At 34.5% G+C, this 72089-nt stretch overlaps 2 protein-coding genes across 2 annotated transcripts; one reads left to right on the forward strand and one right to left on the reverse strand.

The window, feature by feature from the left end:
* Window positions 1–30381: 30381 nt before the first annotated feature.
* Window positions 30382–32454, reverse strand: LOC131049369 (pectinesterase-like). Its single transcript, XM_059207491.1, has 2 exons — window positions 31327–32454; window positions 30382–31231 (listed from the first exon to the last, which is right to left on the reverse strand). The coding sequence occupies exons 1-2, from the start codon at window positions 32360–32362 to the stop codon at window positions 30540–30542; spliced, it is 1728 nt and encodes a 575-aa protein (XP_059063474.1). The 5' UTR covers window positions 32363–32454; the 3' UTR covers window positions 30382–30539.
* Window positions 32455–55747: 23293 nt separating this feature from the next.
* Window positions 55748–57672, forward strand: LOC131049360 (pectinesterase-like). Its single transcript, XM_057983408.2, has 2 exons — window positions 55748–56847; window positions 56943–57672. The coding sequence occupies exons 1-2, from the start codon at window positions 55812–55814 to the stop codon at window positions 57632–57634; spliced, it is 1728 nt and encodes a 575-aa protein (XP_057839391.2). The 5' UTR covers window positions 55748–55811; the 3' UTR covers window positions 57635–57672.
* The last annotated feature ends 14417 nt before the right edge of the window (window positions 57673–72089 follow it).

Raw genomic sequence — 72089 nt, forward strand, 5'->3', positions numbered from 1 at the left:
TATCAGAGCTATGGACTCCAGAAGAAAAGTTTAAAGGTACTTGAGGCAAAGATCCAAAGATGTATAAAAGGGATGCACTAAAGCTGAACAAGTCAAGTTTCTCCACATGGCAGAAAATGATGAAGCTACACTTATCAGGAATTGGAGAATATGCAACATATTATTTGGAGAATGATTACATACCACCTAGCACCAACCCGATGACCATGGAAGAGATAGAGGCAAAGCAAGAACATATTCAAGCTATGATTGAAATAACATCAGCATTAACCGACTCAGAGTTTAATGATCTAGAAGGTTGTAATGATGCAAAAGCGATGTGGACCAAGCTCATATTTGTGTATGGTGGTGATAAATATGTTCAAAGAGAAAAAGTAGATAGTCTAAGAGGACAACTTTAATCTATGAGAATGAATGAAGGTGAGAACATAACCCAATACAGTACAAGGTTAAAGGAAATTGTTAATCAAATTAAAGGAGCAGGAGGAACTATTGAAGAAAAAGATGTAACAAGTAAGTTGTTGAGAACCCTTCTACCTGCTTATGCCATTCGAGTCTCTGCAATCAATGAATTAAGGTTTGTACTAAACATGCTAGTCTCTTTGGATGCCACTATCAGTAAGCTACACGCATTTGAGTTAAGTAATTTTGATAACAATGGGTCTTCGGTAAATAAAGTAGAATCTGCATTCAGTTATTTTCATATTGGTGAATCTGATGACTATAATGATAGAATGAATAAGTATTCTAAAGGAAATAATAGTGGAGCAAGTGAGAGATTTCGTAAAAACATGGAAGAAGTACACAAATTGTATGAAGAAATAAAAAAGCAAGAAGAGTTTGAAGCACTATTGGTCAGAAGGTTACTGAGAGGCAAAGGTAAGTATAAAGGAAAGCTACCTTTAAAATGTTTCAATTGTGATAAAATAGGACATATGGCTTCTAACTGCCCTGACAAAGAATCTAATGAAAAGAGAGAATATCGAGATAACAGGAAGAAACACAACCAATACAGAGGACACCGAGACTTCAGAAGGAGAGACATAAAGACATGCCTAGTAGCTGATGAGGAATCCAACGATGATAAATCTGATGTAACTAATACAGAGGAAGTCGTTTATGTGGCTATTAAAGATGGATCAGATGAAAAAAGGTATGAAGAAAAAGCCCTAATATCTCACATAAATAATAATGATTCTTGGATCATAGACAGTGGATGCTCACATCACATGATAGGTGATAAACACAAGTTTGTTAAATTAGAAGACTATGATGGAGGATATGTAAGATTTGGTAATGATGCATCATGTCTGGTGAAAGGTAAAGGATCTATACCACTTCTTGACAATGCTAAATGTGATGATGTATACTGGGTTGAAGGTTTGAAATATAATTTGTTGAGTGTAGCACAGCTAAACAATACAGGATACCTAATAGAATTCTAGAAGGGATGTGTCAAAGCTCATGACAAACATGGAAAGTTGGCTGCTACCAGGACACAAACAAAAGGTAATACATTTCATCTTGACTCAACTCAGAACAAATATCTATATGCAAAAATAGAAGATACCTGGTTATGGCATAAAAGGTTTTGTCAAGTAAATTTTGATAATATGATCAAAATAAGTAAGAAGCACCAAGTAAGAGGTCTACCGAGCTTGAAAAAAACTTGAGAATGCTATGTGCCGAGGATGCTAGATGGGTAAGATGACAAGATCAAGCTTTACAAGTAAGTCCTACACTTCTAAAGGAATTTTAGATCTAGTACACACTAATCTTTGTGGTCCCATGAAAGTTCAAAGTTATTATGGTGATAAATATTTCATATTATTTGTGGATGATTACTCAAGGATGATGTCAGTTATGTTTTTAAAAGAAAAATCAGAAGCTTTTCAAATGTTTAAATGGTACAAGGCAAGAGTTGAAAATGAAATAGGAAGACAACTGAAATGTCTTAGATCTGATAGAGGAGGAGAGTTCACTTTTGATGAATTTAACCTATTCTGCAATGATCATGGTATAAAAAGGCAAGTGTCTGCACCGAGAACACCTCAGCAAAATGGGATAGCTGAGAGAAGAAACAGATCAATTGAAGATTGTACTAGAACCCTGATGATAGAAAAGAGGGTACCTCAAACATTTTGGAGAGAAGCAATCGGTACTGCAGTTTACACCCTGAATCAAGTACAACTGAAGAAAGGAACTATGAAGACACCATATGAAATCTGGTATGACAAGAAACCTAATGTAAGTTATTTTAAAGTCTTTGGAAGTAGATGTTATGTTCACAAAGATGACAGAAATGGAAAGTTTGATCAGAAAAGCAAGGAAGGAACATTTCTTGGTTATTCTTCTATAAGTAAAGCAGTTAAATGTCTGATCAAATCATCTAACAAAATAGTAGAAAGTGCAAATGTGAAAATTTATGAATTTGCAGAAAGAAATGATGAAGGAAATTCTAAAGAACCAGAAAATTATGAAGAATTTGTTTATGTTCAACCAAGAAGTCCTATCGAGAAAGTTACTGAGGAAAATAAGATAATATCCAGTTACCGAGTGATGAAGAAGATCATACAGAGCCTACTGAGCCTATATTAGCCAAATATGTCAGAAGAAATCATGCATCAAGTCAGATTATAGGAGATAAGGATGATCCAGTGATGACAAGGAACAAACTGAGACAAAACACATGTCTATTATCTAAATTTGAACCGAGAATAGTAAAAGAGGCATTTAACAATGGAGATTGGGTAAATGCTATGACAGAAGAGCTTGATCAAATCAAGAAGAATGAAACATGGACATTGGTCCCAAGACCGAAGGACAAAAATGTAATCAGTACAAAGTGGATTTTCAAAAACAAGCTAAATGAAAAAGGTGAGGTCATTCGGAACAAAGCAAGACTAGTTTGCAAAGGTTATGCTCAAGAAGAAGGAATAGATTATGGTGAGACTTTTGCACCTATGGCTAGACTTGAGGGAGTAAGAACATTGTTGGCATACGCTGCTTTCAAAAAATTCAAGGTATATCAAATGGATGTTAAATCTGCATTTTTGAATGGTATACTAGAAGAAGAAGTTTATATTGAACATCCTGAAGGATTTGTTGAAGACAAGAGTAAAGATCAGGTATGTAAATTAAACAAAGATTTACATGGTCTGAAACAAGCACCTAGAGCATGGTATGAGCGAATGCACTCTTACTTAATCAAGATTGGTTTTATAAGAACAAGTGAAAACAACAATATGTACATGAAGAATGATGAGTAAAATGGAATACCGATCTCAACCATATTTGTTGATGATATTATTTTGTGTGGAAATGATTCTCTATGCAAGAACTTTGGAAATGAAATGTGCAAGGAATTTGAGATGTCATTAATCGATGAGATAATGTATTTTATAGGTTTACAAATACTGCAAATGAAAGATGAGATTTTCATTACTCAATCCAAGTACATAAATGAAATCTTGAAGAAATTTGGAATGGAGGATTCTAAACCTGTAAGTACTCCTATGACTACTAACTGTAACTATCAAAGAATGATGAATCTGCATCTGTTGATAAGATACTTTACCGATCTATGATTGGAAAGTTGCAATATGTTGTTCATAGTAGGCCAGATATAGCACATGCAGTAGGAATAGTTGCAAGATTTTCTGCAGAGCCCAAAGAAACCCATATGACAGCAATCAAGAATTTTCAGATACCTGAGAGGCACTAAAGATTATGGCCTAGTATATGAAAAGAGGAATGATTTTGATTTAAAAGTTTATATTGATGTTGATTGGGCAAGAAACGTTGATGACAGGAAAAATACAAGTGGTGGAGCTTTCTTCTTGGGAGATAGACTAGTAAGTTGGCTTAGCAAGAAACAAGGATGGATTTCACAATCAACTGTCGAAGCTGAATATGTCACTGCAACATTGAATTGTACAAATATAGCATGGATCAAGCAACTGTTGGAAGGTATATATAAGAAAGTTACCGAGCCATTAACAATATTCTATGATAATACTAGTGCAATTAACATTTCAAATAATCCGGTAATGCACTCTAAGACAAAACATATCTCTATAAAGTATCATTACCTCAGAGAAGAAGTTCAAGAGAAGAAAGTTGTGTTGGAATATATCAGTTCAAAGGAGCAAATAGTAGACATCTTCACAAAGCCACTACCAAGGGACACTTTTGAGTATCTCAGAAGCAAGTTAGGGGTCCTACCCCTATCTTCTACTCACTGACAGAGTTTAGTGAAAGCATCAATTCGATGACTCTATAGAATATTATTTGTGTATTGATGCTGATTTACACACTTTAGGAGGTTTTCTAAAGGTGTGCAAGAATTAGTGAATAGAGACAAGTTGCTCTAACCGAGACTGAGTTGATACATGTGTAACACAGCAAGGCAAATCACTTCACAGGGGAAGAAACCATGAACCTTTTTTGGCATTGTTGTCAAAAGGGGAGAAGACTAAATGGAGAAAATATCAGAAGACTAATGACAGGGGGAGAAGACTTTAGGAGACAACGCAAGGATAACAAGAAAAGTCTAACAACAATCTAAATCCGAATCATTTGGAACAAATCAAGTTGGTTTTGCCATCAATGCCAAAGGGGGAGATTGTTGGTATTAAAATAACTGAGAAGGTTGTTGGAGATTATTTATATAACCGAAGAAGGATGATTACTGTCTTAATAATATTGTTTTGTCATTGATGTCAAGAAATTGATTTTCTGATTCAATATGATGTTGCCATATCTTGAGAAGTATGTGTTGATGAGTATTAGGAGGTCGGTAAGTGACACAGAAAGAATGTGATAATAAAGGTGATAAATAAGTTATTCAATGGGTAACTATTACCGAGTTAGACAATGATGATATCATGTTGTTTTGATTGTTTTGATATCCTACACATGTTATTGATTATAAGTTTAATACTGTATTATGTCACCGAGCAAGGAACCTAGTCGGTAAACCCTAAGATTATCGATATCGGTTAAAGAAGGCAGAATGTCTACTGAGCGAAGTTCAGTATTAACTGAGTAACAACTGAGTTATAATAGATCACATTGGATGGATATAAGCATTATTTAATGAAGGATGCTGATGAACTAGAGATGAATAAATGATTGGTATGTCACGCAAGAAGTTTTTGTTAAGGATCTACGGCAATGAAAAATCAAGAGGAAAATCTACAACACAGATTGAACCGCATTAACGTAGCACAAGTTCCTAGGAAGGAATGCAAGTTCCAAGGTGAGGTAAAACGTTTTCAGATCAAAGGATTCATTGAACCTAGTCCAGTTTAATGATATGATGGCTAATATTAATCATGGGAAATGTGATCAAGGAGATTAAGCGGTTAGAAATTATTTATAAATAAGGAAGTGTTGATAAATAATGTATACGGGCAAATGTATGCACAGTGAAGCTACAGGATTGTTTACTGAGCTCAGAAGCTTGAAGATTTGATTGAAGAACAGATTGAGAAGCCCAACAAGGGACTAGATAAGTCTTATGACAAGATTGTTTTGAGCAAATAGAATCTACTTTAGCATTTCAGATGTGAAGTTGCAGATATAATTTATTACTGTTATTTGTTTTGTAAGTGATAGGAAATATCTTAACCAAGTGGACCTAATAGTCTTATTTGTAAACCCTCTAGCAAGGTAACATTCTAAATGAGTGTTTGAAATCCTTTGATAAGGTCACTTCTAACAAAGTGCAGGACTCTAACAAGTCTGAGGGAAATCCCTTAATTGGGTCACATCTAGCGATGTGTTTGTAATCTTTAACAGGATTTTCTTATAACCGAGCATTCTCTAGAAGGGTATATTTCTTAGTGGGTCTGAAATCCCACAGTGGTTTTTCCCTATTTGGGTTTCCACATTAAATCTGGTGTTATATATGTTGTGATATTATCTGTTCATAAGTTTGAATGTGTTACAGTTTTGGTTACATATTCTGAAGTATGAGCTATCGAGGTTGAATCAGTTGAATATATTGAACAAGTTAAGTTTTTATGATTCAGCCCCCCCCCCCCCTCTCATCTTACTAACTATTGGCATCAGAACTTTACAGTCATGGGATACAATATGACCCCTAAGGACAACATATGACCCCTTATGACACCATATTGGGTCGTTATGGATCCTATGGTGTCCTAAGGGGTCATATGTGTCCTATGACTTTTCCCTAAGGAATATTGAAAAACACATTTTTTCAGTTGACTTTCCAGGCTTGTCACTTCTAAGCCAAATCCCAAAGCAAACCCGAGCCAAAATTTCAAATATGAAATTTGTACAACAAAAATCAGATATTATAAACTAGCAAAACAAAAGAAATTCAAAATATGCATTGAAGTTCTTGTAATATAAAATTTAAGGTTATCTTTCTAGTGTTGTTATTCCCAATGAATCGTGTTATTGAATATCACATAAATCTTGTTTTCTCTTTTGTAGTTCTATAACTTTTGTGCAGTGTAAATAATGTGTGGTTGTCACACAAATATCTTGGATGCTATAATTTGCATGCATTAACAGTCTATATATGGAGTAATTTTCATTTAGATTTATTAGAGAGTTGTTCTAAATGGTAAAATGAGCACTATTCCTTTAGCTTTAAAGCTGCATCTAGTTTAGGTTAATTTTGTTTCTCTTAAGTTATCTTAATTTCAATTAAGTTCTTTTAAGGAAATGATTGGGACATGCCCTTGAATGGGGTAAGGTGGTTTTTATATGCTAATTTAATGTTTCAAGGTTGGGCAATTATATATAATAGATTACTTTACCATGTTTCGATAGCTATGATTATGTGTTAATTTAATCTTTTATAGACATGACTCCAAAGTTGTTAATATTGATTATTAATATTCACAACTAATAAAATGTATTGTATAGATTTAAAAAATAATAAATCATGAGATTTGTATTGGCCTACCAATAAAATATGATCTCATCATAACTATTTATTTATGAAAATTGCAAAGAGAAGTGATGCCTCCTCCAGCATGTCCTCCAAATTTGAAGGAGAAGAATGAGTAGACAATCTAAAAAGTCCTAAAATGAAACCATCCTAGAACCACAAATTTGAAAAAACAAATATTTTCAATTGTTTCGAAGTTTTGGAATCTATGTGAACTATCAACTTTGATGTAGCGGGAGATAGGAGAATCATGAGTAGATCCACAAACCCATTAAGAGGAACTAAATTACTCCTCACACCAGATGAAGGAGTCAAGGGAACATATGGATTGTTGTCATCATCAATGGAGTGATCAAAGGTAAACACCTTGGACTGATGATTAGCCCTACCAACTACAAAATCCTTTAATGTGGGATGACCAATGAACACTAAATGTTGAGTGAACTAAATTGTGTAGCTTTATTGTGTAATCTGATATACTGATAGAACATTATGAACGATGTTAGGAATTCAATGAACATTAACTATTGAACCTGTACCTAAGCCATTATTACCAACAATAGCAACATGAACAAGCTAATTGTTTGCAATCACGAGTCTATCTTGAAGTGGTTCTCCAAGAAAACATGGAATCATAGAATCAACTTGATAGGTGAAGCGAATTAAAGCTCCGAATCAATAATCCATCCAACATACCTAGGTGCATGAGTGGTGATTCACCAAGGCATCATCCTTTCCATTATAATGAGGGGAAGTATCCTCATTTTTGGCAAATTAAGAATAAAATGAACTAGAAGAAGGAATAGAAACATGATTCTCCTTGATTAATTTATTTGACTCATGAATTTACACCTTCATGTAACAATTGTATTCAGCATGCCCCTCTTTCTTACAAAAGCCACATGTGGGTCTTTCCTTCTTATAGCAATTTTGTTCACTTTGCACGAGTTTCTTACAAAAGGTACATGTGGATAACAATAGCTTTAGGAGAGCCATGGGCTAGATGAAGTGGTTCAAGATTTGCCCCTTTTTGTTATTTGAGCTTCTCAGTTCCATGCACTCTTTCGTACACACAAAAACTTACTCCACATGACCAATATAAATGTCTTCTATTTGCACAATCCACTAACGAAAAATTGGTAGGTTAACGAAAATGAAAAGCAATTCTAAATTGTGTATAATGCACTCCAAGTTCCCTGGAATGAATCTACACAAAAATAGAACGCAAACTACTTTGAAATGGATGTTTGAATGTATAGTAGCAACTCTTTTTGGAAAAACTTTGGTTGAATTAGTTGCATTACAATTGAAGGAGACGTGAGTTCCAGATAAATGCCGCTTACGTTATCTATATTCGTCAACGACTAATGATAATTAATGTTTAGACAAAACTATACAAAATGACTATAAATGTTTGACTCGAGTAACTATCCGATCTTGAAAAGTAGTGTGGACAAAGCTCGTAGTATGAACAGTCTTATACAAAATGTTTTAAATGATATTAATAAGAAGAAGAATCTCCAGCAAATGTCTCATGCAAAATTACAATCGCTGTGAAAATTCAACGTTGAATGCTATTGTCTTCCTCTTTGAAATTTTAAGCGGCATAGGAATGTGACATCCTCCTAGATATTGAGTTTGACAACAGGAGAGTTGAGGTTGAAGATAAAACAGAAAAGAAAATCTAGATGAAGTGACAGTAACCAATCAAGAGTTTTAAGGGAATAAGAAAGCGCGTGAGTTATCTTGTCGAAAGGTTTAACAAAGATCGATTAACTAATTCTCGACAGATCGGTAATTTCCCTTGGAACTCTTGTATTACTTATTACTCAACTTTCGATGGGTTACCCTATTATCTCTTTGGGTGCGACCCCAACTCGAAAACCATTCTTCCTTATGACACTACACAACATCCAAAGAACCCCAAGACAAAACACAAAATCCAACTAACATAAGGAGTTCAAAAAACAAAACTAAAGGACAATATGATTGAACAAACCTTCTACCATGGTTAAACCAATTGGAGGTGTGAAATGAAAAACTAGTCTATCCAGAAAACAAGACCAAAACCACAATAAAGCATGTACGACCACAACCAAAACTTAACCAAATCAACTTGCATAATAAATTGATATTCAACAACATGCCATCATGACACAAGAATGACTTTACCAAATCAACACCAAAGATTCACCAATCAAAGTAAACACTCAAACGAATCTACTTGCACTCTAAATCATCCATGTTAAGGAATCATAACAATCACTCAAAATATACTTAAAATCTAATGTCAACTAATTGCATCTATTTCAATAACTGACTCTTTCATGATGATAAAATCCACATTAAGGAGTAACACATCAAAAGGGTCCAAGTAAACATACACCCCAAATAACTTTCCTCAATACTTGATTTTAAACCACACACCTTAAAGGAATAACAACAACTCATAGCCTAATTAAACAATCATTTATAAACAAATATATAATCATTTCAATTTAAGCCAATTTGTCTATAATAAATACCATTTGAATTCGAATTTCAAATTACTGACAATAACATTTAAAATACTTTTGAAAACTAAGTTCAATATTTAAATCAAAATAATCTTTTCCAAATTAAAATCATTTCGACTAAAAAAAATTGATGGTTATTCCTATAGCCATTGTTTTCACAAAATCAATTACTATTATGTCCAATCAAATTTAATATTCTCTTCATATAGCTAATTTAAAATACATAGTATAAATATATATTTATATATTTAATACTACACTGATATTTCTTTTAAAAACCGAATTTCCTCTATCACCATTTTCCAAATAAAAATTAGAAATTAGAAATATATATTTAAATTGAATTAAAAACAATATAAAATATTATGCATTGCACAGGAAATAACATTTACTGTGATTTTGTTTTCACTGAGTTTTTTTTTCTTTACACAAAAAAACTCATGGCAACAATGCATTTCGAGCACATGTATTTAACTACTCAATTGGCCCTAATGCTAGGAGAACGGATCCGATTCAATCCACAAATGAAAATTTCATATATAATATCATTAATCCACATAATAATTTCACATTTAAAACATCAGATTCACATTTTTCAAAAAGTCTAAGGAGACCAATAACCAAGTTTTGGAGGCTATCCACCATTGATGGACCTCCAAAAACTCAAAAAATTAAAACTTGCCAAATAAAAAATTCCTTAAACCCCATTGGTTGATGGGTGAACAACATCACACTTTTAAAATAAAATTCACTTTCTGGGCATACATAAAAATTTGGGCAACAATTCCCAAAAGCAATTCTCATTTTAAAAATTGAAACATACAAATTCATATCTAAACTAAAATCCAATTTTCAAGTTGGAGAAAGGTTCTAAATCCATTTGCTATCCATTTGCAACAATAATTACACAATTTCATAAAGAATCAATGGATAAAATCAAATAAAATTCACCTTCAAGTTGAAGAATTTCAAAATGAAACATAGAGACAAAGACTCTGAAAGAACTCACAAAAATTGGGTAGCAACAAGAGTTTTGTTGCTTAAATCCAACAAGCTCCTATCCACAAAATCTCTCCAAGCAAATCCTTCCCAATAAAAAATTCAAAAATCCATTGTAGGGTTGGAAATCTCCAAAATTTGGAAAATAATATTAATTGTTCAAAAATGCATAAAACATTTTTTATTCCACCATGTGGTAATAAACCAATACTCTAATTTTCTAGCTTAATAGAATTTGATTTATCAAATTATAAAAACAATGTTCTATTTTTTTTAAACAATTACTCAACCCAAATATAATAAAACTTTCACTAATAATTCAACATTCACTCTAACTTAGACAATTAAAAAATATTTGATTAATTAATTAACCACAAAAATGATTCTAATATAATTTATTCTTAATTTCCTTTAATCGACACAACACATATTAAATTTTCATTAACTACTCAAGAAGAGAATAATTAAACACACAAAACACATAACACTCAACACTCAACTGAATCCAAAATAAAACATGACACACATACCAACATTGGATAAGTGGCCTACTTGGCAAACCGACAAGGCAAACAAAATATTGATGACGCTCACAATTGAGCATGGCTAGGGTTAACATTAGGACCTTAGAACTACCTCCTCTGCTTCCATTAAGTTAATTAAGTACGCTCAGACCTATGGAACCAGGTGGAGACAATTCCTCATACCTACACGGTACTTGTACCTATAATTTCTCGCATCACCAAACCACGCATACATATATTCACAAACACAATAAACACACTGGTGAAGGAGAATCGCGACGTTCCCTGTCTCACTGAAGTGAGTCAAGGAAAATCATCTCCTCGCGCCCCATACACTTTCACACAACATGACAACTGTATATGGTGAAAATGGATAACAACAATATTGAAAAACTCAATAGATTCAACCACCAAACCCTAGCCTAACAACAACAAAGATCCACCATAACATATGAAGATTACCTAAGACAATGCAAATCAAATGAAATCACAAAGATTATACCATCACATGTCCAATAGGGTTTGAATCTTCATTCTTCCTATCTCCATTGATCTTGCTTGATATATTTGCTCTCGGATTTTATATGTGCACAAGAGCTCAACAAAGAACAGAAAATGTGGTTGCAAGTAGGATCGCATGTAAAAGTGCAAAGGTGTAGTGTAGTCGAGTAATCAAGTAGTTAGTCAGTTAAGGTTGATAATGAAGGAAGCATCTCCTTATATAGAAGACATTATATGCAATGGAGGGATAAGATTGAGAGGTGTACAAGATAAATGGTCGGTTATGATTAGAGGGTAGGTAAAGAAAATAAGAAAATAATGAGAGGGGTAGGTAGTGTAGACAATAATGAATGACATGTGTCATGGGTAGAAAAGGCTAATGAATTAATTAAATAAATAAAGATTTAATTAATTAATAGAGGAAGTGGGATCAATTAAATAAATAAGATATTTATTTAATTTAGGAAAAGGGTAATTTAAATAAATAAATGTATTTATTTAAATGAGAAATAAGGCTAGAAGAGGATAAATGAATTAATTAAATAAATAAAGATTTATTTAATTAGTAGAAGAATTAGGCTAAAGTAATTAAATAAATAAAAATATTTATTTAATTAGACATGACAATTTTAGGTGTCTACATTTTGCCCCTCTTTGAGACAATGCAGCTTGTTGCGTTGTTTCAAAGAAGGTAATATGAACTGATACAAAGTTGCCCCAAGATGGGAATGATATGCCCCCTTGAGAGATTGGATGAAAATGTCTAGAAAGATCGCATACAATCTCTCAATAAGAAAGAAAGGCTAGAATGGACTAACCAGATAGGATAGAGTGACAGAGTCACGGGATAAAGAAGACTGACTCGAGAAATGAGGGCTAGGGCTAGGGCTAGGGCAGTCTATAAAATAGACCACGAGGGGAATACATCCTCATTGTCATCCACACATCCAAGAGATCAGAGAGCAGAGAGAGAATAGAGCAGTAGCAATCAGCAGTGATGGCATTGGTTCACAAATTTTATCGCATTCGTTGATTTCAGAGGCCAGCCGATGTAGGAGAGCGGGTAAGTACCGCAAAACCTCTTTGTAATTTATTGCATTAATTGTTGTCATAAATGCATGCTAGGTAGTGCAATAAATGTGCTTTAGAATAATGTCAAAAACATTTAGGCACGTCTGCATTTGTGCCAGGCACGTCTATGCTGGGAAAAGTGTTTGTGCTAGATGTGAGCGCGTTTGTATTGTGCAAGCGCATTTGTATTGTGCAAGCGCATTTGTGAAATGTGGGTACATTTATGTAGGGTAGGCACATCTATGCAGTGCAGCATGTTTGTGCAGTCTGTAAGCGCGTTTATGTCTTCAAGGTCAAATCGACAGTTCTGCGATGAACATACGCTATCGATTGGATAAGCTACTGAGAGGATACACTCAAGTAGGTCCTCTAGGGAAAACTAGAATAGTAGATAGGGCTAGGATTGACAATTCTATGATAGAACATATGTTGCCAATTAGGAAACTACTCAAGAGGATACACTCAAGCAGAGGCCCTAAGATAGGATAGATTGAGGGACTTTGTGATGAACAGGGAGTACTAAAAGAAGAACAGCACTTTGTGATGAACACTGAGTGCAAATGTGAGCAGCACTTTGTGATGAACAGGGAGTGCTAAAACGTAGTACTTTGTGATGAATAGCGAGTACCACTAGGATAAATAGCAACACTTTGTGATGAATAGTGAGTGTCACTAGGATAGATAGCAACACTTTGTGATGAACAGTGAGTGTCACTTTTGACTGACATGATTGCTTTGCTTGATTGTAGGAGTACTTACCTATGCTGGAGTCACGAGAGAGATTCTCGTCGACACAGAGATTACGACTAGAGCTGACATTTGAGGACCAAGCTGCTATTGAGGTTGTGGGTCTATGATACATTTTGTATGTGCTTGAGTTTCGAGCAAACATGGGTTTGCTGACTGCACTTTTCATTTTCCGATGGGTGAGATGACAGTCACCTTGGAGGATGTTTACAGGATTTTGAGGATACCGATTGATGGGGAGTTGATACCCTATGATCGAGATGGAGATAGGGAGGCCCCGAGACGAGTGTTCCAGGATCCAGGACTGGAGATGAGGGCTAGACATGTGGCATGGGACACGATGACCATGATAGGATTGGCACTACCAGCAGTGCTAGGAGGAGTGATTAGTGGGTTCCTGTGTCCAGATAGGGTGACACGATGGTTGGTTGTAGGCTGGGGGAGCACCTTGGAGACACTAGTTACACAGCATACCAGATATGCTTGGGGACCGTGCGTGTTGGCACACTTATACTATGAGCTACATTAGTTTGTTTATCATGGATTTGTAGGATTGGGCTGTGGAGTTACATTGCTACAGGTGTGGGCATATGAGCATCTGCCGGTTATCTGACCAATATATTTCAGGGGTAGGGGTCATGGATGCAACTTTGTTCATTTGTACGATATGATTACATCACAACCACGGATTGGCAGGTTCGAGCATTGGTGTTGAGTCCTGGATGAGATCGACACTATGATATGGAGGCCGTACCATGAGTGCGAGCAGTGGGAGGATGACGTAGTGGATCTACCCTATACTTTTCAGAGCAGATATCTAATTGGGCACACGCCCTATGTATTGGAGAGACAGTTGGTTGATAGGGTATGCAGGCAATTTGGCAGGATCCAGCGGATGCCACGAAGTTCCGGTATGTATGCACGGATAGTGCGAGACTAGGCACACTTAGGGGGAATGTTGTCGTATGATTAGGCCGTGATGCAGCTGGTGGAGGTGGTGCCCATGCCATAGGATATGTGGCCAGAGATTGAGGATGTAGGTATGGATGTAGAGTACACTGCATATTGGGTTGAGTATCCCTTTCCACGACTGACAAACCCAAGGGAGTCGATAGATGGAGATGGTGGTGGGGATGGGGATGATGATGGAGATGGTGGGGGGAGAGGCTAATGGAGGAGGCAGGGTGCTATTGGAGAGAGGAGAGTGGTTCCACGGAGAGAGGGTGGAGAGGAGAGACAGGCTCGGGTGGTGAGGGGTCGCAGTGGATTGCCACTACAGGTGCCAGCAGCATAGGGTCCTAGACAGGTGCAGGGACAGGGACAGAGACAGGTACAGGCAGAGGTACAGGTACCAGTACAGGGGGAGCCATAGGCAGAGGCATAGGGGACTGAGGAGAAGGATGAGCTGTTTGAATTGAGGGAGATCTGCTAGGGACGGGAAGATGAGATCCAGGAGCTGGAGAGGGAGACATCTAGGCTCAGGAGATAGCTGAGGGATACAGAGCAAGAGTGGGATCAGGCTATCCAGCACTATACTGAGGCTGAGACAGCACTGAGGGTTGGGAGAGAGGCGACAGAGGACACAGGGGCTGGATACGCCTATGTTCTATGGGAAAGGGAGGAGATAGGTTATTGGTGAGACCTATACTAGAGGGTAGTGCCACTAGAGCAGCGGGCAAGGAGCTTCCGTAGACCATCACGGACAACGACGGCCATAGTAGGGAGTCAGAGGAGACAGGCGTCCAGTGGTGGGACTATGGGTCCACCACCACCACCAGATAGAGGAGGCAGGAGAGATGATCCTAGGGTGGGTCCTTCTAGGGCTCAGACTCTGTCGAGGCTAGGCGGCTCCGAGGGAGGGAGTTCATCATAGCCTTAGAGAGCTCCCTATGTATCAGTTTTGTACCATTTTTGTATGATGATGTAGACACCTTCGGGTGATTGTAGCCATATGTATTTTGACATCATTGTATCATGACACTTTTGATTATATATATGAGATGATTCATCTTTGTGGTGGCTATATGTATGTGTACCTATGTGATGCTTATGTTTCTATGATGCTTATGATATGGATGAAAATATGTACATAATGAAATGCAATATTTTTGTTCTTTTATGTTTTTATATGTTATGTAAATGCAAATGTGAATGTATGAAATGCAAATGAATATGATAATGCAAATAATTATTTACATGATGAAAATATAAAATGTGCTAACATGAGTTGTGTGCAGGATGTGATGCAATTGTGATATCTACATGTATGTATGAAATGCTTAATATGTGATAATGCAGGTGCAACTACATGAAATGCAAATATTTTTGGCATGTCATTATACTCAGTCGTGTGATAGTAGGCTACACAGACTCAAGAAGGATGATGGAGGTCAATCAAGAAATGGGGATGGAAGATAGAAGATATGAAAGTGACAGTGCTTCTTGTGTGTTATCATCATTGAGCTTTATTATGGCAAGTAGGTTATGAAAATCGAGGCAAATGTTTGACCCAGAAAGTTATTGTACCTGTTTGCATGGAGATAAGAGAGTCTCAATCAAGGAATGCCCTAGTTCATACTAGACTCATAGTGTCCTCATATCCTTGGACAAGCCAAAGCATTACTAAGAGACAATCTGCAGATAGCAGAATAAAAATAGGTGACGATACCCCATCCTCGCCTTTCTAGTCAAAGACATCCTAGAGATAGAATCTCTAGTCAGAGACATCCTGGAAAAGCTAAAAGACATGTCACCAAAAAGATAAAATCAAAAGAAAACCAAGACTCAACACCAACATCCACTGTAGTCCTCAAGTTTTAGTGTCTCTTGTCACTTGTATAAGTCTTATTTGATTGTGGTCACAATGTTTACTTTCACAAAAAAGATAGATAGCACTGAACCATAATGTTATCTGAGTCTATTGAAAGATTTGATTTGTTGAAGCCCATTGTTGTTATTGTGTCTCATCTGAAACTGACTGAATCCATCAAACTGATACTTTATTATAGAGAAAGTGAAACTTTATTGTAGATTGGCGATGCAAGTGTTGCTTTTTTGTGGATTGTGCGCGGATAGACTAAAGAAAAATGGAAGAAACTGTACTCCTCAGAACATGTGATGCTCTTAGTTCCACACCCATCACTAGACATAGGATTTTTCTTAGCCACAGATAGGAGCTGATTTATTATGGACGGAAAGAGGTGAAAAGGAATGTATATTATGAATGGCGAACCAATCTTGGGTAGATCAATAACAAGCCATGATGGGAATGGGTAAGTTTATTATGGATGGAGAAGTTGTGAGTGTGTGCAAAGTGAACGGATGAAATGGAATCCTGAAGGAGGGAGGAGCAATGTCTCTACACATGGCACCAGTGACCCAGTTTTCACCATGGTACTTGCCCAGGGTGCCACCAAAGTGGTTTTCATCATTGGACGAAATGTTTTTCTTTACTTTTTTGATTTTTTTGATTTTTTTTTGTCTTTTTGAATTAGGATACTCTGAAGAGCTATGTGTAAAACCTGCGAAGGTGCATGCTGTTGATAGGACCTCCAAAGGTTCACCCTCTGTGGTTGAGAGCTGATATGCACCAGATCCATATGCTGCTGTGATGATGTAGGGACCAAGCCAGTTTGGTTCAAACTTGCCCTTCTTCTCTCTATCGTGCTGATTTTTAGGATTTTCTCTGAGAACCAAGTCACCTACCTCAAATGTGCGAGGCTTCACTTTATGATTGTAGCTGCGAATCATTCATTGTTGATAAGCCTTGAGATGATTAAAAACAGCTTGTCTTCATTCATCCAATAGTTCAAGTTCTTGTAAGCGAGAGAACTTGTAGTCTTCATCACTGATAATGTTTTGCAAAGAGACTCGTAAAGAGGGTAACTCGACCTCAATAGGAAAGATAGCTTCAATGCCTTAGACAAGTGAATAGGGTGTAGCTCCTGTAGGTGTGCAGATGCTTGTGCGGTAAGCCCAAAGTGCGGGATTAAGTTGGATATGCCAATTACGACCAGCGTCGTCGACTGTCTTTTTCAAGATTTTAAGGATTTTTTTATTAGATGCCTTAGCTTGACCATTACCTTGGGGGTAATAAGGTGTGCAGAAACGATGGGTAATATGAAAGCGGTCACAGAGTTCACGAACATCCTAATTTTTGAAGGGACACCCGTTATTAGTGATGATGGAAATAGGAATACTGTATGGACAAATGATATAGTTGAGAATGAAGGTAGCAATTTGTTTTCCAATGACTTGTGTGAGAGGCATGTCTTCGATCCATTTTGTGAAATACTCTATGGCAGTGATGATGAATTTATGACCATTAGAAGATGGAGGGTGAATCTTGCCTATGAGATCGAGTCCCCACTGACAGAAGGGCCAAGGAGTCGCAATTGGTTGAAGTTCTTGTGCTGGCGCATGGATGAGGTCTCCATGAAGTTGACACTACTTACATTTATTGACAAACTAATATGAAGCTTTTTCCATATTGGGCCAGTAATATCCAGTCCTGATGAGTTTCTTGGCTTAGGTAGGACCACTAGAATGTGGACCACATATCCCTTCATGTACTTCACGTAACGCAATCTGAGCTTCGTCGCTTTCTAAACATCTAAGAAGAGTGCCATCTAGACCTCGACGATATAGGACATCAGCTAAAATGACATATCGAGAAGATTGGCGAATGAAAGTGCGATGTTGGTTATTGGATAGATCGGGAGGTAGGGTATTGTCATGAAGGTATGCAAAAATGGAACCGTATAACTAGGACTCAGGACCAACAACACATATCATCTTAGTAGGAGTGATTTCATATGAGGGAACCAAAAGGTTATCCACCAAGAACTCATAGCGAGCCTCATTCGGTGGTAGATCAATTAGTGAAGCAATTGTAGCCATGGCATCTGTGGCTCTATCCTACTCTCTGGGTATCTGCTCAAAGTCTATCTTTGTGAAATGTTGTTTCAGGTCGTCCACCATTCTTTTGTAAGGCATTAATTTATCATCCTTTTTTTGGTAGTCGTTAGTTGCCTGACGAATTACAAGTTGAGAATCCCCAAAAACATGAAGTTCCTGGATCTTCCATTGAACTGCAATCTGTAATCCAGTTGTTAATGCCTCATATTCCGCTATGTTATTAGTGCAGGAAAATGATAATCGATATGATTTTGGTATAGAATCCCCTTGAGGAGTTATGAAGAGGATGCCAACTCCTGCCCCATGCTTTGTGTATGAGCCGTCAAAGTATAGTTGCTAAGGCTTTGCATGTGACACTATTAAAATGGATTCATCTGGAAATTCTGAAATTAGAGGAACATCATCTATCATGGGAGCATCTACCAACTGATCTGCGATAGCTTGTCCTTTTATTACTTTTCTATCCACATACTCGATGTCGAATTCACTCATGATGGGTACTATGGATGGATGTTGATATACATAAATACCCTTGCACATAATGTAAATGTGTTAGTCCATCATTAGTAACACATAAATAAACTTAACATTTTATAATTTATAAAGTATAATGCAGAAGCAGAGTTTACAACTACTCAACAATAAGCAATATTGTATATTCAATATATATTCCTCAATGTAAAATAACACATTATCATATGCACCTAGTCACATTCAAAAGCATAACACCAGAATAACACACCACAATCACAATAAATCAACCATCCATGTAAGCTACAAAAAGGTCTTAACAGGGTAGGGATACTACATTCTCCCGCACTAGGGTTTGACTTACTCCTGGAAGTCATAAGGCTAGGATGAAAAAACAAGGACATCTAAGTCATCACACTCACATATCATAACCCAAAATCATAACTCAACTTAAGGAGAATTGCAATCCATAAAATTAATATAATAATGTATAGAAATCAACATCCACGTCATCTAACTTAACAAAAAGATTTCCCTCCTTTACTAAATCAATTAGTTAACATTGAACAATCTTCCTTTTACATTCCTTAATTACAAAAATGCAATGCATTAAAAGAGTTACAAAAAGATTCATTATCTCTAATTACCTAGATTATACATACTAACACCTTATTCAGCTTCTAGGAACTACTATCCTAACATACATTCATACAAGAAATGATCTTTTATATAAATCCTTATCCAAAAATATTAATATCATATTGTATAAAGCATAATAACTTAGTCTATCCAATCATGGAAACATTTATTTTACATCAATAAGCGTCATAAAATGATATTTACATGTGTACTGCAACATCCTAATTATAAACACTTCTCTGCATTCCCAGGTTAAGCACAACATACTCTCAAATTGAACTTTAAAATTCAGTCATAACTAATATTGCACACTACCTCTAAGGTACATAATGCATACAAATTAAGGGAATAAAGGTTTAGGGTGCAAACTCACGTCAATAACAACATTAAAACATCATTCTGGATACAAGATACAACCTCATACAAAATAAGAAATGAATATATAATTAACTACATTCAACCATCTAAGGTCTACTTATTTCAATTATAACTCTTGTAGGCTTTTCAAACACTCAATGAGCCATAAGTCTATAGATGTTTAATAATTATCTAAAGCCACCACATTGTTAACTAGGTCCAATTCACACATCTTTCTACTACATCTTATAATTAAAACGATTTCAAACCAATTTCATCAAGGAAAAAACACTAATTTCCTTAACTAATCTCGTTATTTAATTAGTTACCTCATTATGCCTAGAATCACTCTCTATGGTGTTCTCCCTTAACCCACTATACGAGGTTCAAGTGAATGTGATAGATATAACACTTAACACATAGCTAGGACTAGCTATTACAAACATTCAAAATGACCACCAGAGATCTCAAAAGAACGTCATCCAAATTAATTCACCAATAATATATCATAATTATTAGTTACTTTAGGGTTATATCAACATTGTATTAACAATTTTTTGTTTTGACCATTGATTTAAAATATAATCCAATAACTTTCATTGTATTCCATGAGGTAAAATGTACCTATAAGTTGTAATGCTCGTGGGGTTTGAAATTGCTTTTGAATTGTTGACTTGAATGAAAACCAATGGTCTAAAAGCAATTTTTAGCCCCATGAGTATTACATATTATTTGTAAATTTTATCTCACAATATAGAAAGAGGGCTATTAGATTGTTTTAAGTTAATGGTAGAAACCAAATAAAGTATAGTCTAACTCTTAAACTCATTAATGATTTCAACCTTCATGCCTTTACTTTTTTTATAAAAGATTATTTTTAAATAAAAGGAAATGAAATATTAATTAATTCATCCAATGATTATTTTCCAAGATTCGCCAATATTTTCTACCAAAAAAAATTGATATAAACAAATTCGCCAATAAAATTTATTTATTTTAATAAAAAGGAAAGATTTACCAATAAACATTATTATTATTATTAGAAAAAAATTAATATTCACCAAGATTTTATATAATTTTTGGAGGGAGGGTTTATTAAAGTTATCACTGCAATCAATTATTTATATTTAAGTTTTAATTACATCATTTAATAGCATTTATTTTAATCTTCATAACTAGATAAAGAGAGAAGAGAGATAATTTTCGATAGTCAATCACTGCACACATATGCACGTAATCTACAAGTTCACACAAGTAAGACTAAATTTCTCCCTATATGCCTATCATCCTTAATGTACTATTTTTCATTTCACTTTTGATATAAAATAATATAATTTGGCTTATCATGATATATCCTTACATTAAAGATGCCACTAATGTCTTAGTCTCCAAATGAGAATAATAAAATTCCAATCTTTCCTTACCTGTTAACTTCAAGCAAAACATTCATTACTCTTAATTGATAAAAACACATCATTAAATATGACTATTCATTGAATGTCAAAACATGAGGAGAAGAAGGAAAATTGAAATTACCATTTATCTAATATGTGGTTATGTAGGCACATCAAACACGTTCTACATTTACACATTCTATTTATACATATTTAATTTAATATGCCCACTGCAATTGCATTATTGTTATATTCTTACAGGTCATTATCCAAGTTGATCGTATAAAGCACACAATGAGATCCTTAATAAAAACACATCCAATTTCCTCCTATACCACTTCACATAATCCTTTACCCATCCAAGATATCTTCTAACATTCAAGTACACACCAACCTCTCCAAGATTCACATAAGTGTTTCAGGAAAACACAACATACAAATATTTTAATTTCTAGAGAGAAGGAGGAAGAAATACATCTAATTCACAATGAATATGCAGTCAACATTTTCTATAAAATCTCTCATATTTACGACACTAAATACAATTATAAGTATAACCCAAGCCCAAACTCATACTTTTAGACTTAAGACAAAGCATTATTCAACCTATTAAGCTAGTCTAAATAGTATAATAGCAATTAAGAAGGTACATCAAATTAACTCTTAAAATAAAAGTAATTGTAGACCTAACATCTTACAAGAAAACAATGCACATATAATCACACATTAGGCACTAATCATCAATCAGGAAGAGAAAGAACTGAATACACATGTTACACTCATTTAGGGTTTTCAGAAAAGAGTGAGTTAATGAAATAGAGCATGAAACATCTAAGATCTTCAAGATCCCAAGCATTAATCACAAACATACATCAGAGAGAGAAGCATACAATGAAAGGACTATATATTGCACACCACACTAAGGGCAATAGTTACACCAGCGATCCGAGTGTTTTAAACCTTGACTCTGATACCAAGTGTACTGCCCCGTCAAGAAACCCTAAAGGAAACTACTACAAACACTCGAAAAGAGTGCAAATCATTTTTTTAATAAGAACAAACTAATGTAGAAGACATACATTGCAATAGAAGTTGCACTAGCAAAAAACTTAAAACAAAATCCTAAATGGTTTCCAATGAAGATTACTCGATTACTTGAATGAACATTAAGGTGCATTAATCCAATTAACATTGAGATTGATTAAACCTACTCATGATAGAATAATTAAATTCCACAAGAGATTAAACTAAGCATGAATGAATATATTCATCAATCATTTGTTACATTACATCACTAAATCTACATTCATCATAATCTATATTACTGCATTTAAATTAATAACTTCATACATACAATTAAGATTATTATCACCTAAATTATATTATACAATTTGACCATAATACCGTTCATACATCCAAAATTAAAAGGAACCAGATGAACACATACACCATACAACACCAATTGATATCAAAGTTCACCCCTAATGGGCTACATCTTCGGGTTCGCTTCAACTGCAAGACCCTTCTAATAAATAAAAGATGAAAAATACATAAAGTTTACATCAATTACAACCTTCCATCAAGGTGTACATAAATAAAAAATACAACCAACCACATAAGGGTCCAAGATATACATGAATGATTCGAGAAGAAAAAAACGATCCATTTGAAACATGGAATGGAGTAAATACAAAAATAACAACTGGAGCACATGCAAAGCTAATCCATCGCAAGAAGGCACGAACAAAATACCTAATGGAAAGTGGCACTACCACCAGACCATGTGGCCCAAAAAGGAACCACCCCTCCGTGCTAGGAGATAGAACTAAGGCCCTCAAGTAAGCCATAACAAAGAATCACATGGTCTCACATGTACATAAAGCACTCACCCAAGACATAAGAATACAAGCATGACTCTCACAAGAGTGCTCCAAGTAAAGCCAACACATGACTATACACTAGTGAACATAAGGTAGGAGTGTCATCGCATAGCTGGTATGGGTTACCCTGGTAGGCCTCCATAGGTCCCGACCCCCATCTTGGGTTACCCTGGTAGACTCTCCTAAACCTCTGGCCCCCATCCATGTCTCTTGTGAACCCAACAAACCTTTCATTAGGAAAAGGTAGTTGGTTTGCCATTCTAGGCCTTCCCATTGCATCCTTAGTCTGTACTAGCACTCAACCAAGAGAGGGGGACAATTTATTTTGATTAATGTTTGTAAAACCCAACCCCCCATTTTTTAATTAAGTTATCACTTAGTATTCAACTTTCGATGCGTTACCCTGCTACCTCTTTGGGCACGACCCCCACTCGATAGCCACTCTTCCTTATGACACTACACAACCTCCAATGAACCCCAAGGCAAAACACAAAAGCCAACTAACATTAGGAGTTTAAAATAACAAAACTGAGGGATAATATGATTAAACAAACCTTCTACCATGGTTAAACCAATTGGAGGTGTGAAACAAACAACTGGTCTATCCAAAAAACAAGACCAAAACCCAAATAAAGCACATGTATAACCATAACAAAAACTTAACCAAATCAACTTGCACAATAAACTGATATTCAACAACATGCAATCATTGCATGAGAATGACTTTACCAAATCAACAACAAAAATTCACCAATCAGAGTAAACACTCAAACAAATCTACTTGCACTCTAAATAATCCATGTTAAGGAATCATAACAATCACTCAAAATATACTTAAAATCTAATGTCAACTAATTGCAGCTATTTCAATAACTGACTCTTTCATGATAATAAAATCCACATTAAAGAATAACACATCAAAAGGGTTCAAGTAAACATACACCCCAAATAACTTTTCTCAATACTTGATTTTAAACCACACACACCTTAAAGGAATAAAAACAACTCATAGCCTAATTAAACCATCATTTATAAACAAATATATAATCATTTCAATTTAAGACAATTTGGCTATAACAAATGCAATTTGAATTCGAATTTCAAATTAATGACAATAACATTTAAAATACGTTTGAAAACTAAATTCAATATTTATATCAAAATAATATTTTCCAAATTAAAATCATTTTGACTAACAAAAATTGATGGTTATTCCTATACCCTTTGTTTCCAACCTCCTTGTACAATGAGATACCTTTCCTCTGAAAGTCCACATTTCCTCTGACTATGCCTACTACCTTATCTAGTGTTGCACATAAGACCATCTTTCTTATTAAAGTCCACATTTGAACTTCAACTATGTCTAATGCCTCGTCTAGTGCTATGGAAAGAATCCCTCCTTTACTAGGTACAAATCACCATCAAACATGAATACACCAAGTGCATTGACAAGAAAACCTATCCCCCATTTCTCCTTGAAGGGACACATAATGTCAAGCCCCCTCTTTTCTTCAAGAGCACAAATGGAAAAGAATGTGCTTCTCCTGTTTTTTGTAGGGTCAAAAATAGAAAAGAATATGCTTCTCATGCATGAATCACCCCTAAGAAAGAAGGTAACTCTAGATGATATATCCTCTGCCTCCATTTCATCTAACCTCTAATATGACTTGTTTAAAAAAGGTATTCCTCATCTTTTTTTGTTCACCACCTTCAATGTAGTGGTTACATCTTCAATCCTTCAAGTGAAGTTCTCAAGTTGAATAACCATAAAAAAATGTTTTGTTTTACAAAAGAAACATTTAGGGTCTACCTCAAATAATGAAGTTGCAAAATATTTATTGTCTTCAGATGGACAGGTAAATGAACACATGCATCATAAAAGATGAAAGTCAGCCCATAAAAAATGAGGTCATGCTGAAAATAGAAAACCCCACACAAAGGGTCTCCCTTGCCAAACAAATTATTGTGTTAGTAGATTAAAATAACTTTCAATACAATCTATATCAACAGAATTTATCCTGCTAAGGAAATATGACAATCCCTCCAAATTTGTAGATGAAAAGACAAGACAAAGCAATATCATTATGGTAGAAAAGACAAAATGAGGCCTCTAAATGGTGCATCTTGCACAAATGAAATATTATGCTCTATAGATCACAATACATAGATCTACATGTTGTGTCCAACCAAGGTCGATTTTCCACATCACAATGAGAAGGATTTGTACAACGGAACAAGCAAATTTTTCACCAAGGTTTCTGCATAGGAAAATCTCTGGTTTTTGTATGATTGTGCTGCTACATTATATGCGACATGAAAAGGAGAAAAATGATACCATACAACCTGTACAACACCTTTCTTAGAGGAATTTGATAATAATGGATAGAACAAATGCCTTTCTGAGGCTCATTGCAACTAAGAAATACTACTCCATTTGTTAGATTAAAGAAACTACTGCTGATTTCTTTTCTTCATAAGTTTTGAGCTTTCTAAAAGATGCAAAAAACCCTTATTATTAATGAACCTGAATTTTTCATGTGGTCGGTAGGAAAAATAAATGGCACCAACTGGTTATCAACCATGCACTTACTTCTCTGATGATAAATGATTGCATGCAAGATCTACAATTGTAACTGGAAAAGAATAGACAACAAAACTTCAATAGAGACAACACAACTTCGTGTAGAGATACTACATGATAAATGATAAATGATAAATGATAAATGATGTCATACACACATCTTTAATAGAGACAACACAACTTCATGTAGAGATACTACATGCCTTTAGATTTTAATTTGTAGCCATTGATTAAGAAAATAGACAGACTTTCTGCACATAGGTTGGACTCAATGAAAATAATTCTTTCATGCAGATTTATATGTGAGATGGTTCAAAGAACACACACAATATAGAGTAAAATCAAGTTGCATACATAAAATTAACCAGACTTCCAATCTAACTAAATTTAATTCTGACACTATGCTAGAATTATTAGGATCTACTAGATAGAATATTGATACTAGTTGGTGCATATTAGACTATCATGTATGTCTTATAAGTTAACCAAATAAAAATTGATACAGAAATGGAATATGTGGATAAAGGAAAATATACCACTGATATGTAAAATTACAATAGATTAACATATATATAATTTTAATGAGATCAACTACCTCCTAGAATTGTGGTAATGTAGTCTAAGAATAGACATGTAATTCATCTAAGACTAGTGACACACAAAATTATAGTTGTAAGAAAGAAATGAAACGTGCATAAGCAATCTTATCCCCTTAAAAGATTATCTAGAAGATGGAGTAATCTACACTAACAAACTAGACTCGGAACCTTTACAAAAAGTATTTACCAAAAATAAAAATATTATAATGTTATGATTATCTTACTAACGAAAAAGGAAAAATAAAAGAACATCCACTCACAAGAGCTCCTTATAAGTATGCTCAATATAAATAACCTTTATGTAGCAATCAACTCTAGACAAACCATATAACGAGTACACAGGTATTTCATGGTAATAGGTACCCAATTTATGTTACTTATCAACTATATTACATTTGTATTCATGGGCTCATTCCTAGTTGTGATCACATTATTATCTTTTAGATCTTCCTTTTAAAGATTCAGATATTTCCTTGAAGTACAATTGCAAAAGTATTCCTAAAGAAATACAAGAAATTTTTAAAGATGTTGGTCAGAAAAAACAATGAATCTAAATATTCTTCTATCTCCATGTATTCATCCATCTTTATTACATTCAATAATTTGTTAATTATTTTAGCTTCAACAAATGATTTAGGGCTTGAATCTTATGTAGAGTGGATGGTTTTGATTCATTTTCCTACAACATGGAAATTTCTATACAAAGTCCATTCCTTTTCTTCTTTTCTACTTCATATAACAAATGAGAGAAACTCTCAAATGAAATCAAATCTAAGTGCATTGAGATGCACATTTGATCTCACACATTCATCATTCGGAACCAACACTTGATCTTGTACCATTGAAAAATATTCAATTTCAAAGAACCTGGGAGCCTAAGGGAACTAGAGTAGCAAGTTATCTATTAAAATATATTAATTCATTGAGATATGTTAAAATAAATATTTTAATTTCAAAATCTTTTAGATTATAACAATTAATAGGAGGAAAGGTTGTTGGAATCCAAATTTGAGTTGGATCACTCAAGATAACTTCGAGGGGATAGAATGAGGTGTAAATTAAAAAGAAACAAGGGTAAAAAAAAATTAGCTATTCTTTTGTGAATAATATATCTTCCTTTGTAATGGCATGTACAAGTTCCTCTTAAGAGATATCAAGCTAGAAAAACTCCCCAATGCTACTCATCAAACCTAAAATAGGGAAAGGATCTCCAACATCAATAGGTAATGTAGTCACTAGTGTGCTAGAGATCTCCCTTCCACGTTTAGGATTCTTTACAAACATATTCACTAAAAAAAACACTAGTCCATATAGTGTGGCTTCTTATTAGGTATAAGTCACTCAAACTGGATCTCTTAAATGCATAGCAATATTCCTTTGATTTCTTCTTCATGTCTCTATTTCCAAAGATAACTCCATACTATATCTTCCTCTCATTTTCTTCCAAGGAATGCTTTAGCTTATGTAATTTAGTAATAAACAAATTGATTTGTCCAAACCATCTCTCTTACAAAGACAATCTATTTATTCCACTCCAAAATATCCATTAGCCCCTTATTCTCAGAAAAAATGACCAGATATATTTGATATTTCTTTATTTCATCTATGACTTGATTTAAATTTTATACTTCAACAAGTATCTTAAATTTAGTGTTGCTAATGTTTATGTCCCCTTTGTCGGCATATTGCATCAGAATAAGTTGCATATAATAGTTTGTTGGTTGCATACCATAGTTATAGAGCTAGTTGATCAGTTTTAAAACTATTTGTATTGCCATGAGTTTTTGCAATCCGATTGTATAGTCATTTGAGGCCAAGAACTGTTCCAGGGAGGTGAGATTGCCTCATTGTATGCTATTGGTTAAAGTATTAAATGGATACATAAGGAGTTGGTGAGTTCGCCTCATTGTGAGATTGCCTCTTCTATCTTACAGACTATTCATTGCATGAGAAGCACCCTTTTTGTCACCCTGAACAAAAGTGGGAACTTGGCATTATTTGTCCCTTCAAGGAGCAAGCAGGCGATATTTCTTGTGAGTGCACTTGGTGTATTCACATTTGGTTGGAGATCATACAATACTTGAGGAGGCATCAAACACACTTTGAGGTGATGTGGATGTTCAAAGGAAAAGTGTCTCGAGTGCACACATTTTGTTGGTGATTTGTACAATAGAGGAGGGATTGTTTGCATAGCACTATAGGAAGCATTATATACACTCAGAGGTGTGGAATTTCAAAGGATGGTTTCTCATTTGCAACACTATTGGAGGTATTACACACACTCAAACGAGATATGGAATTTCAGAGGAAATGTGTCTCATTATGCATGGAGGGTGGGAACGTTTTATGTTATCTCATGTTGTGTGAATGGTTGGAAGTTTTATAGTCAAGAGATCGACCAATGCAATCAGTTTGATGTTTCCTAGGTGAGCAAGGAAGATTGGTTAAGGTGCTTCATCAAAGTCTCCAGAAGGATTGTGTTAAACCTCGCAATCTTCCACTTTTGTTCAAACTAATTTAATAAGGGGAGAATAGTGGTGTATTGCATTTGAATAACTTGCATACAACAGTTTGTTTGTTACGTATGACAATTCAGGAGTTAGTTGACCAATTTTAATAGTATTTGTATTGCCTATAAAAAACCTTACATTGCAAATTTGATTTTATTTGAATTCTTGATCAATAGTATTAATTTCTAATTTTGGATTTTCTCCTTTTGTGCTCTCACTCGTAACATTTATTTATTGTAAATTTATCCTTAGAATTCTATTAAGAACTCTTGATACAAAAATATTACACATGACAAATAGATAGGATTTTTTGTTTGTGAAAAATGGTAGGGACATTGATAATAGGTATATAGTTGATGTATGTGACAATAGAGTAAAGGAAATTACATATAGAATCCAATGATTACTATGATGCACAAACCTCTTAAATCTTACAAATCAAGGGTGAGAAAACCCCATAAACTTTGTAGGATCATAACTTCAAGTTGATAGGCTATAATAAAATACTTAAACAGAGTAAATAACCATGAATCCTCACCAAAAATTATTTAATAGATTCTAGATTCATGATCAAGTATAATTTCTTGGTAAGATTGAAAGGATTAAAAATGAAAATGGTTGATATTACACCAACCTTAACTAGAATCTAGGATGAGTCTTGCCAAACATATTCAAAATTAAAAATTGAGAGGTCTAAAGGTCTTGACAATAGCCAATGCACTACACATGACCAAAAACATTGGAAAGACGTGTAGGTGTGTGACATTGTCTATAAGTCAACTCACAAGATTATAAAATGGCTTCTTTAAAACAAAATGATGAGCTCTCACTCGTCCCTTGATAGAGGTAAATGGAAAGATGAATAGAAGATAGAAATAAAACATTACCTATGAGGATCATAATCCAAGAGAATAAAATTATTTTATGGAGCTAGGTTTTATACAAATGATCTATTTAGATGGATCCTAACTAGTGGAATGTAGATGAAAAGAAGGAATAAAGGAAAGTAGACCAAAAGAAAGTAGATGATAAAAAAAAAAGAGAAAGTGTTTCAATCACTAGAGTGAATAGACTCAACAATAACACAATAGGTTAAAAAGAAATCACACATTTTTATTAACTATAAAGAGATTCACGAGAAAAAGAGATACAATTTTCCTAAGGGTTGAAACTAAAAGGAATGGTAAGGTTTCCACCAAAAATATCCAATAATCCTCGTTAGCTCATTGTACATTATCAAATAGCTAACCCTCATAATAATTGGCCCTTCTCCACTAAAATAAATGCATATATAACATTTGCATCAACCCTTTAATGGTAAAATGGTAGGTCAATAATATTTTTATAATATGAAAGGGTTTTTTTATTTTTATTTTCCATCATTATAATTCAGAAATAAATAAGACTCCTCGATATCTTTAATTTGATATTGTATTGACAAAGCTTGTTCTATTGTTGTAGAGAAAACAAACAAAGATATATGACGAGTTTAACATCGTTTCTTTAAATTAATTATTTACTAAATTTAAAAAATAAATATAACAATAACAAAAATTTGATCATTATTTAACATTTAATAATCTATTTGTCCAAACTTTTAAAAATATCTTTTAAAAGCACCTTGCACTCAACACATTTTCTCATACATTTATTTACATTTTAATTAGAAACGAATAAGACTCCCCATCATCTTTAATTAAATATTTGCGCTTCCATATTATTCCATAGATTACTGCAAGGACAGCAAGCAAAGGTACATGGGAATTCGTGTTTATTTACACTGTTTGACTGAGAATAAATGAGTGGCAGATGGCTGCGATGGCGTAAGCAAATTATTCGCGATGTTTACACAACAAATTGAATAGCAATAAAAAATACTGTAAACAGATATATCTTAAATATCAGTTACAAGCCTGAAGTATAAGCGACTCCTGTAGCTAGAATCCATGAGGTCCCAGAGATTAATTGAGCAACTGTGAACTTGGCGGCTTCAGTGGCACTGCTGATCACATGAAACCCAGGCCAATTCACACGTTTTGACGTTCCTGCGCCACCTCCGGTGTTGCTGTATTCCCCGTAGTATAACGTGCTGAGAGCGAAATTGCCGTCCCATTCCAACCAACCAGCAGGGTCTATGTGATCGCCCAGAGTGGATTGCATAAACACAGTGCGAGAGTATTCCCTCCACGGCCTCCCCAGGTATGTCTTGATGGATCCTTTCACAGCTTCGAGATCAGAAGACGCTGACACTACGCAATTCTGGACGGAAATTCCGGTGTTTTCATTAGGATCTGTTCTTGCCTGGGCAGTGATTGTGTTGATCTGGTTGCTCATGGGACGTCGGGCGATGATATTGCTGTTCTGGATGACGACCGCAGCGTTGCCGAAGATGAAATCCACGGTGCCGTAGATATCCACTTCGCGGTAGAATTGGCGGAGGGAGTAGACATACAAAGTGTCTTGGTAGCCTTTGATGCTGCACCGGTACACGGCCGACTGGTCAGACCCCACTCGAAGTGCCACGGCCTGGTGCTTCTCCGCCCCTGCCGTGTTCTCGAACGTCATATCTCTTGCCACGAATCCATTGCCAGAAACAGCTGCAAGTGCACACAAAAACACACAAATACAAAATCAATCACAAAATTCATTTGGGCGAATTCTAAACTACTATCTCCTGGTTTTGAAGTCTTACCCACAGTTGCAGTTTTGAAGGTAGTGACGCCGTCTTGGACGCTCTTGCTTCCAGTCACAACAGTTTTATCCTTGCCGTCTCCCACCAACATCAAATTGGTTATCTTGTTGGATATGTCGATGTTCTCCTTGTAAGTTCCCGCCTTAATGTAGATGATATATCTCTTGCTGCTCTGCTCAGGCACAGCGTTGATTGCTTCGGCGATTGTTCGGTAATTGCCGGAACCGTCTTGGGCTACCACAGCATTCGCTTGGCTGGCCGGGCTTGAGGCCTGCAATAGCTTGCGATCTCCCGCTGACAGCCATTCGGGAAATCCATCTTTACTTTCACGGCCACGGTGGGAATGGAAATCTCCGTTGCTTAAAGATAGCAGGCGGCGGTTGTTAATGGTCGTGGGAGCCAAAGTGGAGAGCATGAACATGGAGAGCGAGTTGCTCACTAATTCTGACAAATTAACGGCTCTGGACGACAGGAGAGCCCTGATGGGATTGGTGGCACGCAAATTGAGATCACGAAATCCGTTCAAGCAGGTTTCCTGGTTTGTCAGAGCTGCACTCAACCAAATGGGGGAGTCTGTGTCTAAGGACCCGTTGTTCGAACAGACGTTGAGACGATCGATGGTATCTTCGAAGAGCTCCAAACAATCTTGCCAGGCCGCGCGCTCTCTTTCATTCATCACATTGTTTTGGAGAGTGAGGGCGAACTCGTGGGCTTTCTGAGCCCTTTGCAAGCTCACTTGAAAAGCGAAGTTAGTGAGATCGTCAAGCTTGGCGGTCTGATAAGCAGGATAGGAAGCCATGGACGAGATACATCGCTCGGGATAACGGGCTTTGCTACACGCCGAGCTCGCCACTTTGGAGACCGTTCTCCAAGCATGACGATGATGATGAGCGTTGTAGTTTGAGCCCACAGAAGCACTGACTGCCACAAACACGAGTGCGGCCACAACGAGAATTGACGTCAGAGCAACTACCACGCCTCTGCTTTTCGAATTTTCTGCTTTCTCTTCATCAACTCTGGCATAACCAATCTTCATTTTTGTTAAGCCAATGCTTCTGTTGTTTCACAGGCGAGGACAGAATTCGAATTGTAAGAAAGCAAGCTTAAAGCTTCCTGGGAGAAATGTAATGGATGGTTTGAATCTCCAATGTGCCAAGCGTCGCACCTTATAGGATGGGATTCCGTGAGATAGTTGTAATCTACCGGGAATTGGACAATCAGTATCGAAACGATAACTCCGGTGGTGCCATGAAATTCTTATTCTCTTTTACGTAGCCAATTGCTTGTCGTAGATTTCCTTTTTCTCTTTTACTTCAATCTAAACTCTATTATTGTCAAATACAGCAGCTACGAGAACCAAGTATTCGACAGAATCTCGTGCCGCATAAAATTAAGAGTAGCATTCAGCGTTGATTTCTCATTGCGTTTGCACTGCATCATCGCCTACTTGGATTGAAAAAGCCTACAACAAGTTTGCAATATAGCTATATTCCATCAAGTAATTCGTACAAGACTCTCTGTAATCAAGTTGACCATAGGTTAAGCATGTTAGCAGCCAGTTTAAAATCATGCTTTCCTTATACCATAATTTGCCCTAATTATGTCATGGAAGGGCTTATCGATCAGAAAGTTCTTTCCTTAAACAGTTATTTTCCTTATAAAGTTATTGGTCAGCGCACGACTGCGTATACAGTTTTTTTCGTCAGCATAAATTAGGAAAGCAAAAATGTGTTGAACACTATAGACGAAATTCCTTTGACAGTTCACACTTCTGGATTCTGTTTACTTTTTCATCTCTATCGATTAGGTTGAATAGTATGAGGGAAATTTCCTCGACTGCGTTAGAAACACAAATTCTATTTGATCGTATTTCTTAAATAGCTCTTCTTATCATAAAGCCACAGCTGAGATGTACAGTTATGTGAATCTATAAATCAGACGACTTCAACCATTTGAATGATTCATAAATCAAGATAAGATTCTTCAACTTCGACTATTTGATTCATAAATAAGATAAGATTTCAGTTACGTTAGATGTATCAGGTTTTGGATGATTCAAATCATAACAGTTTATTAAGTGGAAAATTGGCTATGTCTTGGAAGAATTATTATTACATATGGAAAAAATCTAATAGATGGGTTGAAGTTAAATTAAAAAGAAAAATTGTCTTTCAATTTAAGAGCAATTTAAGAGTAAGTAGTCTCAATGGGGAAGACATCATTTTATGAATAAAGAAAAGGAATGGTTTGTTATTGCCGCAATCATTTTGATCATTTTGAACGTGAACGTTTCAAGAAGAAGAAATATATAACAAATCCTTCCGCCTATCGGTTGCTTGTTGCACCACAAAACCGTGCGGCTGCTAGTTCGATTCGTATTTAATAGTCTCAAGTTATATACGTCAGAAAAAACTTGTTGTACTAACTTGTTCATTAGTAATATGTATGTGACTCAAGAGCGTAACATCGTATTTAATGATAATGGATTTCAATAGAGTACACTTGGATAAAGACTTGGCATAGAAAAAATGACAAAGGAATGATCGTATTTTAAGAATCTTATGAAAAATAAAATTAAGAATGAGGATAAGATTAAAGACCAATATTTGACTAGATTGCTTGTGGGTTTAACTCAAATGAAAGCAGAAAATTATCATTTCAAACTCTTAGGATGATCATAATTAAATATTTAATTTATTAAGTAGATAAATGAAAATAAGAAGTTTCTAAATAAAAGATAAATTTAACTTGCGAGAAGATAATTATGAATTATTTAATTAATTTAATAGATTTATCAATGAGGAAGTTGCTAAGTTTGCCTTTATATACTCAACAATGATATGGAGTAGTAAAAATGATGCATAGGACACGTCAAGAAAACATTAAATAAATGATTAAGGCATGCAATGATTAAGACAAATAATGATGAGAATAAATTAATATAATAACTTATTTGATTAATAGAAAGTTTAACTAAAACCTTATAAAGGATATCTTCTCGAAGAACCACAGTGGAAAAAGAAACCACCACCTAAGAATATGATATTTTTTGGGAAATAATCATATAAACATATTTAAAAAGAGAAAATAAGGAAATTTGATGATAAGGGTTCAAAATGCATCCTTTTTTCATATAGTAAATCTAATGATTATATGATCTTAACGAGAAAAGAATTTATATGTAGAGATGTCTTTTTTAAGAGTCTAACATTCTAATTTTTCATCATATTGATCTAATAGAATACAAAAATAATAGTGATACATAATCATATTTACCCCAAAAGTTTGAGATAAAACAATACAATATTAACGAATCAATAAAAGAACAAGAAGGATTGGATTATCCAAATTCAATATCATTATCTAGTACACTAATATAATGAGAAAGGAAAACGCCCATCAAATCATCAGGCTACAAGTTTAGTTATGCATTAATAATATTTTTTCTACATGTGCTCATGAATTAATCTTTTCTAAGGAACAAATAATAAAGAAAAATGATAAAGTGCTATTGATCAAGAGATGGATTTAACTCATCAAAATAAAGATATTTTTTCTCCATGTTCCCATGAATTAATTTTTGCTAAGGAAGAAATAATAAAAGAAAAATGGTAAAGTGCTATTGATCAAGAGATGGATTTAATTCATCAAAATAATACACAAGAAATGGTATCATTATTTTTTGGTAAAGAAGATGTCAATTATAAATGGGTACCCAAAATTATCATAATCTTAACATGTCCTTATTTTTTATTTAATTATATTATAAACTAGCAAAACAAAAGAAATTCAAAATATGCATTGAAGTTCTTGTAATATTAAATTTAAGGTTATCTTTCTAGTGTTGTTATTCCCAATGAATCGTGTTATTGAATATCACATAAATCTTGTTTTCTCTTTTGTAGTTCTATAACTTTTGTGCAGTGTAAATAATGTGTGGTTGTGACACAAATATCTTGGATGCTATAATTTGCATGCATTAACAGTCTAGATATGGAGTAATTTTCATTTACATTTATTAGAGAGTTGTTGTAAATGGTAAAATGAACACTATTCTTTTAGCTTTAAAGTTGCATCCAGTTCAGGTTAATTTTGTTTCTCTTAAGTTATCTTAATTTCAATTAAGTTCTTTTAAGGAAAAGATTGGGACATGCCCTTGAATGGGGTAAGGCAGTTGTTATATGTTAATTTAATGTTTCAAGGTTGGGAAAATATATATAATAGATTACTTTACCATGTTTCAATAGCTATGATTATGTGTTAATTTAATCTTTTATAGACATGACTCCAAAGCTGTTAATATTGATTATTAATATTCACAACTAATAAAATGTATTGTATAAATTTAAAAAATAATAAATCATGAGATTTGTATTGGCCTACCAATAAAATATGATCTCATCATAATTATTTATTTATGAAAATTGCAAAGAGAAGTGATGCCTCCTCCAACACGTCCTCCAAATTTGAAGGAGAAGAATGAGTAGACAATTTGAAAAGTCCTAAAATGAAACCATCCTAGAACCACAAATTTGAAAAACCAAATATTTCCAATTGTTTCGAAGTTTTGGAATCTATGTGAACTATCAACTTTGATGTAGCGGGAGATAGGAGAATCATGAGTAGATCCACAAACCCATTAAGAGGAACTGAATTACTCCTCACACTGGATGAAGGAGTCAAAGGAACATATGGATTATTGTCATCATCAATGGAGTGATCAAAGGTAAACACCTTGGACTGATGATTAGCACTACCAACTACAAAAACCTTTCATGTGGGATGACCAATGAACACCGAATGTGGAGTGAACTCAATTGTGTAGCCTTGTTGTGTAATCTGATATACTGATAGAAGATTATGAGTGATGTTAGGAATTCAATAAACATTAACTATTGAACCTGTACTTAAGCCATTATTACCAACAATAGCAACGTGAACAAGCTGATTGTTTGCAATCAAGAGTCTACCTTGAAGTGGTTCTCCAGGAAAACATGGAATCATGGAATCAACTTGATAGATGAAGTGAATTAAAGCTCCTGAATTAATAATCCATCCAACATACCTAGGTGCATGAGTGATGATTCACCAAGACATGGTCCTCAAAATAAGAATAAAATGAACTAGAAGAAGGAATATAAACTTGATTCTCCTTGATTAATTTATTTCACTCATGAATTTACACCTTCGTGTAACAATTGTATTCAGCATGCCCCTCTTTCTTACAAAAGCCACATGTGGGTCTTTCCTTCTTATAACAATTTTGTTCACTTTGCGCGAGTTTCTTACAAAAGGTACACGTGGATAACAATAGCTTTAGGAGAGCCATGGGCTAGACGAAGTGGTTTGAGATTTGCCCCTTTTTGTTATTTGAGCTTCTCAGTTCCATGCACTATTTCGTACACACAAAAACTTACTCCACGTGACCAATAGAAACGTCTTCTATTTGCACAATCCACTAACGAAAAATTGGTAGGTTAACGAAAATGAAAAGCAATTCTAAATTGTGTAGAATTCACTCCAAGTTCTCTGGAATGAATCTACATAAAAATAGAACATAAACTACTTTGAAATGGATGTTTGAATATACGGTAACAACTCTTTTTGGAAAAACTTTGGTTGAATTAGTTGCATGGATGGTCTACCATTTTATTTATTTGAATTACAATTGAAGGAGATGTGAATTCCGGATATATGCCCCTTACGTTATCTATATTCATCAACGACTAATGACAATTAATGTTTAGTCAAAACTATACAAAACGACTATAAATGTTTGACTCGAGTAACTATCCGGTCATGAAAAGCAGCATGGACAAAGCCCGTAGTACGAACAGTCTTATACAAAACGCTTTAAATGATATTAATAAGAAGAAGAATATCCAGCAAATGTCTCGTGCAAAATTACAATCGCTGTGAAAATTCAACGTTGAATGCTGTTGTCTTCCTCTTCAAAATTTTAGGCGGCATACGAATTCGACATCCTCCCAGCTGTTGAGTTTGACAACGGGAGAGTGGAGGTTGAAGATAAAATAGAGAAGAAAATCTAGATGAAGTGAGAGTAACCAATCAATAGTTTTAAGGGAATAAGAAAGCATCAGAGTTATCTTGTCGAAAGGTTTATCAAAGATTGATTATCTAATTCTCGATCGATCGATCGGTAATTGCCCTTGGAACTCTTGTATTACTTATTACTCAACTTTCTATGGGTTACCCTGCTATCTCTTTGGCCGTGGCCCCCACTCGAAAACCACTCTTCTTTATGATACTACACAACCTCCAAAGAACCCCAAGACAAAGCACAAAAGCCAACTAACATAAGGAGTTAAAAAAAAAAACCTAAAAGACAATATGATTGAACAAACCTTCTACCATAGTTAAACCAATTGGAGGTGTGAAACGAACAACTAGTCTATCCAAAAAACAAGACCAAAACCACAATAAAGCATGTACGACCACAACCAAAACTTAACCAACTCAACTTGCACAATAAACTGATATTCAACGACATGCCATTATGAGACAAGAATGACTTTACCAAATCAACACCAAAAATTCACCAATCAGAGTAAACACTCAAATGAATCTACTTGCACTTTAAATCATCCATGTTAAGGAATCATAACAATCACTCAAAATATACTTAAAATCCAATGTCAACTAATTGTAGCTATTTCAATAACTGACTCTTTCATGATGATAAAATCCACATTAAGGAATAACACATCAAAAGGGTCCAAGTAAACATACACCCCAAATAACTTTGCTCAATACTTGATTTTAAACCACACACCTTAAAGGAATAACAACAACTCGTAGCCTAATTAAGCCATCATTTATAAACAAATATATAATCATTTCAATTTAAGCCAATTTGTCTATAACAAATACCATTTGAATTCGAATTTCAAATTACTGACAATAACATTTAAAATACTTTTGAAAACTAAGTTCAATATTTAAATCAAAATAATCTTTTCCAAATTAAAATCATTTCGACTAACAAAAATTGATGGTTATTCCTATAGCCTTTGTTTTCACAAAATCATTTACTATTATATCCAATCAAATTTAACATTCTCTTCATTTACCTAATTTAAAATACATAGTATAAATATATATTTATATATTCAATACTAAACTGATATTTCTTTTAAAAACCGAATTTCCTCTATCACCATTTTCCGAATAAAAATTAGAAATTATAAATATATATTTAAATTGAATTAAAAACAATATAAAATAGTACCCATTGCACAGGAAATAACATTTACTATGATTTTTTTTTCACTGAGTTTTTTTTTTTTACACAAAAAAACTCATGGCAACAATGCATTTCCAGCACATGTATTCAACTACTCAATTGGCCCTAACGCTAGGAGAACGGATCCAGTTCAATCCACAAATGATATTTTCATATATAATATCATTAATCCACATAATAATTTCATATTTAAAACATCAGATTCACATTTTTTTTAAAGTCTAAGGAGACCAATAACCAAGTTTTGGAGGCCATCCACCATTGATGGACCTCCAAAAACTCAAAAAATTAAAACTTCCCAAATCAAAAAATCCTTAAACCCCATTGGTTGATGGGTGAACAACATCACACTTTTGAAGTAAAATTCACTTTCCCCAAAGCAACTCTCATTTTAAAAATTGAAATATACAAATTCATATCTAAACTAAAATCCAATTTTCAAGTTGGAGAAAGGTTCTAAATCCATTTGCTATCCATTTGCAACAAAAATTATACACTTTCATACAGAATCAAGGGATAAAATCAAATAAAACTCACCTTCAAGTTGAAGAATTTCAAAATGAAACATGGAGCCAAAGACTCTGAAAGAACTCATGAAAATTGAGTAGCAACAAGAGTTTTTCCACTCAAATCCAACAAGCTCCTACCCACAAAATCTCTTCAAGCAAATCCTTCCCAATAAAAAATTCAAAAATCCATTGTAGGGTTGGAAATCTCCAAATTTTGGAAAATAATACTAATTGTTCAAATATGCATAACACACATTTTATTCCACCATATGGTAATAAATAAATACTCTAATTTTGCTAGCTTAATAGAATTTGATTTATCAAATTACAAAAAAAATGTTCTTTTTTTTTAAAACAATTACTCAAGCCAAATATAATTGAACTTTCACTAATAATTCATCATTCACTCTAACTTAGACAATTAAAAAATATTTTATTAACTAATTAACCACAAAAATGATTCTAATATAATTTATTCTTAATTGCCTTTAATCAACACAACACATATTAAATTCCCCTTAACTACTCAAGAAGAGAATAATTAAACACACAAAACTCATAACACTTAACACTCAACTGAATCCAAAATAGAACATGACACACATACCAATGTTGGAAAAGTGGCCTACTTGGCAAATCAACAAGGCAAACAAAATATTGACGATGCTCACAATTGAGCAAGGCTAGGGTTAACATTAGGACCTTAGAACTACCTCCTCTACTTCCATTAGGTTAATTAAGTACACTCAGACCTGTGGAACCAAGTGGAGATGATTCCTCATACCTACACGGTACTTGTACCTATAATTTCCTGCATCACCGAACCACGTATACATATATACACAAACACAATAAACACACTTGTGAAGGAGAATCATGACGTTCCCTGTCTCACCAAAGTGAGTCAAGGAAAATCATCTACTCGCACCCCATACACTTTCACACAACATGACAACATATACATAAATCAACTTTCACATAACGTAAATCTGTTAGTCCATCATTAGTAACACATAAATAAACTTAACATTTTATAATTTATAAAGTACAATGTAGAAGCAAAGTTTACAACTACTCAGCAATAAGAAATATTGTATATTCAATATCTATTCTTCAATGTAAAATAACACATAATCATATGCACCTGGTCACATTGCAAAGCAGAACAACAGAATAACACACCACAATCACAATAAATCAACCATCCATGTAAGCTACATAAAAGTAAACCTTGGTCAAAGAGGTCAAAAAGATCTGAACAGGGTAGGGGTACTACATTCTCTCGCACTAGCGTTCAACTTACTCCTGGAAGTCGTAAGGGTAGGATGAAAAACAAGGACATCTAAGTCATCACACTCACATATCATAACCCAAAATCATAACTCAACTTAAGGAGAACTGCAATCCATAAAATCAATATAATAATGTATGGAAATCAACATCCGAGTCATCTAACTTAACAAAAAGATTTCCCTCCTTTACGAAATCAATTAGTTAACATTGAACAATCTTCCTTTTATGTTCCTTAATTACAAAAATCAATGCATTAAAAGAATTACAACAAGATTCATTATCTCGAATTACCTAGATTATACATACTAACACCTTATTCAGCTTCTAGGAACTACTATCCTAACTTACATTCATACAAGAAAAGATCTTCTATAGGAATCCTTATCCAAAAATATTCATATCATATTGTATAAAGCATAATAACTTAGTCTATCCAATCATGGAAACATTTATTTTACATCAATAAGCATCATAAAATGATATTTACATGTCTACTGCAACATCCTAATTATAGACACTTCTCTGCATTCCCAGGTTAAGCATAACATGCTCTCAAATTGAACTTTAAAATTCAGTCATAACTAATATTGCACACTACCTCTAAGGTACATAATGCATACAAAGTAAGGGAATAAAGGTTTAGGGTGTAAACTCACGTCAATAACAACATCAAAACATCATTCTAGATACAAGATACAACCTCATACAAAAGAAGAAATGAATATATAATTACCTACATTCAACCATCTAAGGTCTACTTGATTCAATTAGAACTCTTGTAGGATTTTCAAACACTCAATGAGCCATAAGTCTACAGATATTTAATAATTATCTAAAGCTACCACATTATTTACTAGGTCCAATTCACACGTCTTTCTACTACATTTTATAATTCAAACGATTTCAAAAAATTTCATCAAAGAAAAAAAACTAATTTCCTTAACTAATCTTGTTATTTAATTAGTTACCTCATTATGCCTAGAATAACTCTCTGTGGTGTTCTCCCTTAACCCACTATAAGAGGTTCAAGTGAATGTGATAGATATAACACTTAACACATAGCTAGGGCCAACTATTACAAACATTCAAAATGCCCGACGTCATCCAAATGATGATCGCCAAATATGATGATAAATAAGAAAAATGCCAGAAATTTTGACAATCAACAAAATCGAAAACATGACAAGTATCAAATTTAAATAAAAAAGGAACAAGAGTTTAGTGGCCATTTTGCCATAAGAAATTTTAAAAGAAAATGCTAGCCCCTTAGCCACAAAACACAAGTTAAAAGACAGTCAAAACAATGTCGCAATAAAACAAAAATAACACGGAACAAAGTGACCATTTTTAGCCACATCATAGGGAGTAACCACTACACTACTTCCAAGATCACACGTCCTGAGTGTGTTAGAGAATGAACCATAGACACTAAGGCTATTAGTCTAACTACTATACTTTAATACCATGCAATCTTAGTTCACAAGTGTCACCTTCCCAACATTATCGTTTATCCATATTACTAAAATTCATAAATCGAATAAGATAAGGAAGTAACATCTTTTCTATATTTTCACTAACCCAACACAACAATCTTGTAGTTCTTAACAATTACACAGAGGTTTTACGAAGCTAAGAATTCTATTTCCAAATAAAATGAAATCACAAAATATCAATTTCCTATTCTCGACACAAATTCTATATGTAGTGATAAGATTTTATCTTAATCAATACTTTTTTTTTCCCCCTTCATGATTTATCAATCATCTAAGCTACATGGATTACCTATAAAATCTATGCAAAAAGTATTCCATTTACTTACTTACTCGACATTATGCACTCATAGGCAAAACAACCCACTTTGGTTCTCAATGCAGAATGAAACAGACACTCCTTAATACATGCCTCTAAATATTCATTGCAACCAATCAATCAGTGAAAACTTTAGTTGCTAATATTCGCCAATTGGTTATTTTTTGAAATTTGGGAATCAAAATTGGCTAATAATTTTAACTTTTATGGTGACCCAAATCGCCACATTTCTACAAATTTTTATTTTAATCTTATTTAAATCGCTAGAGAATATATTTTATTAATTTTTTTAACTTAAAGATTTGCCACAATATTTGATACATGATTGGATCATATTCACCAACATTTAATAATTTATTGTAGAAATCCAAATTAATTCACCAATAATATATCATAATTATTAGTTACTTTAGGGTTATATCAACATTATATTAACAATCTCTTGTTTCCACCATTGATTTAAAATATAATCTAATGACTTTCATTGTATTCCATGAGGTAAAATGTACCTATAAGTTGTAACGCTTGTGGGGTTTGAAATTGCTTTTGAATTGTTGACTTGAATGAAAACCAATGGTCTAAAAGCAATTTTTAGCCCCATGAGTATTACAAATTATTTGTAAATTTTATCTCACAAAATAGAAAGAGGGCTATTAGATTATTTTATGTTAATGGTAGAAACCAAAAATAGTATAGTCTAACTCTTAAACTCATTAATGATTTCAACCTTGATGCCTTTATTTTTTTTATAAAAGATTATTTTTAAATAAAAGGAAATGAAATATTAATTAATGCATACAATGATTATTTTCCAAGATTCGCCAATATTTTCTACCAAAAAAAATTGATATAAACAAATTTGCCAATAAAATTTATTTTTTTTATAAAAAGAAAGATTTACCAATAAACATTATTATTATTATTAGAAAAAAATTAATATTCACCAAGATTTTATACAATTTTTTGAGGGGGGGTTTATTAAAGTTATCACCACAATCAATTATTTCTGTTTAAGTTTTAATTACATCATTTAATAGCATTTCTTTTAATCTTCATAACTAGATAAAGAGAGAAGAGAGATAATTTTTGATAGTCAATCACTCCACACATATGCACGTAATCTACAAGTTCACACAAGTAAGACTAAATTTCTCCCTATATGCCTATCATCCTTATTGTACTATTTTTCATTTCATTTCTGATATAAAAGAATATAATTTGTCTTATCATGATATTTCCTTACATTAATGATGCCACTAATGTCTTAGTCTCCAAATGAGAATAATAAAATTCCAATCTTTCCTTACATGTAAACTTCAAGCAAAACACTCATTACTCTTAATTGATAAAAACACATCATTAACTATGACTATTCATTGAATGTCAAAACATGAGGAGGAGAAGGAAAATTGAAATTACCATTTATCTAATATGTGGTTATGTAGGCACATCAAACATGTTCTACATTTACACATTCTATTTATACATAGTCAATTCAATATGCCCACTGCAATTGCATTATTGTACTATTCTTACAAGTCATTATCCAAGTTGATCATATAAAACACACAATGAGATCCTTAATAAAAACACATCCAATTCCCTCCTATACCACTACACATAATCCTTTACCCATCAAAGATATCTTCTAACATTCAAGTACACACCAACCTCTCCAAGATATCTTCTAACCCTAAAGGAAACTACTAAAAACACTCGAAAAGAGTGCAAATCATTTTTTTTTAATAAGAACACACTAATGTATAAGACATACATTGCAATAGAAGTTGCACTAGCAAAAAAACTTAAAACAAAATCTTAAAAGGTTTCCAATGAAGATTACTCGATTAATCCAATGAACATTAAGGTGCATTAATCCAATTAACAATGAGATTGATTAAACCTACTCATGATAGAATGATTAAATTCCACAAGAGATTAAACTAAGCATGAATGAATATATTCATCTGTCATTTGTTATATTACATCGCTAAATCTACATTCATCATAATCCATATTACTGCATTTAAATTAATAACTTCATACATACAATTAATATTAATATCACCTAAATTACATTATACAATTTGACCATAATACTGTTCATACATCCAAAATTAAAAGGAACCAGATGAACACATACACCATACAACACCAATTGATATCGAAGTTCACCCCTAATGGGCTACATCTTCGGGTCCGCTTCAAGTGCAAGACCCTTCTAATAAATAAAAGACAAAAAATACATAAAGTTTACATCAATTACAACCTGCCATGAAGGCGTACATAAAAAAATGATACAACCAACCACATAAGGGTGCAAGATATACATGAATGATCCGAGAAGAACAAAAGGATCCATTTGAAACATGGAATGGAGTAAATACAAAAATAACAACTAGATCACCTGCAAAGCTAATGCATCACAAGAAGGCATGAACAAAATACACAATGGAAAGTGGCACTACCACCCGACCATGTGGCCCAAAAAGGAACCACCCCTCCGTGCTACGAGATAGAACTAAGGCCCTCAAGCAAGCCATAACAAAGAATCACATGGTCTCACATGTACATCAAGCACTCACCCAAGACATAAGCATATAAGCATGACTCTCACAAGAGTGCTCCAAGTAAAGCCAACACATGACTATACACTAGTGAACATAAGGTAGGAGTGTCATCGCATAGCTGGTATGGGTTACCCTGGCAAGCCTCCATAGGCCCCGACCCCAATCCTGGGTTACCCTAGTAGACTCTCCTAAACCTCCGGCGCCCATCCATGTCTCCTGTGAACCCAACAAACCTTTCATGAGGACAAGGTAGTTGGTTTGCCATTCCAGGCCTTCCCATTGCATCTTGAGTCTGTACTAGCACTCAACCAAGAGAGGGGCACAATTTATCTTGATTAATGTTTGTAAAACCCAACCCCCCATTTTTTAATTAAGTTATCACTTATTACTCAACTTTCGATGGGTTACCCTACTACCTCTTTGGCCACGGCCCCCACTCGATAGCCACTCTTCTTTATGACACTACACAACCTCCAGTGAACCCCAAGGCAAAACACAAAAACCAATTAACATTAGGAGTTCAAAAAAACAAAACTGAAGGATAATATGATTAAACAAACCTTCTACCATGGTTAAACCAATTGGAGGTGTGAAATGAACAACTGGTCTACCCAAAAAAAAGACCAAAACCCAAATAAAGCATGTATGACAACAACCAAAACTTCACCAAATCAACATGCACAATAAACCGATATTCAACATGTCATCATTGCACAAGAATGACTTTACCAAATCAACGCCCAAAATTAACCAATCAAAGTAAACACTCAAACAAATCTATTTGCACTCTAAATCATCCATGTTAAGGAATCATAACAATCACTCAAAATATACTTAAAATCTAATGTCAACTAACTGCAGCTATTTCAATAACTAACTCTTTCATGATAATAAAATCCACATTAAGGAATAACACATCAAAAAGGTCAAAGTAAAAATACACCCCAAATAACTTTTCTCAATACTTGTTTTTAAACCACACACACCTTAAAGGAATAAAAACAACTCATAGCCTAATTAAACCATCATTTATAAAATAAATATATAATCATTCCAGTTTAAGACAATTTGGCTATAACAAATACCATTTGAATTTGAATTTCAAATTAATGACAATAACATTTAAAATACTTTTGAAAACTAAATTCAATATTTATATCAAAATAATATTTTCCAAATTAAAATCATTTTGACTAACAAAAATTGATGGTTATTACTATACCCTTTGTTTTCACAAAATCATTTACTATTATATCCAATCAAATTTAACATTCTCGTCATATTGCTTATGTTGTAAGGGTTGTTTATAGTAACCCTTTTAGAGACTTTGATTTAGTGCCTTCATCAATATTCCTCCTCGTTTACCTATGAAACTCCAAATTGACTATATCAATGAATCTCCTAACTGTAGAACCCGCAAAATTTGCACAACATGAGACAACATAAAGTGTTTCCAACATCCTTGTACAATGAGATACCTTTCCTCTGAAAGTGCACATTTCCTCTGAGTGTGCCTACTACCTTATCTAGTCTGCACATAAGACATCTTTCCAATGAAAGTCCACATTTGAACTTCAATTGTGTCTAATGCCTTGTGCAATGCTATGGAAACAATCCCTCCTTTAGTAGGTACAAATCACCATCAAACATGAATACACCAAGTGTACCCACAAGAAAACCTATCCCCCATTTCTCCTTGAAGGGACACATAATGTCAAGCCCCTTCTTTTCTTCAAGGACACACATGGAAAAGAATGTGCTTCTCCTGTTTTTTGTAGGGTCAAAAATAGAAAATAATATGCTTCTCATGCATGAATCACCCCTAAGAAAGAAGATAACTCCGGATGATATGTCCTCTGCCTCCATTACCTCTAACCTCTAATATGACTTGTTTAAAAAAAGGTATTCCTCATCTTTTTTTGTTCACCACCTTCAATGTAGTGGTTTCGTCTTCAATCCTTCAAGTGAAGTGCTCAAGTTGAATAACCATAAAAAAATGTTTTGTTTTAGAAAAGCAACATTTAGGGTCTACCTCAAATAATGAAGTTGCAAAATATTTATTGTCTTCAGATGAACAGGTAAATGAACACATGCATCATAAAAGATGAAAGCCAGCCCATAAAAAATGAGGTCATGCTGAAAATAGAAAACCTCACACAAAGGGTCTCGCTTGCCAAACAAATTGTCATGTTAGTAGATTAAAATGACTTTCAACACAATCTATATCAACATAATTTATCCTACTAAGGAAATATGGCAATCCCTCCAAATCTGTAGATGAAAAGACAGGACAAAGCAATATCGTCACAGTAGAAAAGACAAAATGAGGCCTCTAAATGGTGCATCTTGCACAAATGAAATATTATGCTCTATAGATCACAATATATAGATCTGCATGTTGTGTCCAACCAAGATCGATTTTCCATATCACAATGAGAAGGATTTGTACAATGGAACAAGGAAATTTTTCACCAAGGTTTCTGCATAGGAAAATATTTGGTTTTTGTATCACTGTGTTGCTACATTATATGTGACATGAAAAGGAGAAAAATGACACCATACAAGGTACAACACCTTTCTTAGAGGAATTTGATAATAATGGATAGAACAAATGCCTTTCTTAGGCTCATTGCAACTAAGAAATACTACTCCATTTGTTAGATTAAAGAAACCACAACTGATTTCTTTTCTTCATAAGTTTTGAGCTTTCTAAAAGATGCAAAAAACCCTTATTATTAATGAACCAGAATTTTTCATGTGGTTGCTAGGAAAAAAAAATGGCACCAAGTGATAATCAACCATGCACTTACTTCTCTGATGATAAATGATTACATGCAGGATCTACAATTGTAACTGGAAAAAATAAAGCATGGCTTATTTTTCTCACATGTCATACACACATCTTCAATAGAGACAACACAACTTCATGTAGAGATACTACATGCCTTTAGATTTTAATTTGTAACCATTGATTAAGAAAATAGACAGACTTTTTGCACACGGGTTGGACTCAATGAAAATAATTCTTTCATGCAGATTTATATGCGAGATGGTTCAAAGAACACACACAATATAGAGTAAAAGCAAGTTGCATACGTAAAATTAACCAAACTTCTAATCAAACCAAATTCAATTATTACACAATGCTAGAATTATTAGGATCTACTAGATAGAATATTGATACTAGTTGGTGCATAAGAGACTATCATGTATATCTTATAAGTTAACCAAATAAAAATTGATACAGAAATGGAATATGTGGATAAAGAAAATATACCACTGAAATGTACAATTACAATAGATTAACATAAATATAATTTTAATGAGATCAACTACCTCCTAGAATAGTGGTAATGTAGTTTAAGAATAGACATGTAATTCATCTAAGACTAGTGACACACAAAATTACAGTTGTAAGAAAGAAATGAAACGTGCATAAGCAATCTTATCCCCTTAAGATTATCTAGAAGATGGAGTAATCTACACTAACAAACTAGACTCAGAACCTTTACAAAAAGTATTTACCAAAAATAAAATTATTATAATGTTATATTATCTTACTAACGAAAAAGGAAAAAGAAAAGAACATCCACTCACAAGAGCTCCTTATAAGTATGTGCAATATAAATAACCTTTATGTAGCAATCAACTCTAGACAAACCATATAACGAGTACACAGGTATTTCATGGTAATAGGTACCCAATTTATGTTACTTATCAACTATATTACATTTGTATTCATGGGCTCATTCCTAGTTGTGATCACATTATTATCTTTTAGATCTTCCTTTTAAAGATTCAGATATTTCCTTGAACTACAGTTGCAGAAGTATTCCTAAAGAAATACAATAAATATTTAAAGATGTTGGTCACAAAAAATGATGAATCTTAATATTCATCTATCTCCATGTATTCATCCATCTTTCTTATATTCAAGGATTCATTAATTCTTTTAGCTTCAACAAATGATTTAGGGCTTGAATCTTATGTAGAATGGATGGTATTGATTCATTTTCCTACAACGTGGAAATTTCTATACAAAGTCCATTCCTTTTCTTCTTTTCTACTTCATATAACAAATGAGAGAAACTCTCAAATGAAATCAAATCTAAGTGGATTGAGATGCACATTTGATCTCACACATTCATCATTCGGAACCAACACTTGATCTTGTACCATTGAAAAATATTCAATTTCAAAGAACCTGGGAGCCTAAGGGAACTAGAGTAGCAAGTTATGCATTAAAATATATTAATCCATTGAGATGTGTTAAAATAAATATTCTCCATTCAAACTCTTTTAGATAATAACAATGAATAGGAGGAAAGGTTGTTGGAATCAAAATTTGAGTTGGATCACTCAAGTTAACTTCGAGGAGATAGAATGAGGTGTACATTAAAAAGAAACAATGGTAAAAAAAAATTAACTATTCTTTTGTGAATAATATATCTTCCTTTGTAATGAAATGTACAAGTTCCCCTTAAGAGATATCAAGCTAGAAAAACTCCCCAATGCTACTCATCAAACCTATAAAAGGGAAAGGATCTCTAGCATCAATAGGTAATGTAGTCACTAGTGTGCTAGAGATCTCCCTTCCACGTTTAGATTCTTTACAAACATATAGAGTGGCTTCTTATTAGGTATAAGTGACTCAAATTGGATCTCTTAAATGCATAGCAATATTCCTTTGATTTCTTCTTCATGTCTCTATTTCCAAAGATAACTCCATACTATATCTTCCTCTCGTTTTCCTCCAAGGAATGCTTTAGCTTATGTAATTTAGTAATAAACAAACTAATTTCTCCAAAGCATCTCTCTTACAAAGACAATCTGATTATTCCACTCCAAAATTTCCATTAGCCTCTTATTCTCAGAAAAAAAATGACTAGATATATGTGATATTTCTTTATTTCATCTATGTCTTGATTTAAATTTTATACTTCAACAAGTATCTTAAATTTAGTGTTGCTAATGTATATGTCCTCTTTGTCGGCATATTGCATTAGAATAAGTTGCATATAATAGTTTGTTGGTTGCATACCATAGTTCTAGAGCTGGTTGATCGGTTTTAAAACTATTTGTATTGCCTATATAAAGGCTTGCATTGTAAATCCAATTGTATTTGAATTCAATCAATAGTATTAAGTTCTGTTTTTGGTTTTTATCCTGTTTTGCTCTCATTTGGATCAAAGCACTGCTAGTCCTTGTGCCAGCAAAGTGAATGGAAGGCGATTAGTCTGTTGTAGCAAAGATGTGAAATTGGCATTGTAAATATTACAAGCAAATGGAAATATTTTGAATTCAGAGAGAATGAGCGGAGGTTGACAATGATTAGTTTTCTTGCACAATAATTCCATTAATGTGAAGCACCTTTCCAAGGTAAGATGGAATCACTAATGTTTGTTTGATTCGCTGCATATGGAGGCCATAATATTCAGAAAGAAATCAACAAAAGGAAATACAAATTTTGGACGTGAAAGACAAAACATGTAAATTTTGGAGAGCGATAAGTAGATTATATACTTGATGAAGCTAATTCCAATGAATGACATTACCATTGAAATTTGAAGGGATACAAGTTGGTGGGGCCTTCATGTACAGACTTGAAGAAGGGCTCTCTTTCAGTATTTTGCATTAAGTATCACAAAGCTAAATTTTGACGAGAAATGGTAGAAAACAGCCATGAGTTTTTGCAATCCGATTGTATAGTCATTTGAGGCCAAGAACTATTCCAGAGAGGTGAGATTGCCTCATTGAAGTTGCTAGTTACATTGTTAAAAGCTGCCATCTTTGGATACAAATTTCTTTAGCAAAACTCATTATTATGCATGCAAAAAAAGCATAGTAAGTTTATTGATTTTGTTATGTACTGGAGAGATATAAGTAGATTTTGTTGATTGAAGAAAGTTAACATCATTGGTGTAAACATTATCAATTGATGTAGAGCTTATAATAGTATGATACCAAAATTTGAGATACAAAAATGAATGATGTGTGTAATTACTAAACTCTCGATTGCTTATCATCACGTTCTCAAACTCAACATCATTGGAATTCGTATGCCACCCTAATTTGAATGGTTTGTGGTGGAAGAGACTAACATTCAACGTTGAAGTTTTACAGTGATTGTTATACTTCACGGGACATTTACTTGGATTCATTATATTCTGTTCTCTTATATTGCAGATTCTTCTTGTTATTGATGTCACTTTAAAAGTACTTCGTACAAGATTCTTTGTGCTTCACCTTTTCTATTCATGGCCAGATAGTTACCGAGTCAAACATTAATAGCCACTTTGTATAGTCTTGACTAGACCTTAATTGTTTGTATAGTCTTGACTAGACCTTAATTGTTTTTAGTCTAGAAGCATAATTTAATCAAAGAAAATGGCAGACTATCCATGCACTCACCATCAAGCCGTTCAACAATACTTTTATCATCCATTTGATGTAGATCAATTCGAGGGAGCTTGGAACTGCTTCTGAATTTCGAAGGCATTTTTGTCGATCACATGCAGTAAATGGTCTGCACAGAAGAGCACGTGGAATTGGCAAGTGTGTATATGGAAGAGTAGGTGGAAACTGATCATCGACAAACAAACAGAATTAATGTTTAGTCAAAACTATACAAAATGGCTATAAATTTTTGACTCAGGCAACTATTAGCAACGTGGAGAAAGGGCAATCTGCAATAAAAGAAAACAGAATATAATAAATGTAACAGTGCATGTTTGCCGTGGGCTTCCTTGCAGATTATTCTTATTATTAATGTCACTTTAAAAGTATTTTGTACAAGAGTCAAACATTTATAGCCGCTTTGTATAGTTTTGACTCAAATAAAGATGTCTCCTACAATTGTAATTAGCCTAATTCAAATAAAGAAAATGGCAGACTATCCATGCAAATCCAATGCATCAAAAAGATTCGCTACCAAACATTTAAACATCCATTTTAATGTAGTTTACTTTCCCATTTGATGTAGATCGATTTCAGGGAGCTTCTTAATTTCGACGGCATCTCTATCGATCACATGTTGTAAGTTGTCACTTGTGTGCAAATGGAAGAGTACGTGGAAACGGATCATTTTGCATTGTTTTTCCTGACTGGGATGTCTTTTGAAAGTGAAGGGCGTTCACTTTCAAATAGAGAAAAGGTCAAATCTGGAACCATTTACCCTACCCCGTGGCTCTCCCTAAGCTATTCTCTATTTGATCCTACAAAAGTCTTTTATTCACCTCCATGTTGATATTCAAGATCACTTCATTATTCCGTTTGCCAATAACCTATTTGTTGGTAAGTTAATTCCACCTCATAGCATGTTTGTTAATGCTCTTAATATAATTTAAATTCAATTCATTTTAGTTCCATTATTTGTTAATCTATTTAATATGATTTGAATTCAATTCAGCAGGTAACACCCATCATTTTGGTTGGGAAGGAATAATTTGCCTCTAATGAATTGGTAGATCTTTCACAAATTTAGTTCAAAGTTTCAATATAACAAATTTTAAATTATTAAGGAGTATGTTTTCAAAGATCTCTTAATCTGAGCTCAAATTCTTGATTAGATTGTATTTAATAGAATATTTCTCTATGTTTCAAACGAATCAGCATTGAGTTGGTATCTTCGCTTACCTATTACATTTGTAATGTAAATTGATTTTTTTGAACTAGCGGCTAATTTATTGTTTTTACTATCTTGTTGGGATTTTTAGTAATCAAATACGCTCTTGGGGTAAAAATTTTATTGTATATATTATTTTGGGAATTGCTAAGATTAGGGGTATTGTAGAAGTGTTGTCACACAAAAAATTAAGTCCATAATTTAGATAGTGATTACACTTAGTCAAGTAATTTGGTGAGTCCAAAAGAATGGAGATGTGAATAATGTAAATACTTCCTACCTATAAATATGATATATTATTTATATTTTGTTGCACACTATTAGTATGTTACTCTAAACAATTATGTTTTGTTGAAGATTATATATTAAAACATTCTTTATTGAGGTAAGGTGTGGCATTAGTTTGGTATTAGAGCATATGAAGATATTAGGGATGGAGATATTGTGAGAAGAATTTTATTGCTCTTTAGATATGTCCGATGATATTGTGAGAACAATTCATTGATCCATGAAATATACTATCAAATTAGAATTATCATACATATTGCATACTTAGTTATTCAAAACAATTTTATATTATTTCATATGAATCGAATGGATGATTATTACAATAATTATAATATTTTAAAATTTGATTACATTTTCAAATCATCAATAAAACCATGTTAGTGAATGTGACAAGAGAAAACAATTAGAATAAAGAATAGTTTGGAGGAATTCTCTTCATAATACCTATAGTGTGTTCTTCTAGAACTAGACATGGCATGGTTGAAATCCTAAATAGAATATACAGTTTGTGTAGCCTCTAGATTCTACTAGCACAACCAACCTATCTTTTAAAATGATCCAAATAAGACTTTAACATCTTTCTAGGTGTGAAACACTAACCTATTGCATTATAGCAATACCAAATTCGCAATCATAGATAAATGATACCGAAAATGAGAACCTTAAATCAAAGGACGGGCTAGGCATTGATCTCAAGTTGCTTGGAAACCTCCAGGATTCATGGTGGTTATTAGAAATAAAAATTTGGTGCTTAACTTTCAAACGTAAACCAGTTTTTAAAATTTCATCTTTTCATTCCTAGTGTTAGTAAGGTACCAAGGCCTAGGACAAAACTATTTAGTAAGAAGAAAAAGTGGGAGAAGGTGAGAATCTAGAACAACTGAGGTTCCCCCAAGTCCCAAGGGGAACCTGGGGGTGAGCACCTGGAAGAAAACTTGCACTAGTAGATATCAAGAATGGAAGAAAACTTGGAACTAAAACCTTGATGTTACAAGTTTTTATGTTAACTAACTTTTAGGGAAAAATCATGGGTCAAGAGCTAGGAGAAATTGAGGACTTGGAACTAAAACCTTGTGGTTTTAACTTTAAATTTCCACCCAAATTTTTGCTTCTACAAAGAACATAAGAGCAATGCGACAGGAGGACCTAGAATCTTTAGTTCCATGTTCCTTTTGAGGTTTGGATCCTACAAGACACCAATAAGAGATAAGCATCCATAGTGCTTGAAAAAATAGTCAGCACCTCCAAAACAACCATGAAGGTAGGCTAATAGAAACAACATTGAGCCACATAGGAGCCAAATATAGAAATTACCAAAAACTTGTCAACTACTCACAAGGTCATGAGAACCTTATCAATAGCCAACAAGGGTTTCCAAACAACACCAAACCATCAATTCTAATTCATAGCCTTTAACATTGTTTTTGATATAGATAAATGGGTTTTACATGGACCCAAAACCAAAAGTTTTACAAAAGTTGGCCATCAGCCAAATAGACATAAACCAACAGCAAAACAGGGAAGCACCCCAGAACAAAAATGAAAGTAAAAGAGACATAGACACCAGACCATGAATTCTAATTCATAGCCTTTAACATTGTTCTTTCATCTAACTTTCTCTATTAAACATGGTTTTTCTCTTCACCTTCACTTTATTTTAAATAAGTTCTAAAAATTATGTTGAGGTTCACTAAGGTAGCCTTTTTGGGAGACAACAAAGATTCCTAAACCCTATCCATTCATAGAAAATCCCTTCAAAATATTATCATATTTTAGTTTCAAAAGATTTTGCAAACCTATTCAATATTGGAAAAGGTTGTAAGAACCTTGTCAGAAGCAAATAGATGGTTTGAAACCTCCTTTAAATTCCAACAAGCGTCAAATGGAACGACATCTAAATATTTATAAAAAATTTGTTAGCCTTCGATAAGGTTGTGAAAATCATGTTGGGAGCTAACAAAGGTTATAGATGCTTTCTACCTTTTTGGAGCATGATGAGTTGACATGTTTAACAATTGAAACAATAAATTTAGAAAACCCATGTTGGTTGCTAATACAGTTGTGATAACCTTGTTGGCTCCAAATGAAAGTTTCAAATCCTTGGCGAAATGTCAACAATAAAAGAACTTACATGAACCTTCAGGAGGTTAAAGGAATCAGATTGGGGGCTAAATTTAAGCTTGTGACAACCATGTTGGGAACTAACATGGTTTCTAAAACCATTCAAAAGCTAACATAACATTTTATTTTTTTGGTTTTTCTAATTGAAAAAAATTGGTTGATGTGAAAATGCAAGACGACAAGAGAAAAGTACACATACGAACACAAAGACATAACATTATCTCATATTGATTTTAAGTTTGGGTGTAAAAAAGACTGAAACAAGAACGAACAAAAGCAAAAATAATACAATAAATTTAAGTCTCCACACAAAGAAGATGCATTAATCAAGGGTTAACAACCTGGAGTTGATATAACTTGCAAGTTAAACTTAATTTATGTTTCTAACACAGTCAAAAGAATTTACTGTTCAACTGAATGCATAGAGATCAAAAAGTAAACAGAATCTAGAAGATTGAACTGTGAGAGGAATTTCATTTATAGTATTTAATACATTTTACTTTACTAATTTTGGCTAACGAGAACAACTTTTATACATGTCGTTTCTTTATCAATCAGAGAAATAGAACATTGTGATCGATAAGCCCTTAAGACTGCAAATTATTGTGCAAAGAATGAAAAGTTTTAAAGTGGCTGCAAAACATGTTTAATCTAAATGACCACAATGTAATTATATTCCAACGTTGAATGCTACACTAGATTCTACGAATACAAGGTTCTCGTAGCTGCTGAATTTGACAATAATAGAGAAAAAGGAAATCTACGACAAGCAATTTGGCAACGTAAGCGAATGAAAATTTCAAAATTGTCAACAAAGACCTATCGCTCAGTTCTCAATGGATCACTACCATGTCACGGAATCGCATCCTATAAATTGCAACGCTTGGCACATTGGAGATTCAAACCATCCATTAAATTTCTTCCAAGAAGCTTTAAGCTTACTTTTTGTCCTTGCACTCCAAATTCTGTCCTCGCCTGTGAAACAACAGAAGCATTGGCTTAACAACATGAAGAGTGGTTATGCCAAAGTTGATGAAGAGAAAGCAGAAAACTCGAAAAGCAGAAGCGTGGTAGTTGCTCTGACGTCAATTCTCGTTGTCGCCGCACTCGTGTTTGTGGCTGTCAATGCTTCTGTGGCCTCAAACGACAATGCTCATCATCATCGTCATGCTTGGAGAACGGTCTCCAAAGTGGCGAACACAGCGTGTAGCAACGCCCGTTATCCTGAGCGATGTATCTCGTCCATGGCTTCATATCCTTCTTCTCAGACTGCCAAGCTTCCTGATCTCGCAAAGTTCGCCTTCCAAGTGAGCTTGCAAAGAGCTCAAAAAGCCCACGACTTCGCCCTCACTCTTCAAAACAAGGTGATGAATGAAAGAGAGCGAGCGGCGTGGCAAGATTGTTTGGAGCTCTTCGAAGATACCATCGATCGTCTCAACGTCTGCTCGAACAACGGTTCCTTACACACAGACTCCCCTATTTGGCTGAGTGCAGCTCTGACAAACCAGGAAACCTGCTTGAACGGATTTCGTGATCTCAATTTGAGTGCCACCAATCCCATCAGGGCTCTCATGTCCTCCAGAGCTGTCAATTTGTCAGAACTAGTCAGCAACTCGCTCTCCATGTTCAAGCTCTCCACTTTGCCTCCCAAGACCATTAATAACCGCCGCCTGCTATCTGTAATTAACGGAGATTTCCATTCCCACCATGGCCGTGAGAGTAAAGATGGATTTCCCGAATGGCTATCAGTGGGAGATCGCAAGCTATTGCAGGCGTCAAGCCCGGCCAGCCAAGCGAACGTGGTGGTAGCCCAGGACGGTTCTGGCAATTACCGAACAATCACCCAAGCAATCAACGCTGCACCCCAGAAGAGCAGCAAAAGATACATCATTTATATTAAGGCCGGAACATACAAGGAGAACATCGACATATCCAACAAGATAACCAATTTGATGTTGGTGGGAGACGGCAAGGACAAAAACGTGGTGACTGCAAGCAAGAGCGTCCAAGACGGCGTCACTACCTTCAAAACTGCAACTGTCGGTAAGACTTCAAAACCAGGAGATAGTAGTTTAGAATTTGCCCAAGTGAATTTTGTGATTGATTTTGTATTTGTGTGTTTGTGCGTGCTTTTGCAGCTGTTTCTGGCAACGGATTCGTGGCAAGAGATATGACGTTCGAGAACACGGCAGGGGCGGAGAAGCACCAGGCGGTGGCACTTCGAGTAGGGTCTGACCGTTCGGCGGTGTACCGGTGCAGCATCAAAGGCTACCAAGACACTTTGTATGTCTACTCCCTCCGCCAATTCTACCGCGAAGTTGATATCTACGGCACCGTGGATTTCATCTTCGGCAACGCAGCGGTCGTCATCCAGAATAGCAATATCATGGCCCGACGTCCCATGAGCAACCAGATCAACACAATTACTGCCCAGGCAAGAACAGATCCTAATGAAAACACCGGAATTTCCGTCCAGAATTGCATATTGTCAGCGTCTTCTGATCTCGAAGCTGTGAAAGGGTCCATCAAGACATACCTGGGGAGGCCGTGGAGGGAATACTCTCGCACTGTGTTTATGCAATCCACTCTGGGTGATCACATAGACCCTGCTGGTTGGTTGGAATGGGACGGCAATTTCGCTCTGAGCACGTTATACTACGGGGAATACAGCAACACCGGAGGTGGCGCAGGAACGTCAAAACGTGTGAATTGGCCTGGGTTTCATGTGTTGACCAGTGCCACTGAAGCCGCCAAGTTCACAGTTGCTCAATTAATCTCTGGGATCTCATGGATTCCTGCTACAGGAGTCGCTTATACTTCAGGCTTGTAGCTCATATTTAATATATACCTGTTTACTTCTTTTTTTTATTGCTATTCAATTTGTTGTATAAACATCGCGAATAATTGGCTTACGCCTTCGCAGCAATCTGCCACTCATTTATTCTCAGTCAAACAGTGTTAATAAACACCGTTGAAATTGTCATGTACGTTTGCTTCCTCTCCTTGCGGCAATCTATGGAATAATATGGAAGCGCCAATATTTAATTAAAGAGTATGGGCATAATTAAAATGTGGATAAATGCGTGACGTATCAAATAATTTTCTGTGTTGAGTGCAAGGTGCTGGTAGAAGATATTCTTAAAGGTTTGGACAAATCTTTATTATTTAAAATTTGATAACTATCAAATCTTTATTATTATTTGATTTATTGTTTAAATCTAATGAATAATTTGTTTGGGTTATTTATTGTCGACCAACATTTTGAAGAAATAATGTTATAATTGTCATATATTTTTGTTTGCTTTTCTTGTGACAATCTATGGAATAAAGGTAGTGGCAATAAGCCAAGTCTTGTGGCTTCAATATTTAATTAAAGATGTTGGAGTATTTTATTTACTTTCAAATTAAAATATAGATCTATAATTCATCATATAATTAACCATGTGAAATTGAGTAATAAGATCAATATAATAGATAGGCAATGCAAGATTGATAATAGAAGTGAAATGCATGCAACACATGGACTAAGAGACTAAGTATAAACCATTCAACTAGCAATCTCCTTCAAAGAATTGTTCTTCTACTCTATAGCACAAAAAAAACTTATAGTGTATGTAGCTCAATGCTAAAGGCCAGTTCCCTCAAGAGAAAAAATTACTCAACTCTATGATTCACAATATTCTATGTCATTATTCATATAGGGAATTGTATTGTATTTTTTAGGTTGGTTTTAGCTAGACCATTAAGGTCTCACAATAAATCTATTGTTGACTATAATGAAGAAAAAATAATAAAAGAACCCTCTATTTTATAAAAATGTTTTTGACTTATCATTTCAGGTTAAAAGTACAAACTTGTGTCACACTTTTATAAAGGAAATGGTCAATGCTAATTCAAATTTGTAAATTAAATCAATAGAAAGTGAAACTCCTACATTTGACCACCTTAACTTGGTCAAAACCTTATGAAATTTAAATTTTTTTAATTTTTCCCTACAGTAGATGAAGCATAGGATGTGACGCATGCTTCAGATTCAAAAAATGTTATACCGTTTGAAAGTTATGAGTGTTTTTCAATCAGTCTATCAATTGGGAATTTTGTCAGAATTCAATTAAAAAATAAATAATAATTATTTATTAAAGCCGAAATAAGACAAGCCTTATATTGTTGGAAAGATGAGAACGTCCTTAAAAAAAACTTTTTGTTTTATCATTTTTTGCTATAAAAAAAGTCGACAACCACTAGTGCAAAGTCTAGAAAATCAAGGAATATTGAAAAACACATTTTTTTAGTTGACTTTCCAGGCTCGTCACTTCTAAGCCAAATCCCAAAGCAAACCCGACCCAAAATTTCAAATTTCAAATTTGTACAACAAAAAACGGATATCCGATAGAATCGGATATCCAATTATATCAGATATCTGATTTTAACATGTAAATTCAATAACTAAATTTGCACATAATTAATCTATTGTTTATTAATATATAATATATTAATATACAATATAATAATTTATAAATAAATTAGTATATGATATTAGGGAGAGGGAGAGGGAGAGGGAGAGGGAGAGGGAGAGGGAGAGAGAGAGAGAGAGAGAGAGAGAGAGAGAGAGAGAGAGAGAGAGAGAGAGAGAGAGAGAGAGAGAGAGAGAGAGAGAGAGTGGGGGGAGAGAGGGGGGAAGGGAGGGAGAGGGTAGGAGGGGCGGGGAGAGAGAGAGAGAGAGAGAGAGAGAGAGAGAGAGAGAGAAGGGGGGGAAAGGGAGAGATAGATAGAGAGATATAGAGAGATTAGGGGAGAGGGAGAGAGATATTAGGGGAGAGAGAGAAGGGGGGAATATATATATACAGAGAGAGAGGGAGAGATTAGGGGAGAGAGAGAAAGAGATTAGGGGGGAGGGGGGGAGGGGGGAGAGAGAGAGGGAGGGGAAGGGACACACAGAGAGAGAGACAAAGAGGGAAGGGGAAGGGGTCCTATTGTATCCTATGACCCCTTTGGTGTCAAATTTTTGTAAACAATATTGACACTATTTTTTATATTGTAATAATGGTTCATCTTGCCACCTTATGACACACTATGACCCCTTATGACACTATATGGTGTACTAAGGGGTCATGGGATATCATATGACCCCAAAGGACAACATATGACCCCTTATGACACCATATTGAGTCATTATGGGTCCTATAGTGTCATAAGGGGTCATATTGTGTCCTATGACCCCTTTAGACACCAGTCACCATATGACCGCTGACGACACTAAATTGTATTGTTATGGGTCATATTGTGTTCTAAGGGGCCATATTGTGTCATATGACCCCTTTAAGACACCATATGACTCCTTGGGACACAATATGACCCTTTACGACTCCATATGGGTCGTTAGGGATCATATGGTATCCTAAGGGGACATGGGATACCATATGACCCCTAAGGACAACATATGACACCATATTGGGTCGTTATGGGTCCTATGGTGTCGTAAGGGGTCATATTGTGTCCTACGACCCCTTAGGAAACCATATGACCCTTTACAATACCAAATTGTATTGTTATGGGTCATATTGTGTCATACGACCCCTTTAAGACACCATATGACCCCTTAAGACACAATATAACACTTTACGACTCTATATGATGTTGTTATGGGTTATATGACCCCTTAGGATCCCTTATGACACCATATGGTATCGTTAGGGGTCATATGGTGTCATTAGGGGTCATATGGTGTCCTAAGGGCTCATGGGATATCATATGACCCTTAAGGATAATATATGACCCCTTATGTCACCATATTGGGTTGTTATGGGTCCTATAGTGTCCTAGGGGGTCATTTTGTGTCCTACGACCTCTTAGGACACCATATGACCCCTTACGACATGAAATTGTGTTGTTATGGGTCATATTGTGTCCTAAGGGGCCATATGACCCCTTTAAGACACCATATGACCCTTCAGGACACGATATGACCCTTTACGACTCTATATAATGTTATTATGGATCATATGACCCCTTATGACACCATATGACACCATATGGTGTTGTTAGGGGTCATAGGGTGTCCTAAGGGGACATGGGATACCTTATGACCCCTAAGGACAACATATGACCCCTTATGACACCATACTGGGTCGTTATGGGTCGTATGGTGTCCGAATGGGTCATATTGTGTCCTATGACATCTTAGGACACCATACTACCCCTTACAACACCAATTTGTGTCGTTATGGGTCATATTATGTCCTAAGGGTTCATATTGTGTCATATGACCCCTTTAAGACACCATATGACCCCTTAGGACACAATATGACCCTTTCCAACTGTATATGGCGTCGTTATGGGCCATATGACCCCTTATGACACTATATGGTGTAGTTAGGAGTCATATGGTGTCCTAAGACATATTCGGATACTATATGACCCCTAAGGATAACATATGACCCCTTATGACACCATATTGGGTGGTTATGGGTCTTATGGTGTCCTAAGGGGTCATATTGTGTTCTATGACCCCTTAGGACACTATATGACCCTTATGATACTAGATTGTGTCATTATGGGTCATATTATGTCATATGAACCCTTTAAGACACCATATGACCCCTTAGGACACAATATGATCCTTTATGATTCTATATGGTGTCGTTATGGGTCATATGACCCCTTATGACATCATATAGTGTTGGTAGGGGTCATATGGTGTCCTAAGGGGTCATTGATGGCATTACAATAGAAAGGAGATTGTTGGCATTTAAATAAGGATATTGAGAAGGTTGTTGGAGATTATTGATATAACTGAAGAAGGATGATTACTATCTTAATAATATTGTTTTGTCATTGATGTCAAGAAATTGATTTTTTGATTTAGTATGATGTTGCCATATCTTGAGAAGTATGTGTTGATGAGTATTAGGAGGTCGGTAAGTGACACAGAAAGAATGTGATAATAAAGGGGAGAAATAAGTTATTCAATGGGCAACTATTACCGAGTTAGACAATGATGAGATCATGTTGTTTTGATTGTTTTGATATCCTACACATGTTGTTGATTATAAGTTTAATACTGTATTATGTCACCAAGCAAGGAACCTAGTCGATAAACCCTAAGGTTGTCGATATTGGTTAAAGAAGGCAGAATGTCTACCGAGCGAAGTTCAGTATTAACCGAGTAACAACCGAATTATAATAGATCGCATTGGATGGATAAAAGTATTATTTAATGAAGGATGTTGATGAGATGGAGATGAATAAATGATTGGTATGTCGCGCAAGAAGTTTTATTTAAGGATCTATGGCAATGAAAAATCAAGAGGAAAATCTACAGCACAGATTGAACTGCAATAACCTAGCACAAGTTCCTAAGAAGGAATGCAAGTTCCAAGGTGAGGTAAAACATTTTTAGATCAAAGGATTCATTGAACCTAGTCTAGTTTAATGATCTAATGGCTAATATTGATCATGGGAAATGTGATCAAGGAGATTAAGCGGTTAGAAATTGTTTATAAATAAGGAATTGTTGATAAAAAATGTATGTGGGCAAATGTATGCACAGTGATGCTATCGGATTTTTTACCGAGCTCAGAAGCTTGAAGAACAGATTGAGAAGCCCAACAAGCCCAACAAGGGACTAGATAAGTCTTATGACAAGATTGTTTTGAGAAAATTGAATCTACTTTAGCATTTCAGATGTGAAGTTGCAGATATAATTTATTACTGTTATTTGTTTTGTAAGTGACAGGAAATCTCTTAATCGAGTGAACCTAACAGTCTTATTTGTAAACCCTCTAGCAAGGTAACATTCTAAATGAGTGTTTGAAATCCTTTGAGAAGGTCACTTCTAACAAAGTGCAAGCCCCTAACAAGTCTGAGGGAAATCCCTTAACCGGGTCACATCTAGCAATGTGTTTGTAATCTTTAACAGGATTTTCTTTTAACCGAGCATACTCTAGAAGGGTATATTTCTTAGTGGGTCCAAAATCCCACAGTGGTTTTTCCCTATTTGGATTTCCACATTAAATCTGGTGTTATATGTGTTGTGATATTATCTGTTCATATGTTTGAATGTTTTACAGCTTTGGTTACATATTCTGAAGTATAAGCTACCGAGGTTGAATCAGTTGAATATATTGAACAAGTTAAGTTTGTATGATTCACCCCCCCTCTTATCTTAATAACTATTGGCATTAGAACTTTACAATTGTTATCAAAGCTATGGACTCTGGAAGAAAAGTTTAAAGGTACTTGAGGCAAAGATCCGAAGATGTATAAAAGGGATGCACCAAAGCTGAACAAGTCAAGTTTCTCCACATGGCAGAAAATGATGAAGCTGCACTTATCAGGAATTGGAGAATATGCAACATATTATTAAGAGAATGATTACATACCACCTAGCACCAACCTGATGACCATGGAAGAGATAGAGGCAAAGCAAGAACATATTCAAGCTATGATTGAAATAAAATCAGCATTAACCGACTCAGAGTTTAATGATCTAGAAGGCTGTAATGATGCAAAAGCGATGTGGACCAAGTTCATATCTATGTATGGTGGTGATGAACATGTTCAAAGAGCAAAAGTAAATAGTCTAAGAAGACAACTTGAATCTATGAGAATGAATGAAGGTGAGAACATAACCCAATACAGTACAAGGTTAAAGGAAATTGTCAATCAAATTAAAGGAGCAGGAGGAACTATTGAAGAAAAAGATGTAACAAGTTGTTGAGAACCCTTCTACCTACTTATGCCATTCGAGTCTCTGCAATCAATGAATTAAGGTCTATAATAAATATGCCGGTCTCTTTGGATGCCGCTATCGGTAAGCTACATGCATTTGAGTTAAGTAATTTTGATAACAGTGGGTCTTCGGTAAATAAAGTAGAATCTGCATTCAGTTCTTTTCATATTGGTGAATCTGATGACTATAATGATAGAATGAATAAGTTTTCTAAAGGAAATAACAATGGAGCAAGTGAGAGATTTCATAAAAACATGGAAGAAGTACACAAACTGTATGAGGAAATCAAAAAGCAAGAAGAGTTTGAAGCACTATTGGCCAGAAGGTTACCGAGAGACAAAGGTAAGTATAAAGGAAAGCTACCTTTAAAATGTTTCAATTGTGATAAAATAGGACATATGGCTTCTAACTGCCCTGACAAATAATCTAGTGAAAAGAGAGAATACCGAGATAACAGGCAGAAAGACAACCAATACAGAGGACACTGAGACTTCAGAAGGAGAGACAGAAAGACATGCCTAGTAGCTGATGAGGAATCCAACGATGATAAATCTGATGTAACTGATATAGAGGAAGTTGTTTATGTGGCTATTAAAGATGGATCAGATGAAAAAAGGTATGAAGAAAAAGCCCTAATATCTCACATAAATAATAATGATTCTTGGATCATAGACAATGGATGCTCACATCACATGACAGGTGATAAGTACAAGTTTGTTAAATTAAAAGACTATGATAGAGGATATGTAAGATTTGGTAATGATGCACCATGTCCAGTGAAAGGTAAAGGATCTATAACACTTCTTGACAATGCTAAATGTGATGATGTATATTGGGTTGAAGGTTTAAAATACAATTTGTTGAGTGTAGCACAGCTAAACAATACAGGATACCTAATAGAATTCTAGAAGGGATGTGTCAAAGTTCATGAAAAACATGGAAAGCTGGCTACTACTAGGACACAAACAAAAGGTAATACATTTCATCTTGACTCAACTCAGAACAAATGTCTATATGCAAAAATAGAAGATACCCGGTTATGGCATAAAAGGTTTTGTCATGTAAATTTTGATAATATGATCAAAATAAGTAAGAAGCATCAAGTAAGAGGTCTACCGAGCTTGAAAAAAACTTGAGAATGCTATGTGCCAAGGATGCCAGATGGGTAAGATGATAAGATCAAGCTTTACAAGTAAGTCCTACACTTCTAAGGGAATTTTAGATCTAGTACACATTGATCTTTGTAGTCCCATGAAAGTTCAAAGTTATTATGGTGATAAAAATTTCATAATATTCGTGGATGATTACTCAAGGATGATGTCAGTTATGTTTTTAAAAGAAAAATCAGAAGCTTTTCAAATGTTTAAATGGTACAAGGCAAGAGTTGAAAATGAAACAGGAAGACAACTAAAATGTCTTAGATCTGATAGAGGAGGAGAGTTCACTTCTGATGAATTTAACCTATTCTGCAATGATAATGGTATAAAAAGGCAAGTGTCTATACCAAGAACACCTCAGCAAAATGGGATAGCTGAGAGCAGAAACAGATCAATTGTAGATTGTGCTAGAACCCTGATGATAGAAAAGAGGGTACCTCAAACATTTTGGAGAGAAGCAATCAGTACTGTAGTTTACACCCTGAACCGAGTACAACTGAAGAAAGGAACTATGAAGACACCATATGAAATCTAGTATGACAAGAAACCTAATGTAAGTTATTTTAAAATCTTTGGAAGTAGATGTTATGTTCACAAAGATGACAGAAATGGAAAGTTTGATCAGAAAAGCAAGGAAGGAACATTTCTTGGTTATTCTTCTAGAAGTAAAGCATTTAAATGTCTGATCAAATCATCTAACAAAATAGTAGAAAGTGCAAATGTGAAAATTGATGAATTTGCAGAAAGTAATGATGAAGGAAATTCCAAAGAACCAAAAAATTATGAAGAATTTGTTTATGTTCAACCGAGAAGTCCTACCGAGAAATTTGCTAAAGAAAATAAAAATAATATCCAGTTACTGAGTGATGAAGAAGATCATACAGAGCCTACCAAGCCTATATTAGCCAAATATGTCAGAAGAAATCATGCATCAAGTCAGATTATAGGAGATTAGGATGATCCAGTGATGACAAGGAACAAACTGAGATAGAACACATCTCTAATATCTAAATTTGAACCGAGAATAGTAAAAGAGGCATTTAACAATGGAGATTGGGTAAATGCTATGACAGAAGAGATTGATCAAATCAAGAAGAATGAAACATGGACATTGGTCCCAAGACCGAAGGACAGAAATGTAATCGGTACAAAGTGGATTTTCAGAAACAAGCTAAATGAAAAAGGTGAGGTCATTCGGAACAAAGCAAGACTAGTTTGCAAAGGTTATGCTCAAGAAGAAGGAATAGATTATGGTGAGACTTTTGCACCTGTGGCTAGACTTGCAGGAGTAAGAACATTGTTGGCATATGTTGCTTTCAAAAATTTCAAGGTATATCAAATGGATGTTAAATCTGCATTTTTGAATGGTATACTAGAAGAAGAAGTTTATATTGAACATCTTGAAGGATTTGTTGAAGACAAGAGTAAAGATTAGGTATGTCAATTAAACAAAGATTTACATGGTCTAAAACAAGCACCTAGAGCATGGTATGAGCGAATGCAGTCTTACTTAATCAAGATTGATTTTATAAGAACAAGTGAAAACAATAATATGTACATGAAGAATGATGAGTACAATGGAATATTGATCTCAACCATATTTGTTAATGATATTATTTTTTGTGGAAATGATTCTCTATGCAAGAACTTTGGAAATGAAATGTGCAAGGAATTTGAGATGTCATTAATCGATGAGATAATGTATTTTATAGGTTTACAAATACTGCAAATGAAAGATGAGATTTTCATTACTCAATCCAAGTACATAAAGGAAATCTTGAAGAAATTTGGAATGGAGGATTCTAAACCTGTAAGTACTCCTATGACTACTAACTGTAACTATCAAAGAATGATGAATCTGCATCTGTTGATGAGATACTTTACCGATCTATGATTGGAAAGTTGCAATATGTTGTTCACAGCAGGCCAGATATAGCACATGTAGTAGGAATAGTTGCAAGATTTTCTGTAGAGCCCAAAGAAATCCATATGACAGCAATCAAGAATTTTCAGATACCTGAGAGGCACTGAAGATTATGGCTTAATATATGAAAAGAGGAATGATTTTGATTTAAAAGTTTACTCTGATGCTGATTGGGCAGGAAATGTTGATGACAAGAAAAGCAAAAGTGGTGGAGCTTTCTTCTTGGGAGATAGACTAGTAAGTTGGCTTAGCAAGAAACAAGGATGGATTTCACAATCAATAGCCGAAGCTGAATATGTCACTGCAGCATTGAATTGTACAAATAGAGCATGGATCAAGCAACTGTTGGAAGGTATATATGAGAAATTTACCGAGCCAGTAACAATATTCTGTGATAATACTAGTGCCATTAACATTTCAAAGAATCCGGTAATGCACTCTAAGACAAAACATATCTCTATAAAGTATCATTATCTCAGAGAAGAAGTTCAAGAGAAGAAAGTTGTGGTGGAATATATCAGTTCAAAGTAGCAAATAGCAGACATCTTCACAAAGCCACTGCCAAGGGACACTTTTGAGTATCTCAGAAGCAAGTTAGGGGTCCTACCCCTATCTTCTACTCACTGACAGAGTTCAGTGAAAGCATCAATTCGATGACTCTATAGAATATTATTTGTGGATTGATGCTAATTTACACACTTTAGGAGGTTTTCTAAAGGTGTGCAGGAATTAGTGAATAGAGACAAGTTGCTCTGACTGAGACTGAGTTGATACATGTGTAACACAGCAAGGCAAATCACTTCACAGGGGAAGAAACCATGAACCTTTTTTAGCATTGTTGTCAAAGGGGGAGAAGACTAAATGGAGAAAATATCAGAAGACTAATGACAGGGGGAGAAGACTTTAGGAGACAACGCAAGGATAACAAGAAAAGTCTAACAACAATCTGAATCCGAATCAGTTGGAACAAATCAAGTTGGTTTTTCCATCAATGCCAAAGGGGGAGATTGTTGGCATTAAAATAGAAAGGAGATTGTTGGCATTTCAATAAGGATATTGAGAAGGTTGTTGGAGATTATTGATATAACTGAAGAAGGATGATTACTATCTTAATAATATTGTTTTGTCATTGATGTCAAGAAATTGATTTTCTGATTCAGTATGATGTTGTCATATCTTGAGAAGTATGTGTTGATGAGTATTAGGAGGTCGGTAAGTGACACAGAAAGAATGTGATAATAAAGGGGAGAAATAAGTTATTCAATGGGTAACTATTACCGAGTTAGACAATGATGATATCATGTTGTTTTGATTGTTTTGATATCCTACACATGTTATTGATTATAAGTTTAATACTGTATTATGTCACCGAGCAAGGAACCTAGTCGGTAAACCCTAAGGTTATCGATATCGGTTAAAGAAGGAAGAATGTCTACCGAGCGAAGTTCAGTATTAACTGAGTAACAATCGAGTTATAATAGATCGCATTGGATGGATAAAAGCATTATTTAATGAAGGATGCTGATGAACTGGAGATGAATAAATGATTGGTATGTCGCACAAGAAGTTTTTGTTAAGGATCTATGGCAATGAAAAATCAAGAGGAAAATCTACAGCATAGATTGAACCGCAATAACGTAGCACAAGTTCCCAGGAAGGAATGCAAGTTCCAAGGCAAGGTAAAACATTTTCAGATCAAATGATTCATTGAACCTATCCCAGTTTAATGATCTGATGGCTAATATTAATCATGGGAAATGTGATCTAGGAGATTAAGCGGTTAGAAATTATTTATAAATAAGGAATTGTTGATAAATAATGTATACGAGCAAATGTATGCACAGTGATGCTACAGGATTGTTTATCGAGCTTAGAAGCTTGAAGATTTGATTGAAGAATAGATTGAGAAGCCTAGCAAGCCCAACAAGGGACTAGATAAGTCTTATGACAAGATTGTTTTGAGCAAATAGAATCTGCTTTAGCATTTCAGATGTGAAGTTGCAGATATAATTTATTACTGTTATTTGTTTTCTAAGTGATAAGAAATATCTTAACCGAGTGGACCTAACAGTCTTATTTGTAAACCCTCTAGCAAGGTAACATTCTAAATGAGTGTTTGAAATCCTTTGACAAGGTCACTTCTAATAAAGTGCAGGACTCTAACAAGTCTGAGGGAAATCCCTTAACTGGGTCACATCTAGCAACGTGTTTGTAATCTTTAAAAGGATTTGCCTTTAACCGAGCATTCTCTAGAAGGGTATATTTCTTAGTGGGTCTGAAATCCCACAGTGGTTTTTCCCTATTTGGGTTTCCACATTAAATCTGGTGTTATATGTGTTGTGATATTATCTGTTCATAAGTTTGAATGTGTTATAGTTTTGGTTACATATTCTGAAGTATAAGCTACCGAGGTTGAATCAGTTGAATATATTGAACAAGTTAAGTTTGTATGATTCACCCCCCCCCTCTCATCTTACTAACTATTGGCATCAGAACTTTATAGTCATGGGATACAATATGACCCCTAAGGACAACATATGACCCCCCTTATGACACCATATTGGGTCATTATGGATCCTATGGTGTCCTAAGGGGTCATATTGTGTCCTATGACTTTCCCCTAAGGAATATTGAAAAACACGTTTTTTTAGTTGACTTTCCAGGCTTGTCGCTTCTAAGCCAAATCCCAAAGCAAACCCGAGCCAAAATTTCAAATATGAAATTTGTACAACAAAAAGTAGATATTATAAACTAGCAAAACAAAAGAAATTCAAAATATGCATTGAAGTTCTTGTAATATAAATTTAAGGTTATCTTTCTAGTGTTGTTATTCCCAATGAATCGTGTTATTGAATATCACATAAATCTTGTTTTCTCTTTTGTAGGTCTATAACTTTTGTGCAGTGTAAATAATGTGTGGTTGTGACACAAATATCTTGGATGCTATAATTTGCATGCATTAATAGTCTATATATGGAGTAATTTTCATTTAGATTTATTAGAGAGTTGTTCTAAATGTTAAAATGAGCACTATTCCTTTAGCTTTAAAGCTGCATCCAGTTCTGGTTAATTTTGTTTCTCTTAAGTTATCTTAATTTCAATTAAGTTCTTTTAAGGAAATGATTGGGACATGCCCTTGAATGGGGTAAGGTGGTTTTTATATGCTAATTTAATGTTTCAAGGTTGGGCAATTATATATAATAGATTACTTTACCATGTTTCAATAGCTATGATTATGTGTTAATTTAATCTTTTATAGACATGACTCCAAAGTTGTTAATATTGATTATTAATATTCACAACTAATAAAATGTATTGTATAGATTTAAAAAATAATAAATCATGAGATTTGTATTGGCCTACCAATAAAATATGATCTCATCATAACTATTTATTTATGAAAATTGCAAAGAGAAGTGATGCCTCCTCCAGCATGTCCTCCAAATTTGAAGGAGAGGAATGAGTAGACAATCTGAAAAGTCCTATAATGAAACCATCCTAGAACCACAAATTTGAAAAACCAAATATTTTCAATTGTTTCGAAGTTTTGGAATCTATGTGAACTATCAAATTTGATGTAGCGGGAGATAGGAGAATCATGAGTAGATCCAAAAACCAATTAAGAGGAACTGAATTACTCCTCACACCAGATGAAGGAGTCAAAGGAACATATGGATTGTTGTCATCATCAATGGAGTGATCAAAGGTAAACACCTTGGACTGATGATTAGCCCTACCAACTACAAAATCCTTTAATGTGGGATGACCAATGAACACTGAATGTGGAGTGAACTCAATTGTGTAGCCTTATTGTGTAATCTAATATACTGATAGAAGATTATGAGCGATGTTAGGAATTCAATGAACATTAACTATTGAACCTATACCTAAGCCATTATTACCAACAATAGCAACATGAACAAGATGATTGTTTGCAATCAAGAGTCTATCTTGAAGTGGTTCTCCAAGAAAACATGGAATCATAGAATCAACTTGATAGGTGAAGTGAATTAAAGCTCTGAATCAATAATTCATCCAACATACCTAGGTGCATGAGTGGTGATTCACCAAGGCATGATCCTTTCCATTATAATGGGGGGAAGTATCCTCATTTTTGGCAAAATAAGAATAAAATGAACTAGAAGAAGGAATAGAAACATGATTCTCCTTGATTAATTTACTTGACTCATGAATTTACGCCTTCGTGTAACAATTGTATTCAACATGCCCCTCTTTCTTACGAAAGCCACATGTGGGTCTTTCCTTCTTATAGCAATTTTGTTCACTTTGGATGAGTTTCTTACAAAAGGTACACGTGGATAACAATATCTTTAGGAGAGCCATGGGCTAGACGAAGTGGTTCGAGATTTGCCCCTTTTTGTTATTTGAGCTTCTCAGTTCCATGCACTCTTTCATACACACAAAAACTTACTCCACATGACCAATATAAATGTCTTCTATTTGCACAATCCACTAACGAAAAATTGGTAGGTTAACGAAAATGAAAAGCAATTCTAAATTGTGTAGAATGCACTCCAAGTTCCCTAGAATGAATCTACACAAAAATAGAACGTAAACTACTTTGAAATGGATGTTTTAATGTACGGTAGCAACTCTTTTTGGAAAAACTTTGGTTGAATTAGTTGCACTACAATTGAAGGAGACGTGAGTTCCAGATAAATGCCCCTTACGTTATCCATATTCTTTAACGACTAATGATAATTAATGTTTAGTCAAAACTATACAAAATGACTATAAATGTTTGACTCGAGTAACTATCCGGTCATGAAAAGAAGCCTGGACAACGCTCATAGTATGAATAGTCTTATACAAAATGCTTTAAATGATATTAATAAGAAGAAGAATCTCCAGCAAATGTCTCATGCAAAATTACAATCATTGTGAAAATTCAACGTTGAATGCTATTGTCTTCCTCTTCAAAATTTTAGGTGGCATAGGAATTCGACATCCTCCCAGCTATTGAGTTTGACAACGGGAGAGTTGAGGTTGAAGATAAAACAGAAAAGAAAATCTAGATGAAGTGACAGTAACCAATCAAGAGTTTTAATGGATTAAGAAAGCACGTGAGTTATCTTGTCGAAAGGTTTAACAAAGATTGATTAGCTAATTCTCGACCGATCGGTAATTTCCCTTAGAACTCTTGTATTACTTATTACTCAACTTTTGATGGGTTAGCTTGTTATCTCTTTGGGCGTGGCCCCCACTCGAAAACCACTCTTCCTGATGACACTACACAACCTCCAAAGAACCCCAAGACAAAACACAAAAGCCAACTAACATAAGGAGTTCAAAAAACAAAACTAAAGGACAATATGATTGAACAAACCTTCTACCATGGTTAAACCAATTGGAGGTGTGGAACAAAAAACTAGTCTATCCAAAAAACAAGACCAAAACCACAATAAAGCATCTACGACCACAACCAAAACTTAACCAAATCAACTTGCATAAT

The sequence above is a fragment of the Cryptomeria japonica genome, chromosome 6 (genome assembly GCF_030272615.1).
Source record: "Cryptomeria japonica chromosome 6, Sugi_1.0, whole genome shotgun sequence".
Lineage (NCBI taxonomy): Eukaryota > Viridiplantae > Streptophyta > Pinopsida > Cupressales > Cupressaceae > Cryptomeria > Cryptomeria japonica.

Bases quoted from the DNA above. Each gene is read 5' to 3' on its own strand.
- LOC131049360 (XM_057983408.2), top strand. From the start codon at position 55,812: ATGAAGAGTGGTTATGCCAAAGTTGATGAAGAGAAAGCAGAAAACTCG. The intron at 56,848-56,942 runs GTAAGACTTCAA...GTGCTTTTGCAG, and splicing joins CTTCAAAACTGCAACTGTCG to CTGTTTCTGGCAACGGATTC.
- LOC131049369 (XM_059207491.1), bottom strand. From the start codon at position 32,362: ATGAAGATTGGTTATGCCAGAGTTGATGAAGAGAAAGCAGAAAATTCG. The intron at 31,232-31,326 runs GTAAGACTTCAA...GTGCACTTGCAG, and splicing joins CTTCAAAACTGCAACTGTGG to CTGTTTCTGGCAATGGATTC.